The sequence below is a fragment of the Triticum urartu genome, chromosome 4A, assembly GCF_056163025.1.
Source record: "Triticum urartu cultivar PI428250 chromosome 4A, HENAU_Tu73, whole genome shotgun sequence".
NCBI lineage: Eukaryota > Viridiplantae > Streptophyta > Magnoliopsida > Poales > Poaceae > Triticum > Triticum urartu.
The window spans coordinates 591,544,408-591,612,882 of NC_141876.1; the positions used below are offsets into that span (position 1 = coordinate 591,544,408).

At 49.0% G+C, this 68,475-nt stretch overlaps 10 protein-coding genes across 11 annotated transcripts; 5 read left to right on the forward strand and 5 right to left on the reverse strand.

The window, feature by feature from the left end:
- Positions 1 to 8,118: 8,118 nt before the first annotated feature.
- On the forward strand, positions 8,119 to 15,549 carry LOC147976943 (uncharacterized). The gene is made up of 4 exons (XM_087521033.1): positions 8,119 to 8,211; positions 12,207 to 13,343; positions 13,913 to 13,981; positions 15,523 to 15,549. Exons 1-4 carry the CDS (start codon positions 8,119 to 8,121, stop codon positions 15,547 to 15,549), a joined length of 1,326 nt encoding a protein of 441 aa, XP_087377159.1.
- Positions 15,550 to 21,987: 6,438 nt separating this feature from the next.
- On the forward strand, positions 21,988 to 23,366 carry LOC125553053 (transcription factor PCF2). Its single transcript, XM_048716804.2, has one exon. The coding sequence runs from the start codon at positions 22,076 to 22,078 to the stop codon at positions 23,111 to 23,113; it is 1,038 nt and encodes a 345-aa protein (XP_048572761.1). The 5' UTR covers positions 21,988 to 22,075; the 3' UTR covers positions 23,114 to 23,366.
- Positions 23,367 to 30,114: 6,748 nt separating this feature from the next.
- LOC125553050 (abscisic acid 8'-hydroxylase 1) lies at positions 30,115 to 32,437 on the forward strand. Its single transcript, XM_048716801.2, has 3 exons — positions 30,115 to 31,728; positions 31,816 to 31,934; positions 32,018 to 32,437. The coding sequence occupies exons 1-3, from the start codon at positions 30,460 to 30,462 to the stop codon at positions 32,109 to 32,111; spliced, it is 1,482 nt and encodes a 493-aa protein (XP_048572758.2). The 5' UTR covers positions 30,115 to 30,459; the 3' UTR covers positions 32,112 to 32,437.
- An 806-nt stretch (positions 32,438 to 33,243) lies between these two features.
- Positions 33,244 to 35,699, reverse strand: LOC125553051 (glycine-rich RNA-binding protein RZ1A). Its single transcript, XM_048716802.2, has 3 exons — positions 35,541 to 35,699; positions 34,569 to 34,681; positions 33,244 to 34,046 (listed from the first exon to the last, which is right to left on the reverse strand). The coding sequence occupies exons 2-3, from the start codon at positions 34,677 to 34,679 to the stop codon at positions 33,486 to 33,488; spliced, it is 672 nt and encodes a 223-aa protein (XP_048572759.2). The 5' UTR covers positions 34,680 to 34,681; positions 35,541 to 35,699; the 3' UTR covers positions 33,244 to 33,485.
- A 1,733-nt stretch (positions 35,700 to 37,432) lies between these two features.
- On the forward strand, positions 37,433 to 40,121 carry LOC125553049 (uncharacterized). The gene is made up of 3 exons (XM_048716800.2): positions 37,433 to 37,701; positions 38,094 to 38,284; positions 39,676 to 40,121. The coding sequence occupies exons 2-3, from the start codon at positions 38,123 to 38,125 to the stop codon at positions 39,844 to 39,846; spliced, it is 333 nt and encodes a 110-aa protein (XP_048572757.1). The 5' UTR covers positions 37,433 to 37,701; positions 38,094 to 38,122; the 3' UTR covers positions 39,847 to 40,121.
- A 262-nt stretch (positions 40,122 to 40,383) lies between these two features.
- Positions 40,384 to 42,236, reverse strand: LOC125553048 (photosystem II reaction center PSB28 protein, chloroplastic). 2 transcript variants are annotated; one of them, XM_048716799.2, is made up of 2 exons: positions 42,017 to 42,236; positions 40,384 to 41,061 (listed from the first exon to the last, which is right to left on the reverse strand). In XM_048716799.2, exons 1-2 carry the CDS (start codon positions 42,219 to 42,221, stop codon positions 40,589 to 40,591), a joined length of 678 nt encoding a protein of 225 aa, XP_048572756.2. In that variant the 5' UTR covers positions 42,222 to 42,236; the 3' UTR covers positions 40,384 to 40,588. The 2 variants fall into 2 exon arrangements, with proteins under 2 accessions (XP_048572756.2, XP_048572755.2); XM_048716798.2 differs by having other exon boundaries at positions 42,011 to 42,236.
- A 4,840-nt stretch (positions 42,237 to 47,076) lies between these two features.
- On the reverse strand, positions 47,077 to 48,325 carry LOC125554352 (uncharacterized). The gene has a single exon (XM_048717926.2). The coding sequence runs from the start codon at positions 47,999 to 48,001 to the stop codon at positions 47,360 to 47,362; it is 642 nt and encodes a 213-aa protein (XP_048573883.1). The 5' UTR covers positions 48,002 to 48,325; the 3' UTR covers positions 47,077 to 47,359.
- A 2,972-nt stretch (positions 48,326 to 51,297) lies between these two features.
- LOC125554351 (NDR1/HIN1-like protein 3) lies at positions 51,298 to 52,561 on the reverse strand. Its single transcript, XM_048717925.2, has one exon. It carries the CDS (start codon positions 52,221 to 52,223, stop codon positions 51,531 to 51,533), a length of 693 nt encoding a protein of 230 aa, XP_048573882.1. The 5' UTR covers positions 52,224 to 52,561; the 3' UTR covers positions 51,298 to 51,530.
- Positions 52,562 to 54,343: 1,782 nt separating this feature from the next.
- Positions 54,344 to 55,294, reverse strand: LOC147976944 (uncharacterized). The gene has a single exon (XM_087521034.1). It carries the CDS (start codon positions 55,292 to 55,294, stop codon positions 54,344 to 54,346), a length of 951 nt encoding a protein of 316 aa, XP_087377160.1.
- A 3,419-nt stretch (positions 55,295 to 58,713) lies between these two features.
- LOC125553047 (IAA-amino acid hydrolase ILR1-like 4) lies at positions 58,714 to 61,581 on the forward strand. Its single transcript, XM_048716797.2, has 2 exons — positions 58,714 to 59,255; positions 60,340 to 61,581. Exons 1-2 carry the CDS (start codon positions 58,974 to 58,976, stop codon positions 61,312 to 61,314), a joined length of 1,257 nt encoding a protein of 418 aa, XP_048572754.1. The 5' UTR covers positions 58,714 to 58,973; the 3' UTR covers positions 61,315 to 61,581.
- The last annotated feature ends 6,894 nt before the right edge of the window (positions 61,582 to 68,475 follow it).

Genomic DNA, 68,475 nt, shown 5'->3' on the forward strand with positions numbered 1-68,475 from the left:
AGTTCATGATGCTATATGTCCAGCTTGTTTCCTAGTGATCCGTGCCTCTTTTGAGGATGATCAGTAAGGGAGTTTTGATATTTATGTTATGCTCTATCCATCCATGTCTTTGTTTGCATATGTGGAGTGCTCTAGGTTGACTCAATCGAGCTCAACTTTTGCTTCGTTGTTAATCTGGGCAGATCGTCAACTTGTTTGCGATTTTGCCGATGCTACCGTTAGTGTTCCATGCATGCTATGCCTTTGTTCTTGCCATGTGTAGCTAGCATATTGTGCCTTCTTGCTGGTTATATACTTTCCTTGCCATGACTTGCACCGTAGTGAGTGCATCGAGCTCGTTTACATGCCTTCGTGAGTTAAATTTCTGCATGTCTCAGTTTTCACTAAGTCTGAAAACTGATTGTGTTCGAGCTATGTTCGTGAGCTCGGTAGAGTATTTTTGTGAACCCTTTTGGCCCCAGGTCACTTTGGGTGTTTTGTTAAGCTTGTTGAGTAGCTCCATGCCATGTTCTTACTTGTCATGTTCAGGTTTTGTATCATGTTGTTTTGCTGCTCCGAAGAGGGCTTCGTGATCTGAAATTTCAGGCTAGTGTTAATTTCACTAAGTCTGGAATCTGTTTTGCATATTCATTTTTGCCATGCTTGTTTGAACCTCTTAATGGATGAATTTGCCTATGGCTCAGTGCTAGTGTTTTGTTAAAAATCTTGTGTACATCACTGCCATGTATTTTGTTTTCATGTTTGGTGGCTTTAGCATGTTCATTTCGTTGCATTTAGATGCCTACTTGCTGTAAATCGCAGACCGGTGTCATATCTTAAAACGCTTGCCATTTCCAAACCGTAACTCCGATTCCAATGATCTTTATATCGTTTTCAAGCGATTTCATCCCCTCTATCCAGTGGCACCCTTGGAATTCCAAGTTGAGGCCAGGTTCATACATTTCCTGTCATATCTTGCATTTCGCATCCTGCATCGCATCCCGCATAGCATATCATCATTTCATCATATTGCTTGGTCTTGCACGTGGTTGATTGTATCCTTGTTGCTTTTTTGTCTTGTTGGGTAGAGCCGGGAGATGAGTTCGCTACCGAGGAGCCCGTTGAGTTTGCTTGTGAGGATCCAGTCAACTCTGACAACTGTGCAGGCAAGATGATCATACCCTCGAAATCACTACTATCTTTGCTATGCTAGTTTGCTCGCTCTTGCTATGCCAATGCTACGATGCCTACCATTTGCTTGTCAGCCTCCCAATTGCCATGCTGAACCTCTAACCCACCTTGTCCTAGCAAACCGTTGATTGGCTATGTTACCGCTTGGCTCAGCCCCTCTTATAGCGTTGCTAGTTGCAGGTGAAGTTTGGAGGCCGTTCCTTGTTGGAACATTTATTTACTTGTTGGGATATCATTATATTGCCATGTTATCTTAATGCATCTATATACTTGGTAAAGGGTGGAAGGCTCGGCCTCTCGCCTAGTGTTTTGTTCCACTCTTGCCGCCCTAGTTTCCGTCATATCGGTGTTATGTTCCCGGATTTGCGTTCCTTACGCAGTTGGGTTATCATGGGAACCCCTTGATAGTTCGCCTTGATTAAAGCTTTTCCAGCAATGCCCAACATTGGTCTTACCGTTTGCCACCTAGCCTTTTCCTTTCCCTTGGGTTCTGCAGACTCAAGGGTCATCTTATTTTAACCCCCCCGGGCCAGTGCTCCTCTGAGTGTTGGTCCAAACTAGAGTCCTGTGCAGCGCCCCCTCGGGGAAACTCGAGGTTTGGTTTTAGTTGTATGGAGCGCTCATCTGAGTGTGCCCTGAGAAAGAGATATGTGCAGCTCCTATCGGGATTTGTCGGCACATTCGGGCGGTGTTGCTGGTCTTGTTTTAACCTGTCGAATTGTCTTGTTGTACCGGGTTACCGAGTCTGATCGGTGTGTCTCGGGTGGAGGTCTATTCCTTCGTTGACCGTGAGAGCTTGTCATGGGCTAAGTTGGGACTCCCCTGCAGGGATTGAACTTTCGAAAGCCGTGCCCGCGGTTATGGGCAGATGGGAATTTGTTAATGTCCGGTTGTAGATAACTTAAACCTTAATTAATTAAAACGAATCAACTGCGTGTGTTGCCGTGATGGCCTTTTCTCGGCGGAGTCCGGGAAGTGGACACGGTGTTAGAGTTATGCTTGCGCGGGATTTTCCTTTAGCTTCTCGCTCGTGCTTCGCCTTCTCTTCTCGCTCTCATTTGCGCATAAGTTAGCCACCACATATGCTAGTCGCTTGCTGCAGCTCCACATACACTTGCCTTATCCTTCCTATAAGCTTAAATAGTTTTGATCGCGTGGGTGCGAGATTGCTGAGTCCCTGTGGCTCACAGATACCATAATTCCAGATGCAGGTCCAGGTGATTTCGCTCCAGGTGACGAGTACGAGCTCAAGTGGGAGTTCGACGAGGACTCTCAGCGTTATTATGTTTCTTTTCCCGATGATCAGTAGTGGTGCCTAGTTGGGGTTTGATTCAGGGCCTTGTCGCATGTTGGGTTCTTTTCTATTTTGGCGCCGTAGACGGGCCATGAGTGTTTGTTTGATGGATGCTATTTATGTACTCTGATGTGACGTGGCGAGTGTAAGCCAACTATGTTATCTCTCCCTTTTATTATGTATTACATGGGATGTTGTAATGATTGCCTGACTTGCGACATTGCTTTCAATGCGGTTATGCCTCTAAGTCGTGCCTCGACACGTGGGAGCTATAGCCGCATCGAGGGCGTTACACACACATTATACACCTCTGTGTGGTTGCCACCCAGCAGGAAGAATTAGAGCAAACACCAGCGTGCATTCAAGAAATCTTGGAGCAATTTTCGGACGTGTTCGAAGAGCCAGTCAGGCTCCCACCTAGAAGGGCGTGCGATCACCGCATCCCTCTAATCCCTGGAGCACAGCCAGTCGATGTCAGACAATATCGTTACAAACCAGAACAGAAGACGGAGATAGAAGCCCAAGTCGAAGCACTTGTGAAATCCGGAGTCATTCAGCGAAGCAACGGTCCTTTCTCATCCCCGGTCATCCTGGTTAAGAAAAAAGACGGGACCTGGCGTCTCTGTATAGATTACAGACAGCTGAATGCCATTACAGTGGTCGGCAAGTTTCCAGTTCTAGTTATCGAAGAGCTTCTGGATGAGCTACATGGCGCGGCGTGGTTTTCAAAGCTTGACTTGCGCGCGGGCTATCATCAGATCAGGCTCGCACCAGGGGAGGAGTACAAGACGGCATTCTCCACGCATCAGGGGCACTTCGAGTTCAAGGTTTTGTCCTTTGGATTGGCTGGGGCACCCCCCACATTTATAGAAGGGCTGACTACAACTCTCAAACTTGTGATACGTGTTTGTGTGCTATGCTTCTTCGACGACATCTTAATTTTCAGTGCCACATTAGAGGAGCACAAGTGCCACGTGAGGCAGGTGTTGGAACTGCTACTTAAAGATCAGTGGATGGTAAAGCGCGGCAAGTGTGCATTTGGACAAAGCCAGGTATCCTACCTAGGCCATGTCATTAGTGCTCGCGGCGTAGCCACGGACCCGACCAAGATAGCAACAGTTGCCAACTGGGCCCCACCGCAAGATATCAACGGAGTCCGAAGCTTTCTGGGTCTCATAGGCTACTATCGCCGCTTTGTGCGCAATTTCGGAGTGATAGCACGGCCGCTGTTCAATTTGTTGAAGAAAGGCGTGCCATTTCAGTGGACATCGATCACAGAGACAACTTTTCAAGTCCTGAAGAAGCACCTAACCTTGGCACCGGTGCTAGCATTGCCGAACTTTGAGCAGCCTTTCACACTGGAGATGGACGCATGTGACACAGGCATCGGAGCAATCCTGCAGCAACAAGGACACCCTATAGCGTTCATGAGCAAAGCGTTGAGCCCAAGATATCAGGGTCTGTCCACATATGAAAAAGAATATCTGGCAATCATCGTGGCCGTAGATCAATGGCGCCCATATTTGCAACACGCAGAATTTGTCATATATACGGATCAAAAGAGCCTCACTCACCTAGAGGAACAACGTCTGAACACGCCATGGCAACAGAAAGCTTTTACCAAGCTGTTGGGACTCCAGTATCGCATCAAGTACAAGAAAGGTACTGAAAACAACAGCGCGGATGCGCGAGCAGGTCCGCATACGCTGGTCCAACTCCGAGGTGTTAGGAGACACTTGGGAGGACAAGTCTAGTCTCCAGGAGCGCTTCCTGCTCGAGAAGGCTTGGGGACAAGCCTCGTCTCAAGGAGAGGGGGATGTCAACGCCCCTGACAGGAGTGGCCCGCCAGTCAGCAACAACGACCGCGTCGCCTCTGCTCCGCGGACAACCCGGCCCAAGAAGCCCAACCCACGCGTCATCGGGCCGGCCTGGGTTAACTGAGGCCCAGCTGCTCTACTACTTGAGAGGGGAGGAGAAGCTGCACGGGGCATCCAGTGGATCAGGCAACGGCGGCTCAGCTCTTTCCCCTTTCTCCTTTCCGTCTCGCGACGAACCCTAGCTACCGCATTCTGTATCTCCCTGTAATCGCCACCTAAACTTGTATCCGCGAGAGATTGTTGCTACTATTCGAGAGATCCCTAGTGTGTCCCTAACATGAACTAATTATCCCACGAAGCACCATGCCTTGTCACTAAGAAGTAGAAAGTACGAGGGGCAAATAACCAACCGGTACCCCCTAGAAGGGCTCCCAGCGGGAAGGTAGGCATAGTGCACCTAGCCGTTGCCACGTGTCACATGTCGGGTGCACCCCGTAGGAGCATAGTGTTTTCTACATGTATTTTTGGTTTTTTCAGGATTGCTAGATGGGTCGCGAGCCCTTAGTGTCGATTGCTCTCCAGCCGCTACAGGTTCATCTGTTTTTCTGACTGGTTGACCATTGACTTTAAAAAATTCATTGAATAAAAAATTTCCATAAATTTGGGAAAGTTCATAAAAATCAAAATAAATGAATGAATTCGAAAAAGATCATAACTTGAAAAAATTCATGAAAAAAAATCCATGAACGCAAAAAATGTTTACTAACTCAAAAAATGTTCATGAGTTTTAAAAATTATATGAATTAAAATTAAGTTTGTGGAATTTTAAAAGTGCATGCGTTCAAAAATAGTTCATGGATTTGAATAAATTCATGTTTCTAAAAAAAAGTTCACACATTTGAAAAGAAGTTTTCGAAAACAAAAAATAAAAATGAAAAAAGAAACAAAGACGGTCAAAAGCTTCCGGAGGCTTCATAAATCCAGCTGAAAGCTTCTAAAAGCTTCACCAAACCGTGATGGAAAGCTTCTAAACCATACCATACATGGGCCGGCCCAATTCTACATGGTGCTCGGAGGGTGTGTGCCAAATAGGAACTGTCAGAAGCATGATCATTTTAAGCGGTTGTAGCCAACATGTGTACTCTCTGAAAACGTGCGTCGTTCCCTTAAATAAAGGTAAATGATTCTAATTGGCCGGCCAGTTGAACGCTCGGTTGGTCGCTAGCACGCAGATTAACCACGTTTATTTGTGGGCGCCGCAACCGCTCTCTTTCCCGACATCCTTTATTCCCTCAGAACGTTCTTGTCCACACGCTTTCTTCCACTGAACGCCGCATCGTCTTTCTCCTTCACAGGTCCAATGAGTTGGCTCTCCTTCTTGCAGCAATCTGCCATGGATCCCACAAAATTGAGCCCTCATTTTGCCTGGCTATCATGGGCCCATGTGCGTGCGTGGCTGCCGTGAGGCTACATCGTACAAGCTCGTGGCGGCGTTGTTGATTAGCACTCGGCGGCGTTGTTGCCATCTGTCGCACGACATCCTCCTGTGCTGCAACCAAAGAACGCAGGAGCTGCACCCCAAGGCACGAGAAGCTGCAACGGGTGTAGCTAGCTTGCATGGGGGTGGGAGGTGCATCACTGGAGCTGTGAGCAGCCACCTCCGATGCTACAATCGGCGACCACGGAAGTTATAACTGGCGACGCCAAGAGTTTCAATTGGATACGGCGGAAGCTAGAACCGACCATTGCGTAATAGCCAAAGCTGCAACCGACGACAGAGGAAGTTACAACCAACAACATTGAAAGCTTCAATCGGAGATGAAGAAAGCTAGGGCCGGCGACTAGGAAACTGCGATAGCTGCAACCGGTGATAGAAAAGGTTTCAACCAACAACAAAAAAGCTTCAATGGGATTCAGCGAAAAGCTATAGATGATGGCCAAAAAATGCGATCGGCGTTGGAAAATCCTTCAAGATGCTACAAAAAAAGCTTCAATGGGATTCAGCAAAAAGCTATAGATGATGGCGTAAAGCTGCGGTCGGCAATTGAAAACGCTTCAACCGGCGACAAAAATGCTCCAATTGGTGAAAGCTGCGAACAAGGATGGCCAATGTTGTAGCCGGTGATGAAAAAAGCATTAGCCGGCAAGCAAAGCTGGCGACGGTGTGAGCGGTGAGGCCGGGAGTCACGACCGATTAACGGTGATGATGTTACCCGTCGGCAGGAGAAGCTGCAACCGACCGATGACCAAGGGCGTGTTTGGTTGCCGTGCGCTACAGTACCCGCATTGCATACACTTCTTCACTCAACCTGGCTACGCAAATGCAGTCTCAAATGCACCATCTGCATGTTGTTTGGTTGCCTGCATGCCCTCTTGCCTGCATGAGCAGAACCACACTGCCTGGTGTTTGGTTGCCAACATATTAGTAGACAAAACCCAAGGCATGGTGTTTGGTTGTATGCAACGCCTGGTGTGTGGTAACCTCTTTGGCTAGTTGGTGAGGTTACCAGCACACTTCGGCACAACCATGTAGCACACATCATAAGCAGAGCAGAGTATAAACAGAGGGTCAACTACTTAAGAGCATATTTCAGATAAGCAGTACCACACTTCATAACAGTTCTATGCATAAACCATAAACATAAACAGTTCAAAGCAGACTCGATAGTACTTAGGGAGGCCCGGCCCCTACTCCTTGGCGGCGAAGGTTTCGTCGTGCTTCCCGCACTTGTTGACGACCTCAATGCCATCGTCGTCGAAGATGATGACCTTGAGGGTGTCGGGAGTGAGGAGCCTGAACGTCACCATGTAGGCGATCTTGATCTGATGAACGGCTGCGTAGGTGGCCCAACCCTGATCCAGGGTCACCCTGCCGTTCGTCAGCTTCACCGTCACCTTCTAGGAGCAGTCGGTGTTGTTCCTGAGCTTGAACTCCGTCGGCACTGCGACGAAGTGCTTGGTGAAGTCCAGGGCATGGGGATGCACTCAAGCTTCGGTGTAAGGATGACCTTGTAGAAGTGAGTTGGGTCATCCTCCTGATGGTAGTGGCCGTAGTTGCAACGCTTGTTGCTGGGGGGTCCTCCATGCCCTTGTCGTCGCCACCCTCAGGCGTCTTCGAGTCTTTCTCGGTGGTGGGCGGCAGCACAACCTCGTCAGGCATTGGGTGAAGGGGCTGCTTGCTCTTGTTGTCAACAGCCGGGAGCACCTCCGTGCCCATCTCATTGCTCTCCTCGATCTGCACACAATTCATGGAGTCAAGCATAACATAGAGTTCATAGCTTATTGAAGAGCATGTAGTTAAAACGGTATGACTGTCACTCTTCTCCTCCTCTCCACCCCCTATATTTACTCACCCTGCCCACCACTACTTACCCACCCCTCTCTTCTCTCACTTTCAACCTTCCTCCTCCCCATTGCCATGAGCTCTAGCTCCAGCTCCAATGCCACCCCCTTCCCTTGGGGTATTGGCTGGAAGGCCTTCTTCCTCAGGTGGTCAGCTGGTGACCGCACCAAGTTCGAGAACACCATGGAGGTGTGCTCGAACTTCGGCTCCATGCCTGACATGCAGAATGAATCTAATGCAGTGCTCATGAAGGCCACTAAAGAAGAGCTGAAGACGCTGATTCCTGACCCAGCGAAGGGCGCGATGGCAGTTGACATCATTCGCTGGGCCATGAATCAGGCCGTCTCCGACGACGCTAAACAGAGGAAGGAGTGGTGCAAGTACAAGACCTACTGGGCTCCTAATGACCGTCGTGCCGCAGTGTACTAGGAGACGACTATCACGCCGCCGGCGGTCATCGGTGGGAGCCTAAGAAGGAGGAAGAAGCGGTACAGATGCCAGCGAGGGAGCCAGAGGCAGGCCGTCGTACCTGGAAGATCGACCTCGACTCCGCCGAGGACGACGGCGACGACCCATCGGCCCGCAGGGTGATGAAGAAGAAGATGAAGGCCAGCGGCTCGACCAGCCGCTCCGCACACCGATGACGGCCGCTGCGGACAACCGGTGTCCGTTGTGTACTCCCTATCCCCCTTCTTCATTCCAATCTTGCATCTATGAACTGGTATGAACTAGTATGAACTACACCTATGTTTACCTACCTCTATTTCTCATTCCCCTCCGTCGTGGATCGAATCTATCGACGGATCGTACGGGATAAAGTTTTGCATGTCAAACAGAGAGAAGTGCTAACCACCATTGTCGCGGGCCAACTTCTGATCCGCTCGCCGGTGATGGAGTCTGGTGGTCTTCTTGCTCTGCTCCGATCCGCCGCCGCCGGTGAGAGTTGGGAGAGTGGGGAAGAGTGGGGAGAGGGAGCGGTGAGGGGCGGTGAGGCTAATAACTGTCGGCGCTTCGGGAAGCAACGCGGCTTCTCGAGCGTGGCCACGCGCGTGCAGCCGCCGCCGCCCACGTGCACCGCTCGGGCCTGGCCCTGGAGAAACTGTCGATTCGTGCATTCCCAGGGAGCCAGGCCCAGGAGTGCTTTGGGTGTGTTTGGTTCCCTGCATTGCAGCTGGCTCGCATCCACCGTGCAATATTTGTGTTGTTTGGTATCCTGCATGGGCTCTTTAGCCTGGCCCGGTGGATGCAAAAAGGGCCCTCCCAGCCAGGCTGAGGGGAACGCAGAAATCGAGCGTAGCACGCATGCAGGCTCGTCCGTTCGCTTTTTTCTTATCCCTTCAATCTCGTCAACGCATAGAGCAACACCACAGGCAGGGCATCTCGTCCCCTAGCCCACGCCACTGTCCTCGAGCAAGCACAGCCGTCGCCGCCGTCCTCGAGCAAGCATCACCGCCACCGTCCTTGAGCAAGCACCACCGTTGTCGTCGCCTTTGTCAAGCGCCGCCGCCGCCGCCTGGACCCCTCATCGAGTGCCGCCGCCGTCCCCGAATCCCTCGTCTAGCGCCGCATGTCGCCGCCTGGATCCGTCGTCAAGCGCAGCCGCCGTCCCCTGATCCCTCGTCTAGCGCTGCCGCCGTCCCCAGATCCCTCTTCAAGCGCCACATCGTCCTCATCCAAGCGTCGTCCCGTCCCCGGATCCCGTTGCCCCTTACTCTCTGCGTGATCCCTGTTCAGTGACATTCAGCTCCTCATACAGCCATATCATACAAGTTCACCAAACACTCATCTCAACTCACCCTTGCATCATCTCAACCAGGCCACACTCACCTAGGATCTCTCGTGCAATGCAGCTTGAAGCCATCCAAAGAATCAAACACGCCCTTTATGGTTCGTGCCATGCAGACCGCACAGTAAACGCAGGCAACCAAACGGGCCACTTCCTTCCCGCGCGGGCCAGGCTGGGCCTAATGCGGGCAACCAAACACGCCCCAAAGCTACAACCCGAATCGTCATCGTTGCGAACAACGAAGCAGCGACACGGCAAGCACGAGCGAACGAGGGAGAGCGTGCGGTGGCACAAGTGGCTGGCGAACGGGAGCAGCCAAATATGTGAGCACAGGTCGCTAGCAAGCGCTGGCAGCTGAGGGCGAACCCATGCGGCCGATGAGACGTGGAATCCTCGTGTGTGTTGAAATGGAGCGATGAGATGTAGAATCCTTCAGACATGTGCGTTGACGAAAAAGCGAACATTAAATGCATCAAATAGTTACATATAGCCCAACCGGATGGCTGTGGGCCGACTGGGCCAAATTTGGGTATGTGTATGCTCTACAAGAAATGTTTGTGTGGTGTTAAAAAAAATCAATCTTTGTATGCTCTACAAGAAAGCTAACGTGTTTGTATACATTTTCTCAGCGTTATTTTTATTTTTCTTTTCTCTTTTCTTGTAGGTACAATACAAAACTATATTTTTAAAGATACATGAACACATATGTCAACCAGAAATAAGTAATACCTTTCAACCATGTGAACAATTTTTAAAGATATTTTTTTGAGATACATGAACATTTTTTAGATACAAAATGAACATGATAGAAAATAATTTAAACATTTTTAATAGATGTTATGAACATGTTTGAAAAGTCTGATGTACGTTTTCAAAAAACATGATCATTTTTTAATACATGATGAACAATTTTAAAAATATATGATTGATGTTTTGAAATTACATGACCAATATTATTTAAAAAAATATAATGATATTTTAAAAAGACAGGATGATTTCTTAAATACCCAACATATATTTTTGGAAATACACAATGACCATTTTTTAAATATGCCATGATTAATTTTTTAATAGCATGATGAATATTATTTACATGCATGGTTAAGATTTTGAAGTATGTGGTAAACATAATTTAACACGTGATGAACATTATTTTAATACCAGACGAAGCTTTAGAAAGTGTGTATTCTTTCCAAAAAGAAACAGAAGGATGACCATGAAAAGGTGAAGAAAATCGAAAAGGGGAAAGGAAAAATAGTATCAACAACAATAAAACTAAAATAAAGTGCAAAAAGTGGAGCAACTTGTTAATACACGATAAAGCATTTTTATATTACATTGTATATAATTTTCAATATATGACAGACATTTATTACTCCCATAAAGTGTTCATGTATCATGCAAAAAATATACATGTATTACTCCCATTAAAATAAACTTAATAGAATGGAGAAAAACAATAAGAAAACTTTGAAAAAGTAACAAAAGAAAATAAGATAGAATAGAAGAAAATAAAATAAAATGCATAAATGAATGGGAAATTTAAAAACTAAAAATTGGAAAGGAAAGAAGAAAAGCACAGGGAAAATAAAGAAAAGGACATAGAACAAAGTAAAGCTATGTACATCTCAGATCTCACAATTTTAACAAACGAATGCATACCGAATACCAAATAAACCGGGATCAGCGCCGCAAAAGGCAGCTGGCGCCCCCGGCACCGCCTGGTGGCCGGCCCACGACCACGTGCGCAAAAATTGTATTATATCGCGAAAAACCACCAATAAAGTGGCCCATATGGGAATCAAACTCGCAACCTTACACTTGTCTTTGAGTTTGGCTAACCGCTACACCTACTAGATGCGATTGACTCACATCAGTGCGGATTATTTTGAGTATCAGAGTAGCTGCGCTATTTATTGTAAAGTAGCTCGTGTAGATTTTTGAATTATTTCAAAACACTATTAGAAAACGTGAATATTTGGGGGGAAATGTGAACAAAATTTGAAAGTTCACGAACATGCTTAGAAAAAATTGCCAATGCAAAAAAAGTTCATGTATTCAAATAAGTTCAAGAATTCACAACAATGAAAAATCATAAAATTGAAAAAAAAAGTTCACCAATTTAAGAGAAAAGTTCACAACAATGAAAAATGACCATGAGTTTGAAAAAGTTTCACTGATTTGGAAAAAAAAAGTTCATCAATTTGTAAACAAATAGAATTTGTTAAAAGTTTATTGATTTTCGAAAAATTATTGATTTTGAAAGAGTTAACAATTTTAAAAAACAAGTTCATCGATTTTTAGAAAAACCATGAATTCAAAAGGTTCATCAATTTTCAAAAAAAAGTTCAAAATTTTTAAAGAAGACCATCATTTAATAAAATGTCACGAATTTGGAAAAGTTTCTGGATATTGAAAAAAGTACGTCACTTTTGGAAAATAGTTCACAGATTTTCAAGAAAAAAGTGCACTAATAAAAACCGGGCAAAAAATCTGAATGTAAAAAAACGAATAAAAACCAGGGTTGCAAGTTGATGTACAAACAAAAGAGAAAAAATAGAGTAGGTGGCTGGATAGGAAATATCTTTGAGCTGACCGTGGTGGGTTTTTGTTTTTTTGACAGATGACCATGGTGGTTATGGCGACGAAGAAACGGGCGCTCTAGATCCCATGTTCATTGATGTAATAATCGAGGATAATAATAATAATCTGAGTTGGCGCTTGACTGGGATGTATGGTGAATTCAGGTGGGCGAATAAACATCTAACCTGGTCACGTATGCGGCAACTCCATCAGGGTCAGTCCTTACCGTGGCTCCTGATTGGCGACCGCAATGAAATTCAGTTTTTGCATGAGAAGGAAGGGGGCAACCCGCGGCCGGTTCAATATATGCAAGCTTTTCAAGAGGCAATTGACGACTGCGAGTTGCACGGCATGGGGTTCCTTGGAGACCCCTTTACTTGGCGCCGCGGAAGGATAAGAGAAAGGCTAGGCAGGGGATTAGTGAATGATGCATGGTCGAACCTCTTCCCCCACGCGGCACTACACAACCTGGAATTTAACCACTCTGATCACAGGCCGCTGTTGGTGGACACAGAGTATTACATACTACCGGCTACTAACTCGAATAATGTACGTGTGAAGAGATTTAAGGCGCGGTGGTTGAGAGAACAGAGCTTCAACGAGACACTTGAGGAGGCGTGGAATGAAGCTACAGCCGATCCAACTGCTACAACTATTTATGAGAAGTTGAATAAAATGCACAACCGGTTCCATGATTGGGACCAACGGGTCCTTAGAAAACCCAAAAAGCGGCTCCGTAAAGCTCAAAGAGAACTTGAAAAGGTCATGGTTGGGCCTATAAATGGTGATAGTGAAGAGAAGAGAAGAGAACTCTCAGAGCTAATAGAGTACCTGCTGGAATTAGAGGAGATCCAAGCCAGACAACACTCCAGAGCTACATGGTTAAAGGCGGGGGATCGCAACACGGCCTTCTTCCAGGCTTTTGCTTCAGCAAGGAGGAAACGGAATTTCATCAAGAGGTTGAAGGACGAAACAGGAAACTGGCTAGAAGGTAGTGCTGAACTAAATGCGCATATATTAAACTACTTTACTAACCTGTTCTCCTATGAAGTACAGCAAACAGATCCTGTTATTTTGGAACGAGTCCAACACAAGGTGTCAGACCAGATGAATAATTTTCTGATGGCCCCATATACAGCAGAAGATGTAAAGAAAGCGATCTCAAGTATTGGCGACATTAAGGCGCCCGGGCCAGATGGGCTGCATGCAATTTTCTTTAAGAAATATTGGCATATAATTGGAGATGAAATTACCCGGGAAGTTCTGTTGGCCATTAACTCAAGAAAGATTCCAGCTGAATGGAATGATACAACCATCATGATGATCCCTAAAACCGAGTCTCCAGAGTTGGTAACGCAATATAGACCTATCAGTCTGTGCAACATTCTTTACAAAATTATCTCCAAAATGCTGGCTCTACGGCTAAAGAACATTCTCCCGAAAATTATTTCTCCTACCCAAAGTGCTTTTGTTCCTGGGAGAATGATCACAGATAATATCTTGATCGCTTATGAATGTGTGCATAAGATAAAGAGTAAAAGGCTGGCCAATTTGGTTTATGCGCAGTAAAACTTGATATGCATAAGGCCTACGATAGAGTGGAGTGGTCTTTTCTACACGACATGATGATCAAGTTAGGATTTCATGAGCAATGGGTTGCAATGATTATGTAATGTGTGAAATCTGTAACATACAAGGTGAGATTCAATTCACAGGAAACAGAAGGTTTTAGCCCGACAAGGGGAATTAGGCAAGGGGACCCCCTCTCCCCCTATATGTTCCTTCTTTGTGCAGAGGGTCTATCCAGTCTTTTGCAGTATGAAGAAGAAGCTGGTGGCATAGAAGGGATTAGAGTGTGCAGAAATGCACTGTCAGTATCACACCTCTTATTCGCTGATGATTCTCTAATTCTTATGAAGGCAGACACGCTAAATGCAGATTCCTTACAGCATGTTCTGGATACTTATTGCCAAAGCTCGAGGCAAATGGTGAGTGTTGCTAAGTCGAGTATTTTCTTTAGTCCTAATACTCCAGTTGCTTCTAAGGCTGAAATATGTCAATTGTTGCACATTGATACTGAGGCCTTATCTGATAAATATCTTGGACTACCTGCAATGGTGGGAGCGGACAGAAGTGATTGCTTCAAGCATTTTGTTGAAAGGATTAAGGAAAGGCTTAAGGAATGGATGGAAAAGCAGCTATCCATGGGGGGACGGAGATCCTTCTCAAGTTTGTGGCAAAAGCTATTCCTGTTTTTGCTATGTTAGTCTTTGGTTTACCTAAAGGAATATGCAAAGAGATAACAGATTTAATTTCCCAGTTCTGGTGGGGGGATGATGAAGAACATAAGAGAATGCATTGGTACACTTGGTGAAAACTTTGCTATCCAAAGAGTGAAGGGGGGATGGGATTCCATGATCTATATTCCTTTAATCTGGCAATGCTCTCTAAGCAATGTTGGAGATTAATAAATAACCCGAAGTCGTTATGTGCAAGAGTACTAAAGGCAAAGTATTTCCCTAATGGGAGCTTATTACAGGCCACTCTTAAGAATGGGGCTTCTTTTACATGGCAAAGCATTATGAAGGGCTTAGAGACCTTCAAACTGGGATACATCTGGCGGATTGGGACTGGAGAGCAAGTGAACATCTGGAGGGATCCCTAGATTCCTAACAGTGCAGATAGGAGGGTGATTACCCCGCGTGGACAAACTGTCCTAACCACTGTTAATGACCTCATCGACCCCACAAGTGGCAATTGGGACGAAGATTTAATCACTTCTATTTTCAACCCTGTTGATGTCCGTAGAATTCTGGAAATTCCACTTAACTACAACGCCTTTGAGGATTTTATAGCGTGGCATCCAGATCGCAAAGGTATTTTTTCAGTCCGTTCAGCTTATCACACTCAATGGTTTCAAACTTTCTGGCACATGCAAATGGGCTAGCGCAGCCAGGAAGGTCTGGTACCCCAGCTGTTTGGAGTACATTGTGGAAGCTTCAAATCCCACGTAAAATTTAAATTTTTTGTTGGCGGGCACTCCATGGAATTTTACCTCTAAAGTCCATAATCACTAATAGGCATGTCGGTTCAGATGGAGCTTGCCCCATTTGTTACCGAGCGGCTGAAGATGTAAAGAATCTTCTTTTTGAATGTTCCTATGCTACAGAACTTTGGTCACGCCTAGGAATATTGGACTACATCAATGAAGTGAAATTGGTTGACCGTTTTGGGTCGATCGTCTTGGAGTATATCCTCTTAGCTCCAGCAAGACAAGTGCCGCTCAAGCCCAACCTGGATGTAAAGCAACTTATCGCGGTCGGAGGATGGTACCTCTGGTGGATTAGACGTGAGACCACTCACAATGGCTCTCCCCCACCGTCTTTTAAATGGCCAATGTCAATTCTGGCTATAGCTAATAACTTCCGGCAAGCGAATGCAAAGAAAATTGCACCAGTGCAAGATAGATGGAAGAAGCCAGAGTCCAGGTTTGTAAAACTTAATGTTGATGCAGCATTTTATGTGGCAGAAAGAGAAGGAGCTACTGCAGCAGTGATCAGGGATGCGAATGGATCTTTTCTAGCTGCTCGGTGTACTTACGCGCGGGTGTTTCGTAACAAGAGCGCGCCGCCGCCTATCCTGCTCCAAAATATCGTGCTTGAGGCAAAATTATGGGTTACGGCAGGTGCTAAGAAACTAGGGTGTTTTGTTGTACGAGAGTAATTGCCATGCCGTGTTGCAAGGGCGCTTGTAAAAACTCTAAACTCTATTCTCCTCTTATTTAATGGATGAGGCAAATCTTTTGCCTCCGTTTCGAAAAAAATATCCCTCACACATCCAGCGTGGTGATGACCGAGGCATTGGCAATGCGGGACGGTCTGAATTTTGCAAGCTCGCTAGGCTTCCCGCGAGTAGAAGCGGAGTCGGACTCGTTGATAGTAATTGAATCTTGTGCAGGCGATACAAGATGGTGGGATGACGCTGCGGCAATTTTTGCTGAATGTGTGGATATTTCGTCGTTGATCGGGAAGGTCAAATTCAAGCATTGCTATCGTAGTTCAAACCAAGCGGCGCATGTGCTAACAAATTACAGTTATTGTAATAAACTTTGTAGTCATTGGACGGATGAGCCACCAGGCTGTCTTGTCTCAAACCTTGTGGACAATGTAATTCGTATCTAAGTTAATAAAGTTAGCCATGATGGCCTTCCCTAAAAAAAAGAAACGGGCGCTTAAGGCACCCGATAGGAAATAGCAAAAAAAACTACGTAACACCCCTCTGGTCCACGTTTTTTTTGAGCATCAGTACAGACACAAGCGCTCATATACACGCGCATACACTCATCCCTATGAACGCACAAACGCACATCCTAAATCCTGAAATAAATCCAAAAATAATACGAGCACCAGGATTTGAACCCTGATGGGTTGGGAATACCACTGTCCACCTAACCATCTCAACCACAGGTTGGTTTGTCCCTCCAGTCCATGTTACAACGCAATACTATACGTCGCTCGAACCAATTCCAAATCGGAATCGCTAATGGGTGACAACCAGCGGGCCGGCCCATTAGCGTGCTAGCTAGCAGCAGTTAGTTTCACGTTGATTGTTCGCTTTCCTCCACTTTTTTCGGTTTCTTTGTTTCTTTTCTTTTATTTTTTCATCTGTTTTTCTCTTTTCGTCATTTTACTTTGGTTTTTCTTTGTTTCTTCACTGGTTTTTTCTTTGTTCATTATACTTTGGTTGCTTTTGTTTTCTTCGACTCCCTTTCATTTTCCTCTTGTTTCTTTGTCAGTTTTTATCAATTTATTATTTTAACCCATCCTCTATTTTTGTCAGTGCAAAATGTATATTTTTGGACTATACGTGAAACAGTTTTCTGATACATGTTCGACATTTTTAAAATGTCATGGACAGTTTATTGGAAAATGTGAATATTTACTTAAAAAAGTCATTTACATTTAATAATGGAAATAAACATCTTTTAACCAGCGCGGATCAATTTTATATTGTATATGACTTTTTTTAAATGTCATGATTTTTTTGGAATGCAAGAATATTTTAATAAAATTTCGCATATAGCATGAAACCTTTTAACATCACGCAAGCATGTTTTTTACACTGTATACACATTTAAAAATATCGCATACATTGTTTGAAACACGGGAATATTTCCAGAAGTTTCATGATTCTTTTTAACTTATAAACATTTTTTAAATCACGGTAAGAATGCTTTTATACCCCCAGTGGCCGATTGGTGAGGTAGTCATCTGCGTACAGCAAAGAGGCACATAGGGGTCGCACTATATATGCACAAAGCAACACACAATGAGAGCAACTGACTAAGGGGTGTCCCTTGCGAGAGCCCTTATGGGTTACTTTTGGTGGGTTAAGAGCGGGCTACCTGGCGCGTTCTCGAGCCGCCGCCACGTGTCATGTGCTAGACGCGCCCTTTGGAATTTATTTTCTTATTTTTCTGTACGCGTTTCAGGGTAGATGGGGTTTTCATGTTTTTGGGGGGTTTCGCTTTTTGCCCAGTTTTCCCAATATTTTGGAGAAAAAACACGTTGCTTTTTTCGCTTTCACGAGAGGCACATATTTCCTTCTCGTGCTGACGAAAAGAAAAAACATTTTTTTTGCTTCCGTGGAGGCATAAATTTGCTTCCGCGAGAGCCACAACTATGCCTCTCGGAAAAAAACATGTTTTTTTCTTTAACGAGAGGCACATATTTACTTTTGCGAGAGGCACATAAATGAAAAAAATTGTATTTTTTTCCTTCCATGAGAGGCACACATTTTTTTTATCCGAGACACAAATTTCCTTCTCGTGGAGGCACAAATTTGCTTCAATGAGAAGCATAGAAGCATAGTTGTGCCTCTCGGAGGAAAAACACACAAAAAAAAGTGTTTTTAGCTATGATTTTTTATCATATTTTCTGATTTTTTCATTAATATTTTTGACAAAACATATTAACATTGGATCTAGTTTTAAAGGTCTCGATGCGAGAAATCCAACAGTGAAAATGGTTCATAATTTGGACGCATGGTTTAAGAGATAAAATATTTTGAAAAATGAATCTACGAAAAAAGGGAAACTCCCAAGGCCACTTGGCGGCCTCTAAGAAGGTGAAGGTGGCCTTTGTAAGGGTTATTCATTAATTAGTGATTTCTAAAAATACCTATTTCCTTTGCTAGATTTCTTGGGTACAAGTAGTTTATGTGAAGCTAAACTCCCTGTTTTTTTTGGGCACAGTTTTTGTCTTTTATTATTATTAATTTTTCAATGCATATACTTTCTGCAAATTCATGAATTCGTGAACCTTTTTCATATTTGAGGGAAAACAGTGAAGTTTCATGAAATATTCTTAAATTAGCAGAACTCTTTCACATTCACATTTAAAAAAGCGTGAACATTTTTAGAAATCCTGAATTTTTTTGTATTCATGAATTTTTAAAATTCGTGATTTTTTTAAATTTTGAGATTTTTTGTGAACTTTTCTTGGATTTGTAGAATTTTTTTTCAAATTCACGTTTTTTAATTTTGTGAACATTTCTCAAATCCATGAACCTTTTCCATGTTCACATTTGTTTTTCAAATTTACGAATATTTAAATCCATGGTCATTTATTCATGGGTTTCATAAAAAAATTGAACTCTTTTTGAGTTTATTTTTTTTGCTCCAAAAACAACGACCAAGGTTCATGGTCAACGGGCAATGGTCAAAGGCTGATGTAACGGTCTAACAACCTATGGTGAAATGCTTTCGTGGGTCGCGACCCATATAGCCTCGCTTGAGCGCCAGCAGCCTAAGGTTGGTCATAGTGGGGAGTAACTTATACTAGTGTCATGCATATAACACTAGTCTAAGTTACTATCTCTATAGTGCAAAGTATCTTAGTAGTAGTGTCACAGATTGTTTTATTTATTGTCTTATAGACTCATTTTACCTCGGCAAGCGCTATGTTACAGTAACATATTATGTTACTCCAAACACCTCTCTCCTTATTAAATACTTGCCACATAAGCAAAATTGTGTTGGGGTGTATTAAGTTACTACCTAAGTTACCCCACTATGGCTAGCCTAACGGGCGCTATGAGCGCCAATTAGGAGCTCTCTAGTCTTTTGCGCCTGTGTCCAGTGCTGTGTTTTCTCCAAACCACAACGCAACCTTCTCCCCGTCCCCATGGGACGACAACACGAATTTTTTCCACAATAAGTGTTTCTTAGAAGAAGAAAGAGTATGGTGATCTATTTCTATAAAAACCGCTATACCTCATAGGGGCACTATTGGTATGGAAGAGGTTGTCACATATACCTCGTAGAGTTACAAGGTATACACCCCGGTTCGGCTAAGTTTTTCATCGAAAAAGTCATTTTTTCAATGACTCTTTAATTGCACTAAGAAATTTCATGTCGGTGTCAATTAACAATATGATTCTTCGCCATTCTTGATAAAGTCAAACCCTTTGACAACTTCATCATAGCGTATATTCCAACTCGTTGATGCTTACTTCAAACCATAAATAGCCCTTTAAACTTGCACACATTACCGACATCCTTAGAATCGACAGAACCTTCAGGTTATGTCATGTATATATCCTTAGGAAAGTTGTTTTGCTCATCTACCATATCTCGTAATGGAAATAATCAACAATTGTCATCATTATCCGTATAGACTTGCATTGATACGGGCGAGAAAGTCTCGTCGTAATCAACTGAATTAGTCGAAATCTGAGTATGAAGTCTATTTTAAACCTTGAGATTGTAGAGCATGACGCAAATGAACCCTCACATCAAAATCCCTAAAATTGATACCCTATACTACTCAATCCCGGTCAATTTAAACCTTGACTCCGTTTGGCGCACCAGGAAAATAACGATCCCGGCCGAGATCACTCTCCACAGTCAATGACCACCCGGGTCCATATGTCATATTCTTCTTCCATCTCCCAATCTGTATCTCTCTCAGCAGCCAATGCTCATCGTGTAGCCATCAACTACCCGTTTGTTCCAGGAGAACTGGAGAAGTGATTTGTATACGTGTGTGAGCAGAATCATTCAAGGCTTTGTACGGGTTGAGGGAAGACGAGGTCCTAAGATGTCATGTTGCCAGCGTCCGTGGCCTCGCCGGCGAGCTCCCATTCGCCACGGCTACGACAACGACTGGCTCTATGGTGGGCCCCTAGTCCTACTCGAGTTGTGGACCACGATCCCTGCAGCATCGAGGATGACGGCCGGAGGAATACGGAACGTGGAGCTCGTACACAATCTGGAGCTAGCTCGATCCTTGATTATGTCCAAGCAAGATGCGCACGTACACGACGTAAGCCACCCCTGCCTTGATCGATTCTTTGCTGAAAACAAACAAGCAACGCATGCACCCAAGACGTAGTGTGCGCCGACAGCATAGGAGTACTAGCAAGTCCAGCTCGTCCAAGTCGACGGCGAGGCCAACGCGCCCGGCATACTCAAGAACGGCCCTGATGCGCGCATCACGAACAAGATTCATGATTTGGGCCGACTGACTCGCATGCTGCTGCTGGAGCAGGACGACGCCATGTCCGTGTAGCTGCACCTTTGCTCGCTCTGGGCGCGCTAGCCGAGAGCCGCCCACCGCGGCGGGGGTGGGGCGAGGCGGACGGAGGTCGGAGGGGAGGCCGCGTGCAACCGACGCAGATAAAGGAGGAATGCATAAGCGACCACAAGCTGGAAGGTGACGGCATCTGTCGTGTTCGTCATGCTCGCGCTGAGGTGAAGGCGTGAAGCCGCAGGTTAGAGATCTCTTAAAAAAATCAACGGGTGCGCCACATGAAAGGTTTCTAGGGCACAGTCGAGCTCGGGTCCCAGCATTCTACATGCGCAGCTCCACGCGCTGGCCCGGCCGTGCTCGCCGTACATGCTATCCAGTATCCAGGAAGAATATGAACGCTAGGAGAGAGAAGAAGAGATTGAGGAAGAAGATAGATATATTATAACATGTAGGTCCGCGTGGTAAGTGAGAAAAACAACCGAACCCGGTCTGGATTGTCCTTCCAAACAAGTATAGGATTAGTGTAGGGTTTAGATTGACCGGGATCAAGAAGTATAGGGTACCAACTTCAAGAATTTAAACGTGAGAGTTCATTTGCGTCAGGCTCTATAATCTTAAGGTTCAAAACAGACTTCACTCGTCGAAACCCCTTTGCCACAAGTTTATTTATAGCCAAAAAAACTGACCGTATAATTTCCGAGAAAAAAAAAACTCCCATCGTCCAGTGCCGAGCGGAAGGAGAAGGCGCGTGGACGCACGCGCTCTCTGCTCCACGGTGGTATGGTATCTCTGGAGACGCGGGCCCAGATCTCCACCGTAACGGGCGGGTGGTCCCCGCCGTCGGCGTGCTACGGTCCAGCTGGGACCAACGCCAGGCCAGCTGCCAGTCCCGCCCCCACCCACCGCCAGCGGGGGCCGCGGTGCCCGAGCCCCACCCCACCCCCACCCCGCCCGAAAGGTGCCTTTTTATTCCAGCGGGTGCTACATTTTGGGTTTCGAAAGGCGCGGGAGCGGTCAGTCACGTGCACGGACGCGGATCGTAAGGCCATCAGCCCCCATTAAACCCTAATCCGACGGGCCCACCTCGTAATCACGCGTTAATTACCCCCTTTTATTCGCCCGGATTTGACCCGTACGCACGCACGCACACGCATCCGGGGGCGGTGGGGCCGGAGGTTTCTTAATGGGCGCGGTGGGCCCGGGGCTGATCCGACTGGCTGGCCCAGCGGGCAGCAGGAGGCAGGGGGAAACGACAGCGGCTCCCGGGCCCCCGGATCCGGCAGGATCAGGATCAAATGCGCGCCTGCCCGCGGGGCCCGGGCCCACTACAGCGCGGCGGGGGGAAGGTGGACCCGGTCCCCACCACCAGCGCCGGGACCCGGGATGGGCGGTGGCCCCACGCCGAGTGACACCACACGGGCAGCGGTAGGACCACCACCAAGTAACAACACCCCACCCACCCCCTACCCCCACCCCACCCCACCCCACCATCTCCCGCGACACGCGAAAACACCACCAGCCGCGCCGCGGCGGGGAATTTGCCCGGCCGTGATGGAGTCGGAGGGGCAGGACAGGCCGCCGGGCGAGCGGGACGCGCACGCGCACGCCGGCGGGGTGGCTGAGCCGGGGGCGATGGTGCCGGTGCCGGTGCGCGGGGGGTACATGGTGGTGCCCAAGCCGGAGCCGGTGGAGCTCTTCGGGGCCGGCGGGGGCGGGATGGTGGTGCGCAAGCCGCCGCCCAGGAACCGGGACCGGCACACCAAGGTCGAGGGCCGCGGCCGCCGGATCCGCATGCCGGCCGCCTGCGCCGCCAGGATCTTCCAGCTCACCCGCGAGCTAGGGCACAAGTCGGACGGCGAGACCGTGCGCTGGCTGCTGCAGCAGTCCGAGCCGGCCATAGTCGCCGCCACGGGGACCGGCACCGTGCCCGCCATCGCCACCACCGTCGACGGCGTGCTCCGGATCCCCACCCAGTCCTCCTCCTCCGCCTCCTCCGCCGTCGTCGACGACGAGGCCTCCGCCAAGCGCCGCCGCAAGCTGCAGCCCACGCGCGCCGCCGGCCCGCTCGCCACCGTGCCGCCCACCGCCGCCTACTACTCCGTCCTCGCCGACCCCCTCCTGCAGGGCGGCGCCGGGGGCGCGGCCATTTCCGTCGCCAGCGGCCTCGCTCCCATCGGCGGCCAGCAGGGCCTCGTCCCCGTCTTCGCCGTGCCGTCCGCCGCTGCGGCCGCCGGAGGCAACCACATGATCCCGCAGGCCACCGCCGTGTGGATGGTCCCGCAGCCGGCCGGCGCCCCCAACCAGCCCACCCAGTACTGGGCTTTCCAGTCCGCGCCACAGCTCATCAACCTCGCCGGCGCGCAGACCATGCCGGCTGGAGCTGTCTTCCCCAACGTTGCCGCCGACTACCATCAACAGCGGCAGTCTGCCTCTACCGTGGTCCAGAACACCAACTCGGACCACCAGCAGTTCAGCCACCATCTCACCGGCGCCGAGTCGCACGAGCAGCAGCGCCGTGACCACCACCCGGAGGAGGACGACGCCGATGACGACGACGAGCCAGTCTCCGACTCCAGCCCAGAAGACTAACGAAGCAGAGCAAAGCCACGAAAGCACTCCACTGCACGCACTGCAGCCAAAAGTCAATCCAAAGAAGAAACCTTAGGTTCTATTCTAGTGAAATATTTATTCTCCGATTATGTATTAGTCAGTAATGATACCACTGTTGCCCCTACGGAGTGTTTTTTTGGTACCATGACTACTGTTGGTTGTCCCTAATTATTCTTGACCTTCAATCAATAAGAACACGAAACATGGAGAAAAATTTGAGCTTTGTTGATGATTTCCATCAGGGTTGTAAAACCCTGTTCAAAGTTCAAACTTTGGTTGGTTCCCTAACTGGAATGAAGCACTATACTGAACTACAGGGGAGGCGAACACCAGCTTGAAAATTCTGTTAACTCTTCTTTTTCAGGATAATGTATCTGAAGGAAATTGATCTTCCTAGTAGAATAATGTACTGCATTACATTATTCTTTACAGAGAAGAAAAGGCATGCTCACATGCAGTGTACTATATTCTTATGTACTCATTTGACTAATTCTTTTGATTTTCACATCGCTTGTTGCTGCTTGGATTGCTGGAATTTCATGAACAAGTTCTGCCCTTTGACCGAATTAATTTCCTATCATTTCTGCTTCTGTAAATAGTGGCTTTTCCACTATTTTCACAGCCACACCAGAACTCTTTAATTCTTCATGCTTTCATGTTAGAACAAAGTCAGTTTTCTGCTACTAGTTTTTTTTTTGTACACTTGCAGTTGCAGATCAAATAACCAGGAATTTACTGCACAATCAGGAATTTACAGTGCCATGACAAAATCTTTCCAGCTTTTTTCTGTCTCATCTTGTTGCTACAGTCCTGTCTTTATTATTATATTCTATAACTTTGCTTATAGTTCAAGGTTTCTCTAGACTCTGTAACCCAAGACAGTGGGGATGAGTTTTCTTCTAGAGTCCTGTTGCTGGACCTGCACATAAAAGAGCTGACTTGCTTGTCTTTGAATTCATTTTCTCATTTGCAGATGATTAGTTTGCACTTTTTTATTTGTTAATGGTCTCATCATATTAATCTCTTTTGTTCTGAGCTGACCGAGTACATCCTGATCCCTGTACTGCAAATAAACGGTGAAACTAAACACCATTATCTACTGCTTGTTGGAACTTGTAATTGCAAAGCGAAATATGCAAGAAAATTCATCGCATTTTAGAAGACACATGATAAAAAAAATGCAGAGTTTAATTTTAGGATATGTTAAAAAGACGGCGCAGGATTTGCTAAAGCACTGGCTATCCATTTTGATGATTGTCACATCTTCAAAATCCACTATAAATATAAGACACCTGAAGAAGGCTTACTGTGTCTACTGGGAAGGAGGACCTGGTCTCAGGGCAATGCTGCATACAGTTGGTCTAGGTGAGTGAAAGTTACCGTTTTGAATAAGGCAGTCGAATATCCTGGTACAGATGCAGCAATTGTTTCTTAGCTTGTAACTTTGGGATTAGCAACAATACTTGAGTGAATCACAATGCTATAAATTTTCCTGAATTTTCTGAATCTCCTGCAGTGTTACATATAATTTTATAATCAGGGCAAGCTAATGCTAATCCACATAATATGATAATGGCTATTTTTTTTTCTAACATGCATCTGCCTTCGGGTTTGCTTTCGTACTGGTCTTTTGGGAGTAAATTTGGTACCTGCAGATCTTGAGATCTAATTTCTTCTAGAACTCGTTTTACAGATGTGTGTAAGTACTCAAGAGCAATCTTTTCAAAAAATTAAAATGTACTTTTATCAGCAGCATCTTACAACTTTGAGTGTATATTTTGTTTATATCTGCTATCCTGTTATTTTTACTTGGATTTTTATTTCCTTTCATGTAACTAGAATTTTTTGGTGTTAACATGTTGAACTTTGCTGGAATCTTGCAGGTCTTCAGTAAACACAATGTTTGGTCCAAAGGCCGTCTACAAAATCATTGTGCATGACTGACATCAGGTTGCAGTTTTCTAGAATATGTTTCTGCAATTATTCCTGAAGAGGTCACTATTCCGCCTCACTATGTCGCTCTGTGCGCTATTATGATGCTTACCTCACCGTGATGATGCACGTTTGCAAAATGGTCAGCTATGACAGAATTGTTCAAGGATAAGGCCATCACGGTTGACGTTTGCTTAAAAAAATGGGCTTTTAATAGGAGCTTTAGCTGTCGATGCAAAACAAAAGCAAGCAACTAACCGGTTCTCAACATCAAGACTTCAGACTCAGATTGTCATCGACGTCAATAATTCTGTACAATCTAATTGAGCTCTCTTTTTTAAAAGAAAAAATGAACTCCTTTTATAAACACTGTTCTCCTATGCTGTTAATATATGCGAAGAGTCCTCCACTATACGTACCGTGCCTCTCTTCCTTGTTTGAAATATTGGCTACTGAATAATAACACAGGTTAGCAAGATTGACAGAGGCCCTATCTCATACGTTGAGTCTCTTGTTGAGTCTATCATGGTGCATTGCAGGGTTTGATAAACATTCTTGATTAAGGTGGATTTGGCTCATTGGAGATGCAGATAGAGAATTTCTGAGCCTGTATAGATGCTCGGTTCCAAAGTCTTCAGCTTTCGCCGGAGCAAGCAGCTCTACGGCTGAACAACGCAACAAGAGTCGAAGAAGCTGTTCCAGGCTTCTGAGCACCTGGGATGGGAATGAGAGCTATCCTGATAACAGCTCTTCAGTTAAGGTGTCCGTCAATTTGCCACTTCCCATCATCACAATTCAAATACCATTGAATTTGTTCTGGAAGTTGTGTTCCCTTTGGTCTTAATGTCTGCCTTCGTTTCCAGAATAAAATTATCACTTTTGTTATTTATATAAATGTGATGGCAGGTACGAATGTGTCCTTGTTTGACTTGCTTTTTTATACATTCAACAAATTATAATCGTGTACTTATTATCAATTCTCAACAAATAAACCATTCAAAAGTTTTGAAAAGAAAATCTTGGGATACATACAAGTCAAAATATGATTTCAATATTTATGTGCCACTTCAAAATACTACTCCCTCCGTATCTAAACACTCTTATATTTCTTTACAGAGGGAGTACTCCATATATGTTCTTTCTTCAAAGAAAAAAAAAGCTGCTTGTTCAGCTGTCATCCTCATGCGTTTTGTTCAGTGCGGTGCGGGAAAGTGCATGTCATTGAATTGACAACCAAATTAACCAAGCCAACGAGGGTGCTGTTGCAGGCGGCTGAGTTCAGACAATTCAGACAAGCAAGACTTAGTCACAAGGCATCTTTGTTAAGACTGAATCAATCCGGTAATGATGAATCTTGTAATGTTTTTTTTAGCATGAATCTTGTAATGTTGTTTGAAAGAATCCGAGAATAAGTGGAAGCTAGTCGTTTGGATGCGATGGCATGGGCCAAGAAGACAGGTGGCTTGATATATGGAGTTCCAGTATGAGGCTTATGAACAGTAAGTATGTTACTGATCCCGAGGAATATTTTGGGATTTTCGGGAAGCTACATACCATCTTGCTGATATGCTAGGTCGTATATTGGTGGTTTCGCTACCGTAGGATCATAGGTAGGATGTATAGTTTTCTTCTTCAGTCCCAAGTCAACATTTGTATGGAAGAGATTGATCTTCATATGATCAATTGAATGTTGATCCGAACGATAAAATACTCCCTATAAATGAAATGCGTGACTGATGCCTACGAAAAACAGTCCAATCACCATATAAATGAAATGGACAGCCCTAGATTATAGAACAAGTCGTGTTGCATTGCACCTGCTCGACACAAGTGGCTAAAATATAACAGTTCGGCTGATCAAGCATGTTGACCAGAATAGATAGTTCATCGCGTGCTTGTTGTCTATTGAAAAAAAAAATGGTAGCAAGAGAGATCGAGGTGCTGGCAAAAGTTAGCCGGCGAGCTAGGTCAGTGTTCAGGATGCTGCATCAGCGGCCGCAGTGATGCTTTTGGACGAAGCCGATGATACTCGTTCATGTGCATGTGCTTCGAATGTCCCTGTGGCGGTTGACGGTGGTTGTTGCAGCCTGCAAGGTCTCGATGCTGTGAACCCTGCGCTGCTGTTATCATGATGCTTCTTTATTTTTATTTTTATTTTGTTAGTAGTAAACTTCTTCATGCTAGCAATATAATGCAACCAGCCCAATGACCACTCATCTAACATTTGTTGTAAACTTCTGTTTTTTCTTTCTTTCTTTAGAAATGTGTTTTAGAATCTGCTACTACTTATAAAAGCACGAGTTTGGTGAATCCAAACGATCTGAGCCATCCAATCACCTATATCCAACATCTCACGCTGCTCCAACGACGTGGCCATCACATCATCAATACATTACAAACATGTTAATTGCATTAATCATAATTTAAAAACAACATTAGTTGCATTAAACATAATTAATCTTAGAATCAACATTAATTGCAGTTTAGCACTGAAAATATAATAAAATTACTGTCAAACTAGACGTGTGTGCACGTACATGATTAGTAGTGTCTGAAAAGTGAGAGTTGTTCTTTAGCCCCTCATTTTAGTGTTTCCACTGTACACCACAATACTCCTTTCATTCAGAGATATTCAATCAGATCTTTTTTGGAGGATTCAAATTCTTGTGAAATTTTCTAGTATTGGTCATTTGATTCACGTGATTAGGACAAATAGGGATTTTCATTTAGCATTCATCTGTGCTCTATTTCGGAGAGAGAGAAATCACTAACGCAAAGCTCTTGGTAGAATTCCTTCATTTTTCCTGTGTTGTCAGACACTACTCTTTGATGATCCCCACATAAACACATCCTTTGATGCAAATTCACTCTGTTTTCTGATACTACAGGATTAGAGGAGATGACACTCATCCGTTTTCTCTATTCCTGTGTTTGGAGAATCCTGCAAATCAAATAGGCCCAAATTTCCACATATATTTTTTTGCGAATATAATGTACTATAAATTTTGTATGTGTGAGGTTTTATTGGATATTTCAAAACTTTAAACATAGTTTGTAAAAAGAAGATATAAACACAGGTTACAATTTAGATGAATACACGAACACACACACACACCACACACATTCTCAAAAGCCCAAACAGTCAAACCGATACAAAATGGTGAGGAAATCCTCATACAAGTAGGACAAAAGAAAAATAAACAACATCCGAGTGAGAGCCACAAGTGCTAAAAACGCTACACCGAGCGCGAAAATAGGAGACACCTCACCTAACAAGAGACAACCTAGACTACTGGATATGACCAAAACTACACCACCTACCACTGAACACCGTAGTACCGAACACACCGAGCCATCTCTGGAGCGCGTTGACTCCCCATTGTGACTGCCCTCTCACTCTGGGCTGTGAAGCTCCACTCATGCCAGGAGATGGCAAGGGCTGAGAACGAAGACCATGGGCACACGTGTATAATATATATAAGAGATCGCCGGGACCACCTCACTCCAGAGTCAGGACACTACATGCGAGGGACAAGGCAAAATCAGAAGCTGCTGGCCAGCGGCAACAAAAGGGACCGAGGATCCACAAACAACGCCCTCGAGAGGGTGATGACACCAGGCTCCATCGTCATCAAGCCCGAGCAAATGGACTAGGGTTTTCACCTAGGTGCCCAGTCGCCGTGAGGGGATCACAACAATACCCTCAAGAGGGGAGCGACACGCGTGTGCGTCGTTGTCCATGGCGCTGGAGCGCGAAGCTTTCGCTCGGACCCTCACAAGTGCCACTCGACAGAGCAAAGGTTGCTCACCCAACCCATGAGGGAGGGCCCGCTCTCACCAGTGGAAGGCCTCCATATCCAAAACAAGGATTGTCACCACACCAAGATCACCCGCCACCCCTCCCTTGTTATCCACACGGTCAAGAGCAGACACCACCACTACTGCAATGCTGCTCGCCAGAGAGCCAAGCATGCAGCCTCACCATCCAGGGTCACCACCCTAGCTTTCAAGAGAGACACCGCCACCAGGAAACCAGGTCGTAGGAAAGCGGGCGCCTTGAGAAAGAAAACACAAGGGCAAAACCGTTGTGTCATAGCACCACCATGGAGAGGGCCGGCAACAATGATGTCAACCACGCACAGAGGACAATCATAGGCCACAGGTGCCAGTCCTAGCTGGTTCCGTCCCCCACCACGGCTGTGAACGGGGATCACCGGCTCTAGCCAACAACACGTCATAGGAAGACTACTCACCATGCATCGCGGGGGCAGCACCCGCTCAAGGCATGCCGCTGAGGCAGCAAACCTACATGGGCCAGATCCGGCCATGGAGAAATCTCCAAGAACCGCTGCCGCCCAAACCCTCGATCCTGCCCATCATCACCGCCAGAGCCTCACACACTACCACCCCATGTCTCATCCTACCCAGGCAAGCCCCACCATATGGAACGGGGAGTCTGCCCGTATCGCCTGAGAGAGTCACCGACGCGTCACAGCCGTCTCGTACGCACCCTCCACCACACAGCCGTCGCGTCCCGCACCTAGCATCGCAACCCTAACAGTCGACTGCATCCTACGCCACCGTCGCCGTTGACATAGGCCGAGCTTCGCCCGACAACACCTTCTGGCGACAGTGAGGTGGAGAGGGGGAGGGGTGAAGGAGGTGGAGGATTGTCCAGCTGTCGTGGGGGCAACACGAACAAGATGAAGGTGTCAACTCGCCAGCCATACACACACATTCATGCAACGGCTAAGATACAACCATTCAGTTAACCATTCAACCATAGGCTAGTTCTCACGTTTCATCAACTTTTGTAAATGAACATAGACCTATACCACAGGTAGGTACCTGTGAGTAGAAAACGAATCCTGCCTACGTGGCTACGTTAACCTCAAGAATAATACGTTTGTGGGCATGTCATAGTTGATAGTCCTTATCAAAGCCTGTCCACGAGCTTCGTGGCACAAGTTAAAACAAAGCTTATCTCCATGCACATGGCCGGCACACTCTTCTACAAGTCACACAAATACTTCTTTGGTTTTGGGAGCCGTTATAACAACTTCTATATAATCTAAGAAAAATGATATGTTCAGTTTACAAGGAAACTGTGTGAACAAGACAAGGGCTAAAGCAGAGCACGTAATCATGGATGTATGCATGGTGTATATAATCTAAAGGAAAAAGGACAACCAAATCGGCACCAAAGACAAAGGCTAAAGCTAGCTGAGCCGATCACAATGGAACTCGAGTGAACCCCTGGCATGGCACCAAATGGCTCCCTCTCGGGCGTAACGACGACGAGGCATCAGAGGACAAGAGACAAGGATATATAAGGCCAAGAATGGCGATGGTGATACGTACGGCTCTGTCAAGCTTTCTCTCGGACACCATCAATGGCGGCCATCTTGGGAATGGGAGCTCCCGTGCTGCTGGCCGCTGCCTTGGGGGCGGCCTGCGGGCTCCTGTTCTGGCTCCGGGTGGCCCGGAGGAGGCCGGCCGACGATCCGATGAGTGGCATCCCGGGGAACATGGGGTGGCCGGTGGTGGGCGAGACCTTCGCCTTCATCGCCGCCTTCTCCAACCCGGCCGGCATCCTGAGCTTCATGCGGGAGCGGCAGGCGAGGTACGGCAAGGTGTTCAAGACGTACGTGCTGGGGCGGACGACGGTGTTCATGACGGGGCGGGAGGCGGCCAAGATCCTGCTCTCCGGCAAGGACGGCGTGGTGAGCCTCAACCTCTTCTACACCGGCAAGCAGGTGCTGGGCCCCACCAGCCTGCTCACCACCAACGGCGACGAGCACCGGCGGCTGCGCCGGCTCATCGCGCAGCCCCTCTCCGTGGACGCTTTACGGAAGCACTTCGCCTTCATCGACGGCCTCGCCGTGCAGATCCTCGGCTCCTGGGCCGGCCGCGGCCGCGTGCTCGTCCTCGACGAGGCCTCGCAGTTCACGCTCAAGGTCATCGCCAACATGCTCGTCAGCCTGGAGCCGGAGGGCCCCGAGCAGGAGGAGTTCCGGGCCAACTTCAAGGCCATCTCCTCCTCCTTCGCGTCGCTGCCGCTCAAGCTCCCCGGCACGGCCTTCCACCGCGGCCTCGGCGGCCGGAACCGGATGTACGCCATGCTGGACGAGGTGATCGCGCGCCGCAGGGCCGGCGAGGTCCGCGAGGACTTCCTCCAGACGCTGCTCATGAAGCACGCCCGCGGCCAGCAAGCCGGCGCCGCCGCGGCGTCGGACCCGGCGGAGGAAGAGAAGCTGACGGACGCGCAGCTCAAGGACAACATCCTGACCCTGCTGGTGGCCGGCCACGACACCACCACGGCGGGCCTGACCTGGCTCGTCAAGTTCCTCGGCGAGAACCCCGACGTGCTGGCCAAGCTGAGGGAGGAGCACATGGCGATCCGGGCGGCGCACGACGGCGACGACACACAGCACCTGTGGTGGTCGGACCTGAGCAGCATGCCGTACACGACCAAGGTGATGAACGAGACGCTGCGGCGGGCCACCATCCTGCCGTGGTACTCGCGCAAGGCCGCGCAGGACTTCAGCATCGACGGCTTCGAGGTGGCCAAGGGCGCGTCGGTGAACCTGGACGTCGTGTCCATCCACCACGACGCCGCCGTCTTCGCCGACCCCGAGCGCTTCGACCCAGACAGATTCGATGTGCGTCTCCTTTCTTTCTTCCTTGTCTCCGGCGAGCGGCCCGGCTAGCTGACGACTCGATTGACTTTGTGCAATGCACGTATGCAGGGGTCGCTGAAGCCGTACAGCTTCCTGGGGTTCGGCAGCGGGCCACGGATGTGCCCCGGGATGAGCCTCGCCAAGCTCGAGATCTTCGTCTTCGCCCACCACCTAGTCTGCACATACGAGTGAGTCGCTGTGCCCCCGCCGGCAAACTCTGCCGCCGGCCACCGTGTCCAATGTCTAGCTCTAACGTTTGTTTTCTGTGCAGCTGGAAGGCGCTGGAGGATGACGCCTCGGTGCAGCCGACGCTGGTGCGCATGCCCAAGAACAAGTACCCCATCCTCGCCACCGCGCTCCCCTGAACCCCAGCTGTTCGCTCTGACCCCAGCTCCGGCGATGGCGAGGTGGCGACATTTGTTTTCAGCATGTGACAGACCGACACGCACTCTACTGATGCTGTCATCGGCATGGTCAGATTATATGGTATCCTGAGGCTACTTGTATTGTATGGACCAACTATATGCAAACTTTACTTGTATTAGCAAGTGAAACCAGCAATCATTTTTCTTAGTACAACAATTCCATACACATGACATGAACAGCTCATGAATTTAAACAAGGAAAAACAAGTAAAGTGAACAAAACATTCTTTAGACACCACCAAACATGTAAAACTTGCAATGCCATGTAAACTTAATTTAAACAAGGAAAAACTCTTTAGATGACCTATCTGATGGCCATGTAAACTTGCAATGCCACACTATAATACACTACATACTAACGGAACCTGCTACTCCGGTGGTGCATTGCCAAAGAAGAATAGCCAGGCAGAGCTCAGCATTACTCTGATGCGCATCTCTCGCGACGAACACAGCCCAATGATGCATCTCTAGCGACCAACGGCACAGCTCAACGAAACAAGGAAGCAACAGCTAGCAAACTCCAGCGACCAGGTAGCAAGGCCGACCAACAGGGACAAACTCCAGTGACCAGGTAGCAAAGCCGAGCAACAGCGGCAAAGGCACAGACCAACATTTTTAGGCAGGCTGCAGAGAAGCAGGGGACCTCCAATGGCTATGGTATACTGGCACAGATTGGAATCAACCAACATGACCTCAGTCATTATTAGACAACAACGGAAGGAAGAACCCAACGAAACCGATCCAGAACAAAATAAGCAACCCAAAAGGGGGCCTGCCAAAACAGAAGATCATTAAGATTGATAGCTAAACTCAATCTCGAAAACAGAGCATTGAAAGAGATTACCGGTTTGCTTTTCCTTTTACGGACCGATGATTGTCACCTCCCCCTTTTTCTTGCGATGAAATTTTCAAGCAAAGTTTAGCTGACCGTTTCCTTCCCGGTACCACAGGAACAACAACATGGTATGCCTCCCACGTAACCCACGTATCCCGTATGAGCACAACCAACATGATGGAGCATCAACACACAGCAAGCCACCTCTCAACCAAGCAAGAACCACCGAGCAGCGTATCAAGCAAACATGCAGGGCCCAGAGCCAAGCATTATGGCTAAGTCCATGCGACTCACATTAAGCAGGAAGAAATGGTAAGCAGGTCAGTAATATGGTCTGTAATAAAGGATCTGCTTACTCACGGTACAACATCATAGTTCAAATACATGATCACAGAGTTTCAAATACAAGGAAACACACCTCATGATAGTAGATAGGGTTTTCATACCTGGATGAAACACACTTCTCAAGATCTTGGCTATCAGTACGGACCTGATCGGTCACGACTGTAGCGGTCACCCCCGCTCCCACCATCTCGGCTACGGCTAGAATATCGGTCACTGCCACGCTCAGATCGATCACCGTCACGGTCAGAACGGTCGCCGCCACGGTCAGAACGGTCACGGTCAGAACGATCGCCGCCACGGTCAGAACGGTCGCCACCACGGTCAGATCTACCACCACCATACCTATCATCTCTGCCACCATATCGGTCACCTCTCCCGCCGTCACCATCCGGGCACTCTCTAGCAAAGTGTCCAGGTTTGCCGCACTTGAAGCAGTCCCCACCACCACCACCACCACGCGGCGCACGACCACCGCCATAGTCACGGCCACCACGAGACCCACGGTCACGATCAAAATCACGGTCACCGTTACGATCTCTACCAACCCCTTGAGGCTGAGCTTTATCAACAGTGATGGCCCTCCCTTCCAAGTCCAATCCATTCATGTCCTCGATAGCTTCTTCCATGGCTTTCTTCTCATCAAAGGTCACAAAGGCAAATCCACGTGAACGTCCAGAAAACTTGTCCATAACCACCTGCACATTACCAGAAAACAAACATAAATAAAAGCTCATGATGAATAAACGGCAAAGTGTATATGTGGAACAGTTGTGAAGGTGAAAAGGCATCACTCAATCAACCAATATAAAGCCAATATTTGTAAAACAATTCAGGAACTAATAACAAGTAAACAAAAAACATTCCACATATAATCAATACTTGGGATTGTATAGATATGCAACCGTATGTCCTAAAGCTCTATTGTATCAAGGCTGGACACAGAACTGAGGTAAAGATTGATCTATGAGACAAAATAAGTAAATAACTAGTGACGAAAAGAGTCCAGTAGCAGGTTGGACACAGAACTGAGGTAAAGATTGATCTCTGAGACAAAATAAGTAAATAACTAGTGACAAAAATAGTCCAGTAGCAGGCATAAAAATTGCTTCATCAATGCTCTATCAGACGCTGAGCGTAGGATCAGGAAAATAATGCAAACATATGCAGTTGTTGAATTGTAAACAGAGAATCAATGACCAAGAGATTGTGGAAGTCACCTTTGCCTCGGTAACTTTGCCGTATTTTGAGAATGCATCTTTGAGGCTTTCATCAGTTGTGGACCAGGACAGGTTCCCAACGAAGCATCGGTACTCATCCTCATCAGCCATCACTGGGAGGATAAACAAACGCATCCAACACATGGGCAGGTAAGAAATTGTTAGAGCTTGCGAAAAGAACAAGAGCAATACAGAGATTATATGGCGATCAACAAATATTCTGTTCATTCAACCTCCTAAGCGGTAAGTGCTTCATAGGTACCGCAAAGAGTTGGTACATCTTAGCCAGCTAAAAAAAAGGCTGACCATGGCAATTTGTCAATAGGCAGTATCATTAGCTCTTCTAAGCTAAACTGGATATCTTTTTGTGGAGAAGAGGATAGTTTACAGGAAGCAGAAGCAGCGCAGCACAGCAGAAGAGAAGCTGGAACGCCTATGAACATTGGACAGAATAGAAGCTGGACATCAAACATAATGGCATGGCAGATTCGCTGTACTGAGATGCCCCTGGGCCCAGGCTAAATTGCAAAATAAAGGAAAAGCGATTCTGCTGGATCTTCCTTTCTGTGCCCTGTGTTTGGAAATGAATTTTGCAGAAGGCTATAGCTTAATAATTTCTTAACATACACTGTATGCCCTAGAAGCATGCTCAGTTATTCCATCTAGGCGGGGCATGAACTGCCTAACAGCGCTACAGTAAGCTTAAATCTTAGATGTGCCCTGCCGTTGGGGGATTCATAATCCCGGAGGCAGAAGGAGCAGCAACGACGCGGGCATCGGAGTAGCAGGCTATCAAGTATCAACCACCCGACCTGATTCTGCAACGCTCTCTAACCAAAACCAGACGCCTGAGCAAACGCGCGGGCCGCTCGAGTCGGAAACAGGGCCGAAACTCGACCGGAGAGCCACCGCGGGACAGTCTCCCGTTGCAATCGAAACTTGGTCGCCGGAGGAGGTGGCGCGGGACCTCACCTGCGAGGGGGAGGGGGGCGGAGACGAGGGCGGCTTGGGAAGCGGAGGAGGAACTTGGTTGACCGGAGCAGAGATGGGCGGAGGAGAGACCGCGTCGTACAGTACTGGCGCGGGGATTTTATATACCTCCCGTAGTAGAGTAGTAGGAATCCCAGAGTGGAAACGTTGGAACCCTAAATCCCGGCGGCGCGAGATATTTTCCCCGGTGGTGGGCTGACAGGCGGGGCCGGACGTAACCGTAGGAATCTTCGTCGTTGGGCGTGGGATCGGACAGGCCGCCGCGTGCTTCGGGGAGCTATTCTTCCCTTTCTTTCTCTCGGTTCGGTGGGCTCACAACCTGGTGGATGGGTGGGTGGGTGGGCCGCCTGTAAAATGCTCCACGGCAGGCCGCACCCTTTTTGGTATGCAAAGTTTTTATTTTGGGTGTGGAGAGGGTTTTTTTCTCTCTCTTGGTATGTAGAGTTTTTCTTTTTGAGATGTCTTGGTATGTAGAGTTTGTTGAGAGTGAAAGCCAGCAGGTTCTTACTGGAAAGAAAGAGAGACAAACAGGCCAACAGGTTCCTATAGAGGGAAAAAGGAGAGTGGAGCCAACCCTGCCCTCGGTACAGCCAAAAAACTATTACGTTCTTCCCTAAAAGGCAATTATGTTTTCGGTAGGAAAAGTAAAACATTACTCCGATCTCTTCCCCTTTTGAGAGAAGGCGGAGGAGGATCGTGTTGACTGACAGTATGGCAACGATTTTCAACCCCCCCCCCCTCCCCAGGAAGGCTCAGTTTTTCGTTTGGTGGCACTTGAGCGGCAAGCGTAGCATCACATGAAGGAAGGCTCGGTTTCCCGTTTGGTGGAACCAGAGTGGCAAGGGTGGCGTCACATGGAATAAGCTGGCCATAGTCTCCTGCTCACCACGGCAACATCAAAGAGTGGGTGGTCTCGCGTGCTTGTTTGTCCACTCGGTGGTGACGTGCTTTTATTCCCCCCTGGTGTGCATGGTGTTATTGTTTGTCGATCCAACATGACGTCAAAGTGCATGGCTGAAAGTTTGCTTGTGGAGGATTTGATATTCTTTGTCGGTATCGTCGGGGGATCTGGGTATAGGTCAACACGGGAACATTCCCCCAACCGACATGCCGCACCGACAATTGACTCGTTGCTCGCATCGGTTCTGTATGTAGCCTTTCAAAGCCTCACATCCGACGGCAATAGCCTCTGGCAAGCGTCACGGTGGTCCTGAAGGTTGGTGGCGGTTGCAGGATGGGTGTGTGCAGGGAGCTTAAAGGACTTATCTCCAATGATGCTTTCCCTGTGGCGCTTTCGACAAATGACACTCGTCATCTCTCGATTTCTTTACCATGTCTCTTGTGCGTTTTGTATACGCACTATGTTTTTTGTTTAGCACTCATACAAGCATAGTTTTTCATGGGGTAAAACTCTCATGCTTTTAATATTAGTGGAGCTAGATTTGTCCCTCATACTTAGTATGGATACTTTTATTTATTGCCTTAAGTTATGGTGCTACTCCAAAGTCTATTATACACTATCACAAATACTTAAAATGAATAGACAAAAAAAATTAGCATGGCCGACATCAACATGTCGTCCTTCTCGAACTCAACGCAGTAATATGCAACCGGTCCTCAAACACGACGAGCTATACAATGGGTCATCGTGGGAGCTAATATTTAGGTGAAGAATTATATTAAATATGAATATATAATCACGAACGATAGTTCGCTTCATTTTTGGAATGTCATAATTGACCCCCAAAATTTGTACGTACAATGTTACAGTTTTTTTGACAATCTAGAAACACACACGTGCCTTGCAAACGGTTCCGCCCTTTGCTTCACGTCAGCAATGATGCCTCCAAGGTATCGCACACGCATCGCGTCATCGGTTTTTCCAGCCAGCGTTTGGCCGACTGCGCCGCACGAAGGGAGAAGGAAGGGGGCAGGAAAACAGGGGGCGGCGGCGGAACGGAAAGCAGAGGTACGAGAGAGGAAGCAGTCTCAGTTATCGATCTCCGAGGTTGGTGGCGGCGGCTAGGGCTGGCAGCCGGCGGCAGAGGCAGATCAGATCCGCGGCTGTTCGGCGCAGAGAGGAGACTCCCCGGAGCTTTTCGGCCGGACCGGCCACCCGATTGCGCGGCCCGCCTCTGCGATGGTTCGATCTCCCCCCACCCAGCAGTAATTTTATTATCATCCTTCTAGGGTTCAAATTCGGGCGAGATCGTCGCCGGATCCCCCGGGCAGTTCTCGTGCTGGGACGGCCAGGCCGGTCCTGATCCGTGGGCGCTGCCCGTTCGAGTCAAATTCCCCGTTTCCTCTGTGCTTGAGTTCGTCGCGCCACCACGATCCCTCTAGCCCACAGACTGGACTTTGATAAATACTACTCCTACTTGATCTAGCCTCTTTGTGTTATTCACTTGTTCCCTGACTTCGGCCCTTTTGGGGGAATTTTTGCAGTACACATGAATAGGCATTAGGCTCGTCTGTGCTGCAGAGATTGTTTCGCGGGAGATTGTGACGAGCTGACGGTGGCATGTGTTTCTGTAGGTCTCTGGCTGCTGCTGCTGACTGCGGTGATGAATTCGAGGCCGATCGTGCTCGTCTTCCTCCTGCTCGTGCTCATCATATCATCGCAGTTCGAGTGGAAGCAGCAGATCGGCGAGGCCGAGGCGAGCCCGGAAGCTACGCGGCGGAGGCAGCAACCGCAGGTCGTAAGGGAAGATGCCGTTAAAGAGAAAGTGAGTGAGCCGCTCTCCTGCCGTTCTTGTCGTTTCTCAAATTGCATTTGCTCTAGGTCGATTTTAGCGCACGCCATTGGCATTCTATTTGGCGGGAAATTATCTAGTACTATCTTTTTGGAGGCACCCCTATTTATTGCCATTGTTTGTTGTGCTACCGTGTTTTGTACATGTTGCGAAAGAATTGGTGCTGGCATATGGTAGCGTTTATAGAACTTTGAACACACATAGATTGGAAATTTGGAACCACCACCACAAGTGTTCTCTATGAAAACAGATTGAAACCTGTGACCAACCTAGTTCTTTTGGTTGCATTTCATCCTCTCTAGCAGCCAGCTTTTCTTTTCTGATCCTACATAATGTTGATCGAAATAATTAAATTGTATGGCATGATACTAGTAGCTGTCTTCAGAATAATCTGTGTGCATTTATGTCGGAATGTTCTATATTTCCTCTTTTTTCTATCCATTTAATTATATATTTGTCGTTTGTCAAATTGCGCTTGCTCTAATTTGATTTTAGCGCATACCCCTGCCATTATATTTTGCGGGAAAATATTTACGGTGCCATTGCACATAACTTTGAGCATGTAGATTGAAAGTTTGGAACCACCACCAGAAGTATCCTCTGCGAAAACAGATTGAAACCTGTGATGTGTGACAAACTTAGTTCTTTTGCTTTCATTTCGTCCTCTCTAGCAGCCAACTTTTCTTTTCTGATGCTAATATAATGTCGATTGAGATAATTAAATTGTATGGCATGATACTAGTAGCTGTCTTCAGAATAATCTGTGTGCATTTATGTCGGAATGTTCTATATTTTCTCTCCTTTCTTTCCATTTAATTATGATATACTGTAGTTCAGTTCCAAGAAAGTCAGTTTTGAGTTTAGCGCATCCCCTCTCTAAACTTTGACAATATATGTAAGTATTGCTTAGCGAAGAAGTTGAGTGACCTGTGGAAGTTTCATGATCATTTATTATTCACTTTCTGCTATATTTGGAGCATACAGATTTAGCCCTGTTTCTTTGTCATGATCATGGTGCTAATTATTACTCTTTCTCAACGCCTATGCTTTGTGATGGATCTGACGGTAGAACGGGAATAGCATAAGTTTGTTATCTGAAGAAAGAGGCAATGGCTTTATTTTTAGAAGGTGTATGCAATCTTCCTCAATTAATTGATACATTATGCAGCTAGGCTTACTGGTATGGTGATTGCTTTACTACATAAGAACTTTTAGGGAAGTATTGCGCTTCATGCGACAGTTTTTGATAAGCAGGTGTTCAGTACCAGTACCTATGACACACACGGCGGTTTTCTTGTTTCCATCCCTTTTGTGCGGGTTCAAATTAACATTCCACACTCACAAGTTTATGTATCAATCTACAGATAATACTGGCGCAGGAAAAGAACATCCAACAACTCACCGAGCTCATCCAGAGCCTCCAGGTGCAGCTACTGCATTGCCGTGGCAGCAACAGCACTGCTCATGGCGCCTCCTCGAATCAATCTTCAGCCAGTTACGCCGAAGCGGACAGACATCAGATAATCGATGACTGATCGCCCGTCGACATACCCAGGTACTTTGCATCACAGTACAAGCGGCTCAAGGACACACACCTGAATGATATATGAAAGGCACCATCGTCGCGCACCACCATGTAGTGCTCTGGAGTCCAAGGAGCTGTCTTAGTGTACTGATGTGTTGTACTATTGACAGCACTATGACCACCCCCCTTCTAATACCTCTTCACCCTTGGCTTGTACAGTGTTATATTGTAACTGTATCATGTAAATTTAGCCCACCTTCCTCATTGAGATTGAAAATTTACTCATATGGATCCCTTCCGTGATCATCGTCGATACTTTCCATCCGCCGCAACATGCGTGCAGCAGTCTGTATTCGGTGGAGCAATTTCTCTGTGATGTTGCGGTCTGCAAGAAAGAGGTAAAGCGGGCACTCTACAACCTACATGAGCTTTTGCAAAGCATGTGTTATTAGTGTTTTAAAAGGTGGCATGGCATCATCCTCAGAATATAAACACGAGGATTGTTCAGAAAAGCATATTATCAAAGAATCAAGGAGAGAAAGCAGCATGAAGAATCAAGCATCTCATGCTTAATGAACAAGGTACGCAGTCACAGAGCACACAAATCAACAGTCACAGTGATGACTGAACTCAATGCAGCTATATATAGCAGCTAGTTTCTGTCAGGAATCCATGAAACAAAAATGAGTAGAAGAAGAAGAATCAAAGATGCATTCATGGATGATGATGATGGACTGGATGGATGAAGATGGCTACTTCTTGAGGAACTGGAGGCCGTTGGCCTGGGAGTAGCGCTCCATGAAGCGCATGAAGCGGTCCCAGTCCCTGGGGGTGCGCATCACGTACTTGGCCTCCACGGCCGCCGGCTTGCCGTTGACGAACTTGGCGCTGACGTCCACGGAGCTCAGCGTGCCCTCCTCGTCGATCATGTAGAACCCCGTGATGTCGCCCAGCTCCGCCGACGAGTCGAACACCGACGGCTGGTCGAAGGTGAAGATGGCCACGCCGTTGCTGCCGTCTCGGGACTTGGTCAGCCGCACGTCCGGGATCGTCTGCTCGTCCGTGCCCTGGATGAACTGGATCGACGGCCGCGACGTCATCGCCATCGCCACCACCGACGACGATCGCCGGGAACTGGTCGTTGGGTGCAATGGCTTCTGCAGCTGCACCGTGACGCCGCTGAAGGAGGTGTGCAGCTGGCTCGTCCTCCTCTGGCACGATGAAACTGGAAATCAGGAATGGTGTCAGACAGATACTGAAATTCATTTCAGATTCATAGTGCACGCTGCAATGTTGTCCGTTCTACGACTTTACAATCTAAATCGATCAGTTTGATTCTACGATTCTAACCAATATAATCAACACGATTTGGAGTTCTGATCGCGATTCATAATCCACTATTCTGAAACCCTTGGCGTGTTGTCGACTGGCACAACTTGGCCTCCAGTGCACTGTCATGCATAACAGAAGCTGAGTGTCCGCGGAGATAGACCTGCTGTTCGTTTGATCCTGATTTGGTTTGGAACTCCACGATTTGGCGATCCTACCATGGGGTTTTGAACCGATTACGATTCTGACAGCGTTGGCTTGATGTAATGTGGACTATCACAGCCTTGCCTCGCAATGCAGTATCATGCATAACTGGAACTAAGCATCCATAAGCAAAACCTTGGTTTTCTCAGATCTACAAACATTAAAGGTTCTGCTTGTTTTGAAAAACAAAAATCATAGAGAAAGCATACGAAGATTTCATCACCGGAGGCGAGGATATGCGAAGGGCGGGCCTAAACTAGAGACGGCGACTTTGGAGAACCGCAATGTGACTTTGGGTTTGCTTCAATTTCTTTGGTATGCCATCATAAATGAAAGCAGATTGCTGAAAGAAATATCGTTTCCAAGTACATCCTGCCCTTCCCAGAGGAGAAGAAGGTGGGCAGATCCAGGGACTGGGCAGATCATGTGCCCACGCACCTAGCAGCCACCGATGCACGTAGCACATCACCCACTCTATGGTGCTATAACTGATGTGATGCACCGTGTATCTGTTCTCTGAAGTCTGAATGAACGAATTAGCAGACAGCACTTGATCACACCTGACCACTACATGCACAACAGGGAACTAGAAGAACAAGTTACGGAAATGCAGCTCGATTAGCTGGGCGACTGAGAATTACAAGAACCTGCGGCGAGGCATCGTCGGCGGGGCTGCGGCCGCGCCGCGACCGGCGACGCGACGGCCAGAGCTTCCATGGCCGGCTGGGCGAGGAAGAGAGGGAGGCTGGCGCAGAGGGAGGATGGGAGGGGGTGTGGTTTTGAGTGGTGCAGAGGAGGGAGATGATGGCAGGAGCGATTGGGTGGCCCCGTGTTCCAACCACAGCCATCCATCACTACCTCTGGCGATCCGTGTGATTGTTTTTCCTTGCCACTCCGGCATCTTTTGGTATTTGCGTGCATGCCCAAGTAGAAAAAATAAAAGTTTGACCAGTGCAAAATAGGCGAAAACTAGTAGGGCAAGCACGATGATCATATAATAATCTCCGTAATGCCATTACCGTTTTCTTCGTGCGCTGTACGGGTTCACATTTCGGCCTACTCCCTCCTTCCATCTACGTAGGACATAATGCATTTTTTAAAACCGTCTTTGACTATTGACAAGATTAATAGTACATGACATGCACAATGTGAAAATTATATCATTAAAAGCTCCTTTCACACACGAATTTAACAGCGTGCTTTGTGTAAGTTGCATGTCATATATTATTGCCCTAGTATTTGATCAAAGTTAGGCTCGAAAAACGTATTAGACCCTATATAGATGGAAGGAGGGAGTAGTTGCTTTGCACCTATTTTAATATGTGACATTATATTTGAAAAAATGTAGGCAAAAAAAAGAGAGATCGTCTGCAATAAAATAACCCCTCTTATCTGGTTTGTAAGGCACCATAAAATAGCCCCCCGAACACGAGAAAAACGTGGAGGGTTTTGCTGGAACCCGGACACGCGAAACGTTGCTCTCTGCCCTCCCGGCCCACCCAAAAGGAAGGCGGAGCCCGTGCTTTTGTACCATCCCGCACTATTTTTATGCCAAAATTCCCCACTCTCGTCTTCCATCCCCCACCGCTCTCCGTCCAATTCCCGCTCTTTTCTCACCCTCGCCTTCCTTCCGCCGCCGGCGCATGGAACCATCGAAGAACCTGTCGGGGATGGAACCGACGAAGGTGCCAGAGGATCCGAACATCACGCTCGCCCGGAAGACCAGCTTTGCGACGCGGCAAACTCGCCGCGTCAAATTGAAGGCCGCAAAGGAGGAGAAGCTCAAGAAGTGGTTGGTTGTTGGTGGGCCTGGTGGTGTCGATGGAGGTGGAGGTCGTGGCGGACGAGGCGGTCGGCACGACCGTGGCGAACACCACCAGACGGGCGCACACACAGTACAGACGGCGTCGTGGCCGGAGCCTTACAAGCCTCCGTACTACTATGTCGCCAAGCAGCTCAGAACCCCCGCCTGTACGGTGCCTTATATCGTCGTCGTTAACTCAACGTCGCTCTTCTCCGAGTATTCTTCGCCGTAGCTCGTTCGGGCACGGACGGCGTCTGGGAAGCAGATGGGTGCCCTCACGTTGTTCGCTGCAATGCCTAGAGCGGAGGAGCCATCGTACGACGCGGACAGGGAGATGCTCGACATCATCCACGACAGAGGCGAGGGAGGAGGAGTGGGCTATGAGGACGGGCAGGTGGAAGACTTGGATCTCACCCAGTCTGGCAACTACTAGTAGCATCAGTCCTACACCCAAACGACCACGCAACAGTCCTACACCCAGACCAGCGATGGCACACAACGAAAATAGCAGAATTTGGTCGCCCAAGAGCAGCAGCTGGAGGGGAAGGAGGTGGAGGAGGACGACAACGACGATGATCCGGATGATACAGTCGACAATCCGAAGAAGAGGAGAAAGCTTCAACATGCGAAAGGACAAGCTATTGTGCGATAGCTTGGCCATTAGCACTGATCTAATCCATGTCACGGAGCAAAATGGCACAACCTTTTTGAGGAACATTCACATGTAGTTTCATGAACACAAGCATTTCGCGCCCTACTTCGACGCGTTCATCGGCAACCGTGAATGAAAGTCCCTTAACCATCGATGATACACCATCTAAGAGATCGTGTCCAAATATTGTGGGCACTTGAAGCATCTCATCTCACGGTGGCCTAGCAGTGCACAAATCATCGAGGAAGTAAGTTTATCACTAGCCTGATATGCTTTAGTTTTGTTGATCACTAGCCGGACATGTATTGTTTTGTTGCTCACTAGACGAATATGAATTGTCGACAATGTTTCTCTTTGTAGCCTCCTCACCATCATGCATTGTTGGTTGAAATTGAATGGGCAACCGGAGTAGAACCTTTTCATTGCCAAGACCGCCGCCCAAGCCAACGAGGAAGAAACCGGTGACCTTACCGACCCAACCCAAGAACGCCAAAGAAGATTAGAAGAAATTTATGGGGGAAGAAGTGGGAGGAGGAGAGGCGAAGCGAGAAGGTGCGGCGGCCAAGCTGATGGAGAGATTCGAGGACATCTTGGCGAAGAAGGACGAGGTATGCGTGAGGCGCTCAGACATCAAGGAGGAGAAGAAGGTGGGGAGGTTCAAACTATGAAGGCGACGGACAAGAAGTTCAAACTCGAAGAGAGGACCATGATCGAAAAGAGGAAGGCCGCGCTCGAGGAAGAGAAGTTGAAGATCACCGCTAATGCGGAGGACGCCAAAATGTTGACCTTGAATATGGACTCTCTAAATGCGGGCGCATGAATCATCGTGCAATCCGTCTGCTACCAGATGTTGCAGTGGCAGAAAGATCAGTTGGCGGCCGCGGAGAATGAGGACGTGGCAAAGGCGTACGCGGACACGAGCGCAGAGGCAGAGGCTACCTACGCAGCGGCGATGGCACCTCCTTGATCGGTGAGCAGACGGCTGGGATTGCCGGTCCGGCAGGACAGAAATGCACGGACTGCTGGACTGATGTTCTTTCAAATTCGGCATGTAAAAGCTAAGCATATTTGTCTATTTTTGGTTGTGATTCGACATGCGATCCAGCGCTGGTGTGGTCTGACGGACTAGGTGGATCGCAGTACATTTAATTTTAAATTTACTAACGGACATATACATGATTACATTGGATGGAGGCCTCCCGCATTCATGTCCATAGACTGGTCCCCTGTCGCAAACGGATGCAGGAGAAAATTGCGGGTTGCCTTGGAGATGAACAGGGAAGGGTGTGACCGTCTTTTCTCTCTCTCTACTGTACTGGATGTGTTCTTTAATTTTGGCACGCGTTTTCTGAAGTACGGTATCATCCGAGTGTTTTCCTAGATAACGCGTTTTTTTGTCGTGGTCCCTGTCCGTCTCCGGATGCAGGGGATCAGAATGTTGTCTCTCTGTCAGTTGCCAATCAGGGTCTCAAGACTCTCAACAAGCATGCGTTCAGTTTAGCTGCCTCAACCTTGTGCCTTAAGCGCCTACTTTTGTGTCTATGACATGTGAGCCAAACAGGTGGTTGGCCCACATGTCAGTGACCCAAAGGCAGGTGTCTTTAAGGCACCGAAGCTGCGTTCCAGTCACTTAGGCTGCGTTCGGCAACCATTCAGTCCTCGATCATGGAGCGGAGCGGACGGAGTATCGTTTCAGCCGCTTTATAAATTACAACTGGCTGACGCTCCGCTCCGGAACGGAGTTACAGAGCCGGAGGAAATCCGAACAGGCCTTTAGTCAACCTTCAAAGTCATGCCAACTCCTCCCAGCAACATCAACGAAATTGCACTGCAATGCACATTCTATCCATCATCCTACAGTCGTTGCAACCCTCAAAGTCGCCGGTACCGCAGCCGGTCGCGGAGGTGCTCGCGGTCTGACTTCCCGCAGTCAGCCCCCTTCATCACCGGCGGCCCTTCCTCTCCCCTGAGCCACGGTGAGGGCTCTCGTGGTTGACGACAAGACTACACTGATAGTGACAGTCACGAAGCCCCTCAAGGCGGGTACTTGTTGGCGCTGCTCCGCCCCCTGCGACCTTGGACCCTCGTCCCTCCGGTGTTCATGGTTGTCGGCGTCCTCTGTCGGGTGGCTCCGGCCTTGGCGACCCAACAACTGTGTTCCTTCCAGCTCGCGTGGCTCCTCTACGCCCCGACGGTTATGGCCACGACAGCTAGGATCTACGTCCCTCTAGTCCTACCTGCTGGCGTTGCTATTCGCCGTCGCCCAACCCCCTCGTGGTTTGCTTCGCTGCTTGCCCTACCTTGTATGCCTCAAAACCTCACATTTTACCAGATCCAATGCTCGTGGGTTCGGAGGAGGTGCCACTCTTCGACGGCAGATGCAACCCCGCCAACCCCCTTCCGACATGGTGGCTCCGACCGACGTTGGCTTTCTCATCTTCGTTTCCGGAGATGGTGGCTATGGAATTGCTCAGCCTCAGGCTAGAGAGAAATCCCTGCTTGGCTTGCCGATTCTGGCAACGACAACGTCTGTGGATGTCGTTTTCTTCTTGGACGCGATGTCAAGGCCCGCGTTCGTGTCATGTGTTGCACCCTTATTTGTAGTTATAATATTTCTTTTGTCAATGCAATGGTACGCAAGCTTTGTGTGTTGGTGAAATGCTTCAGCGAGCGATTCAAATATTCCGATGCCGGCCGTTCTGTCAGTAACCAGATATCATGTCATTGCAAGAGTAGTGCGATTGTTTTGAATGTTGGCATGAGAGCTACTACCAAATCCTTTGATTACAAAAGGGGTAATGGTGAAGACAGAGAAGGGTGTGACTGTCTGTCTGTCTGTTTCTCTCTCGGTTGTTGTACTCAACGTGTTGTTTAACTTTGCCACGGACGCGCTTTCTGAACGTGTTCTTTGCCGTTACAGCGACGCAAGCATTACATAACTGTTAGAGGTGAAGATGGAGGAACTTTAGACTCCTGGACAACGCGTTTTTTGTCCTTGTCTCTGTAGTAAGTACTCTAGAATGCTGGCCTCTCCTCTCTGTCATTCCCAATCATGGCCTCAACAACCCCCCCGCGTTCAGTTTAGGTTTAGCTGCCTCCACCTTGTGCGTCCGAGGTCCGACAGAGCCAACATGCCCCCAACAAACCAGTCGCTGGTCAACTCTCAAAGTCATGGCAACTCCTCCTCCTAGCAACATCAACCAAATTAATTACAGTGCACATTCCATCAAGCATCCACATGAATCAGCACAGAGCAAGCAACAAGTTTGATTAATGATCATGACATTGGCATCGAATCTACTCCGTACCAAGCACGTACAGCAACAGCAACCTCTAAATCTAATCGACCACCAACAAATGAAAAATCCCACGTTTCCCATGTGAAAGAGGAGCAGAATTGATGCTTGTTCTGCACCAGCACTAGCGACGAACCCAGCACCCGTCGACAACACACTACATTTTTACAGCACGAAACGAAATCCAAGGAAATTAGCTGGTGGCAAGCAAAGCAATGGCGGGCGCCGGGGCTGCCGGCTAGCAGCCGGAGATCTTGGCCCGGAGGATGGTGCACTTGGACTTCTGGAAGGAGGTGGCGGCCACGTCCGGGTCCACCAGCTGCAGGCTCACCGGGCAGATGACGGCCAGCGGGCACTTGGTCTTGCGCCCCTTGTACTGCATCACCGTGTCCAGCCGCACCTCCACCTCGAACCTGCCGGCCTCCTTCTGCCTGGCGAACTCCGCCGCGCCGGCGGGCGGCAGCTTCGGCAGCGCCCGGTCGACGCCGCCCACCTTGAGGCGCAGCGTGGTCTCCTTCCGGGCGCCGAGGTCGAAGGCCGCCACGGTGCCGGACTCGTCGAAGCGGGTGCCGTTGAAGGAGAAGGCCACGGCCACTAGCCCGTAGCTGATGGCGTAGTGCAGGTTGGGGTTGCGCATCGACACAAACGCCGTCGCGTTGTAGGACAGCAGCTGGAGCGGCGACTTGGCGGTGGTGGAGTTGGGCGACGGGGCGAGGTCGAAGCGCGTGAGCAGGGCGTCCTCGGACATGGCCGTCGGCGGCTTGATGACGGCGAAGGCGAGGATGAGGACGACGAGGACGCCCCCGAGCACGAGCAGGATCGCCGCCCAGATGGCGATCTTGGTCCAGTTCCACTCTTCGTACTCCCAGAAGGTGCCCATGGCTTGCCTCGCCTGGCTGGTGGTCGGATGGGGACGGGGAGAGAAGCGTGGAGCTGGAGCGCGAAGTCCGGCGAGGAGGGGGAGGGGCCGGTGACCAGAAGAGAGGCTGGAGCCGGAGACTTATGGCGAGCGGGTCTTGTGGCTGTGGCCAATGGGCATCCAGATTCCAGACGAGAGCAGAGAAAGACCAAGACCAAGGTCAGTGGGGTCGTATAAACAAAGGGTGAAAATAGAAAGTTACCGTTGGTCACCATCTCAGATGGTAGCTGCTTCGGCCAGTTGGTAGTGCTGGAGCATTCGTGTTTTATGCTCACTTTTTTTTTTCCGTGATTGTTATTTGAAATTGACCGAAAATGGTTCGTGCGTCAGTCAATTCTGCGAATGACACGGTTGGCCGCGGCATCACCGGAGAGGAAATTTTCTTTTTCCCGAAAAAACTTTCAATCTATTCATCAACTTTTATGATAATACAAAGAACATCGGCGAGAATAATCCTACAAAAGACCGAGCCTGGAATGAGCCAGAGATAGGACGACATTGTTAGCGCTAGACAAGAGAGGGTTTAGAGGGATGGCTGGTGCGGTCATGAAATGGACGAAAACGCGCTCGGGCATGGTGGGGCGCCATCAATGTCGGCCACGGTTGCCGATGACTCTAAAATGCATCTTGTTTTACCGAAGTTTTCTCCTTGCTTTGCATTTGATTTCTTTTGTTGGTTTTCGTTCTTAACTGCTCATTATATTATGAAATTGGAGAATCTTGATCATTCACAAATTGACTGCATGGAAAACCAATACCGGAATCGTGAAGAAGAAGAGGAGACCAACAACTTTACGGTTTATTTCATCGAAACCAAGATTTCAATGGAAACCAACACCGAGATTGCACATTTGAGGAGTTGCGCCAGTGCGTCTTCGAGGGAAAGCCGTGCGTCTTTGCCATTCATTCTTGCTTCAGGGTCATCCCACTGGGCTGAACAAGCGCTACACTAAGAGTATCTCCAACAGACGGCTCAAATGACGCGCTCGCGCGGTAAACCCAGCTTTTAGCGCCCGCGGGGCGGTTTGCCGCGCTTCAGCGGCCGCGGAAAACAAGCGCGCGCCGGAACCGTTTGCGCGCGCGCGAAAAGGCACCAGCTCGCGCGCAAGATTTGGCGCGCCGCTTCGCCACGCGCTTCTCCACACTTCCTCTTCTCCTTTTTCTCTCCCTCTCTGCCATGCGCCGCCATGCCGCCGCGCCGCCGAGGAGCGTCCGGCTACCGCGGCGTCCGCCTGCGCCCCAACGGCTGCTACACCGCGGAGATACGCTCCGGCGAACTCCGGCTCGGCCTCGGCACGTACAGGACGGCGCGCGAGGCCGCCTGCGCGTACGACGCGGCCGCGCGGCCAGATGAACTTTCAAGATGTGTACACGCTCCAGCAAGCGCTCAACCTCGCCCCTCTGCCTCGTCTGAACACGGCGGAAGACCGTGCGGAGCACGCCGAGCGGCAACGCCGCCTCCTCGTCGCCTAGAAGGACGAGCGGGTCATGGCGGAGTGGCGCCAGCGCCACCCGGAGGACGTCGCCTACGAGTAGGCCTACTGGGCAAGGCGCCGCGAGGAGGACACGCGAATGCGCCGCAAGACGCGGTTGGAAAGGCGTCAGCGAAAGGCGTTGGCGAATGCGCAGTCCGACATCGTTGCAGCAGGTGGGCAGTCGTTCTTCGCGCCGAACGATGATCGGTGGCTGGACATCTGGCTAGACACCTCAGACGACACCGTCGAGGATGATAATGGTGATGATGATAGCGACTTAGAGTAGTTTCTATCTAGTTGCGCCGTAGTTTATCTATGCTTTCGAACTATCTATCTAGTTGCACCGATATAAAATACCTTTGTATCGTTTTTTATTTATGCAATCTATCTAGTTTTTATTTTATCTATGTGTTCGAAAATTAAAAAAAATGTTGTGTGCGCGCTGCATTTTTTGCGTGCTGCATTTTAGCGCGGCTGCTGGAGCGGACGCAGCGCACCGCGCCAAACCAGCCGATGGGCGCGCGCTAAAGCTGTTTTTCGCGTGCGCCGCGTTGGGCGCCTGTTGAAGATGCTCTAAGTGAAAGCCTCTTGTTTCTGATGACCTCAAAGGTAAGAAGGCCGAGCAACCTGCTGCTAGGGCTGCTCCTACAGAGGACGGTCCCTCCACCCATGCACCTTCCATAATGATTTCCCCTATGGACAATAAGGAGAAGAGTAGAATATGTTTATCCGCGGTTTCAATTATCTTTTCAAGATGTGCAAGTCTTCTCATGAGCACCATGTCAGAGATGTTCATAGGGAAAGACGTGTGGATGAAGTTGAAGCCTCAGAAGACTGAGGAGATAGGTGTGCCAGCTCCACCAGGTCCTGAGGATATGAACAACATTGCCACTGACTTAAAAACCCTAAACCCCACACCCGACTTAATGGTCAAAACAAACGTTGTTGATTCTTAGTGCCACGTGGTACTGATGCCAGAAATCGGATTAAAATGGTCCAAATCTGTTATTGGTGTTTCTTGATTCTTTTTACCACTAGAGTTGTACTCCCAACGTTCTGAATTACTTGTCGCAGATATAGGTGTATCTAGATGTATTTTAGTACTAGATACATCCATTTCTGCGATGAGTAATTTGGAATGGAGGGAGTAGATTTTTTGGGCGGCCGGGGAATGTGGTGGCTAATCCAAATATCTGAAGGGAATGTGGTGTTTTTTTTGTAATTCACTTACCTTAAGCAAAGAATAAGACCAATTTTGCCTGCCCATGTGCCGAGTTTTCAATTTTCCCATATTTCCCGTATTTATTTATTTCTAACTTTCGCTTCTTAACCTTTCTTTTGTCTTTCATTTTTTTAAAACAGATATCATTCTATTATTAAATGTAATACTTCCTCCGTTTCTAAATATAAGTCTTTTCAGAGATTCAATGCGGACTACATACGGATGTATATAGACGTACTTTAGATTGTAGATTCACTCATTTTGCTTCGTATGTAGTTCATAGTGGAATCTCTAGAAAAACATATATTTAGAAACGGATGGAGTAGATTGGTAGAAAGTAAATACAATGTTCGTAATGTATAAAAAATAACTCATAGAAATATATTCCGCTTTTAGCAAAGAATAAGAGCCACTTTGCCGGCCCATGACCCGAATTTATAAAATTGATCACATTTTCCGTATTTATTTATTTCTAACATTTGTGTTCTTTTTTTGACTTTTATTTTGTTTTGTAGTTATTTTTATTTCTATTTATAATCTGGTATTTTCTTTGTGAAAGATAATAGAAATGCTGCTTGTTCTGCAGTAATAGTTCTGCAACCTCTAATCTACCAACAGTTACACCAACTAGGGGACGGAAATTCGTTCTTTGGGTGACACTAGAAGAGCAATTGATGATTGTTCTCCACTAGTACTACTGATGAAGAACAAACACAGAGCAAGAACCGTTTTTTACAGACGGAAATGAAACCAAACCAAATCAAGTGGTGGCAACGGCTGGCGGGCGGGCGGGCTAGCAGCCGGAGATCTTGGCCCTGAGGACGGTGCACTTGGTCTTCTGGAAGGCGGTGGCGGCGACGTCCGGGTCGACGAGCTGCAGCCGGAGCGGGCAGACGATCCCCAGGGGGCACTTGGTCTTGCGGCCCTTGTACTGCATCACCGTGTCCAGCCGCACCTCCACCTCGAACACGCCGGCGTCCTTCTGCCTGGCGAACTCCGCCGCGCCGGCCGCCGTCAGCTTCGGCAGGGCGCGGCCGACGGCGCCGACCCTGAGGCGCACCGCGGCCTCCTTCCGGGCGCCGAGGTCGAGGGTCGGCACGGTGCCGGACTCGTCGAAGCGGGTGCCGTTGAAGGAGAAGGCCGCGGCGACGGCCCCGAAGGTGACGCCGTAGTGCAGGTTGGGATTGCGCAGGGAGACGGTGACCGTGGCGTTGTAGGACAGGAGCTGCAGCGGCGGCCTCGCCGTGGACGTGGAGTTGGGGGCCGGGGCGAGGTCAAAACGCGTGAGGAGGGCGTCGTCGGCGCTGGCCGTGGGCGGGTTGAGGACGGCGAAGGCGAGGACGAGGAGGGCGAGGGCGCCCCCGAGCACGGCCAGGACGACCAGGCAGACGATGGCCGTGGTCCAGCTGCACTCGCAGTCGCAGCAGTCCCGCTGGCGCTGCTTCTCCCACCACTTGCTCCACCAGTCGCGCTCCCAGAAGACCATGGCTGGCTCTGGCGCTGGCTTAGCTCAGCTGGTCGTGGATCTCTCCGGGCGGAGGCTGGGAGGGAGAGGAGCGTGGAGCGGGAGCGCGCACGGCAAGGGTAGAAGAAGAGGGCTGGAACTGGAAGCGGCCGGAGACTTGTGGCGAGGGGGTGGGTCTTCGGACGCGGCCAGATGTGTCCAGAGGAGACCAGGAAGAAGACCTGCCGCTGGCCGGGCCAGTGGGTCGTAGACAAAGGACAAGGTGACCGTTGGCTGTTATCCGTCTACTCTCCCTCTCAGCCGTGGCAGCGGCATCCATGGCGATGGTGGTTGCCTCACCCAACCCAACCAGAGAGCACACTCTGTACTCTCTACGCGTTTTGTGTTTTTTTTTCCTTTCCTTTCTTTCAAAAGAAGAGAGCGCGTTGGGAGAGCGTGGTCGAGCTGGGGCATCAACTGGTGCTGATAATGGCTCCATACTTGGGTTCCTTGATTCCAACTTTTTCTAGTATTATTTTATCTTTTGATTGAACCAAGATCAATGTTAAGCACGGTTTGAACAAATATGGAATTCGAAATTTGAAACTACAATGAAGCTGTTTTACCATGTTTGACTTGTATGATGTCAATTAGGCACATGTTGAGGCCAACTCCACCGCGCGACCCCAAACGGGCGTCCGTTTTGTCCGAATTCTGTCCGTTTGGACAGGGCGATGAGGTCGTGTCCGGGCCTGTCCTGGGATGCGGTGGCCATACGTCCAGCGCGCGGACGCACTGGCGGAGCTACGTGTTGATAAAATCGGCCGTGGCCCGCCCAGCTCATAGCAATTACAGTGGAGATTTGAGAGTAAACTCAGCCATGAGCTTGAAAATTATGGGTCTTCCTTTGTACCGGCCCGCCCTTGTTTTCTGCCGTAGCTCCGCCACTGCGCGGGCGCATCCCCACCGCATCCTGTCCGCGTACATTTTTTTTAAGTCTTTAATCATTCATTTTCGATACATTAAGAATACATCATTATATTTTGACTAGTAAAGTAAAACCAAAGAAAATAAAAACAACAAGAATACATTTTAGAAGGTACCCAACTTCCATAACTGATCCCTTGAGTTGGGTTAGGGCCTTCTCGATGCACTCATTGTTGATCTGTGGAGGAGGCTCGATCTGGCATCCTCCTTTCTTCTTCAAGCCAGAAGTCCATGTTGCTTCCTCACACCTAGTCTCGTGTCTAGCCTCTAATCTAGCAACAAGTGCACTTGTCTCATCTACAGCCTCTATGCTAACTAAAAGTGCACGAATATGTACTAAATTCCGCTCTATCAATATATCGATGTACTCTTCTTTCCAATACCAAAACTTGCATCCATGCTACACAACAAAATTTGTAGTTAGCACAACTAGTCAAAACAAGAGCACAAACCGAAGCTAAAAAGAGCACATACCCCATCGTTTAAGCACTTGATGAACACACATCCGGGATGTTCCGGCGTTGTAGACACGTGGCGCACGACCATCCTTGGGCAGTGGTCGCACTTAATGAGTGGCAACGGTGCGCCGGCGAGGTTTCGGGCAAGCACCGAGCCCGACCGGCCGCCATTCGTGTATCTGCCGGCGGACCACCGACGGTGCAGATCCGAGCGGCTAGAGGAGGAGCCACTGCCTGCATGTGGCCTTGCGGCCCTGCCAGGGCCTTCCGGCGAGGTGCCCGGCCAGTCCATGGCGCGGCCCGGCCTCCCACAGCCCTTGACGATGCTCGTTTCACCGCGTCCCATACCTCCTCCGGGCAGAAGGGCATGTCGAGGTCGGAGAGGTCGCTCCCTGCGATGAGCTGCGACAGGTCCATCGTGTGGTCACGCTCGGTCGCCGTGCCAAGCAGCGCGTCGTAATGCTTGAAGGCAGCCTCGGCCATCTCGCCGTGATCGGTGAGGAGAATGCCGTTTGCGGAGAGGCGGAAGATGCGATTCTTCTGTCTTCGGAACGAGCATTGCCTGTGGAAGAAGGCAGTGTTGGCGTCGCCGTCTTTGAGGGTGGCAATGCGGGCGCGCTGTCTAGCGATCGTCCGTTCCAGGGAGGCGAGCCCGAGGTATGAGACTTTCAGCTGTTTGCGCAGCCAGTCCTCCGGTGGGGTGAGGATGCGGTCGTCCTAGGCTTTGTCAAAGCGCGCGATGAGCTCTCGAGCGATGGCCAGCTTGGTCTTCACATTGCCCACAACCTTGGCGCTCCAACTCGTCAAGGAGCGCGCCGTGGCCTGGAACCGCAGCATTAGACGTCGTAATGGGTCGGGGTCATGGACGGAGCCCCAAGCCGCAGCCACCGTGTCGTGGAATCTGTCGAGGCGCAGCCAGTGTTCCTCGAAGTGGAACCTGCGATGTAGCGTATGTGCGGGGGCGCAGTCCAGCAGCAAGGGCGTGTGGTCTGACACGACGGATGCCAAGCAAGTCAAGTGGCATTCGCCATGTCCGTCTTCCCAGTCCGACGTGCACAACACACGATCGAGGTGCACTAGGGTCGGTGGTGACTGCTCGTTCGACCACGTGTACCGACGCCCATTGAGGTATACCTTATTAAGCGCGAGATCGTTGACCAAGCGACGGAATTTTCTCATCATGCGCCGGTTGAGGTTGCCCGTGTTCTTGTCCTCAGAGCGTAGGATGAGGTTGAAGTCGCCGCATAGCATCCATGGCCCGTGACAGTCCGCCTTGATCTTGCGTAGCTCTTCCAAGAATGCGATCTTGGCCGCGTCGTCTTGTGGCCCGTAAACGACCGTGATCCACCAAGGCGTTCCTCCGGTGGTAGCGACGCGGGCCGAGATGGCGTTGCTGGTAAACAGGGGGTCCGAGATGGACACGACCTTGGTATTCCACGCAAGCAGGATGCCGCCGCGCGTGCCTTGTGCCGGGAGGTACGTGTAATCATCAAACTCCGAGCCAAGCGTGTCGAGAACGACGGACGAGCAGAGCAACTCAATCTTCGTTTCTTGCAAGCATACAATGGAGGCGCCGGTCGTGTCGAGCAGCGTGCGGACGGCGTGGCGCCACGCACGGGCGTTGAGACCGTGGACGTTCCATACAGCTATCTTGAGGCCGTGATCCATAGAGGGTGGATCGACGGTGGGTATCCTCCAGGGAGGCCTAACTCACGCACACCGGGTCGACGCGCGCCGCCGCTGGCAGCCGCTCCGCCAAGCTAGCTGGGATCTCGCGATCGACCAGCGCGGCGATGGCCGACAACACGGACATCGGAATGGGTGCCACGAATAGGTTGTCGTATGCCTTCATCTCAGCGGCCGAGATCATCTGGTTGGTCCCCATGATTCCCAGCATGCGGAGGACCTGCACTTGTGCGCGCCTGGCAGCTGTGGGAGGAGCAGCGGTTGTGGTCGTGGCAGAGGCAGAACGGCCACGGCGTGGAGCGAAGTCGAGTGGGCGATGGGGCTTCTTCCCAGGCGCCGGCAAGGCCGTGTTGAGCTCTTTGGTGGCAGCGGCGAGAAAATCTCCCAGCGTCCAGGAGCGAGCAGCGGGCGGCCCACGTGAACGTCGCATGATAATGGGCGGGGAGGCGAAACGGCCGCGCCCAGACCCATGCACGCACGGACGTGCCGGCTCGGGGTTGGCCGGGGCAGTCATGGCGGGCCCGGGGGTTACTGGGGCCGCTGGGGTCTGCATGGGTGTCTGTGGGTCTTGCCGCACAGGAGTGTGCGGTTCAGCATGGGCGGGAGATGTGGCGTGAAGCTCAAGTCCCGCGCTATCCAATCCCTCGCGCTCGAGCGTAGTTGGTGGAGATGCGACCTGGTCAGCGCGTGGGATTGGCGCCCCCACAGGCTCAGACGTGGGGGATACGCTGCTTTGGCCCGACAAGGTGGGTGTCAGCGCTGGCGGAGCCAGCTGCGAGTCAGGCACTGCGCACAGCACGGCCAGATCCCGACAAGATGAGAGGGCATGAGTGGCCGTAGGTGGCCCCGCGGGATTGTCCTCGGGTTGGGAGGCCACCGGATCTGAGGGGGCAGGAGCGACGGATGGTGGCCCAACAGGATCATCCTCGGGCAGGGAGACCACAGGATTCGAAATGCCGTGTGGGACCGAAGCGGCTGCATCCAGTGGCAGGTCGCCAGCTGTCCCTGGTGAGTCTGGCCGCGCAGCGACAGTGGCACCGTCAGCACTGCGGCCCTGGCCCACGGGCAAAGTGCACCCCGCTTTCCTTTTACCCTTTCCTTTTCTGGCGTGATGACGACGACGTGGGGCTCCTTGTTGGCCAGGCCACGGCAACATGTCCCTCCGAGCCTGGCTGGCCGTATGCGCTGCCGCGCCGGACGGGGCCGGCCAGCTCGCCGCCATGGCCACGCCGTCCGCGCGGGAGGTGAGGTCTCCGATGCGCCATCCAAGGCAATCCATAGCCATACCGTCAGCACGGCCGGCGGGCCTTGTCTCCGAGCGCCGGCGCTTGCGGCCGCGTCGGCGGGCGCGGCCTTGGCCGTGGCCTGGCCCATCATCGTTGCCGTTGCCGGCGCCCTGATCCGGGTCGGGGTCTGGTCCTTCCAGTGCGCGATGAGGCGTGGCTCTGATCATCTCGGCGCGGACGATGTCGATGGAGATCGGGTATGTGAGAATTCTGACGGACGGAGCTTCGGAACTAGAGCACGCTGGAATTTGCTCGACGACCTCCAGGACGGCTGCGCGCCGGATGCGTGCCGGGTCGTGCGTGCGACCGGACATGCGGAATGTGGCGAGGTCGTCGCGGGAGCGGGTGTGGGGGTGAAGACGCTCGATCCAGCAGCTCCTCCGAAGAATGTGCTCAGCGGTAGAGAGGTGCCAGGCTTGGGCGGGGATGCCGCGGAGTTCGAGCTCGACGCGGTACTCAAACCCGCCGAAGCCTACGTGGGCAAGCTTGCTCCATGGACGCATCGAGAGGGAGAAACGGGGCGAGCGAATGAAGTGCTCGCCGGCGAGTCGATCCATGGCGGCCTGAGAGCCGAAGAGGATCAGGAAATCTTCCGGGTGGTGCGCATGCACGGCGAAGTCCCCCTCGACCAGACCAAAGGCGTCGTAGAGCGCCGCAGCGACCTCGTCGCTGGCGACCTGCGGTCGGTTGCCGGTGACAGAAGCCACCAGCGCGCGGGCCAAGACCCGCTCCGCCTCCTCCATCTCCACGGTGTGCGACACAATGACGCGCTCCGGCACGAGCGGGCGGGCGTCAGGCGTCGGCACGACCGGAGCGACTCGGGGAGGTGGCGGCAGGATGGTGGCCTGGGGGCGAGGAGGTGCCGCGACGGTCTGCTGGGAGCTGCCGGGTGGGCGGGGACGACGTTCCGCCTCTTGGCTGCTGGCGTCGCAGGAGCGGGAGTCGTGGCCGGAAGTGAGGCAGCGACGGCATCTGATCTCGTTGGTGCAGTCCCGCACGCTGTGGCCGGGGTCCAGGCAGAGGAAGCAGACTCCGGCCACCTCTTCAGGAGAAGGGCTGCGCGGGCGGCGCGGCGGGGAGCGGGGCGCGGCGACCTGCCGCGGGCGTCGGCGGCGGTTCCTGCGCCTGGGCTGCTGGACCCCGTCCGCATCGACCGTGGTGGCGCCGGAGACGCGGTGCACTTCAGAGCGAGGGCCGAGCCGAGTCCTGGCAGGCTGCCTGGGTGGCGCCAGCGACGCAGGTGGAGCCGCAGGGCGTCGCGCGACCTTGCAGTAGGAGCGCGCGGAGGACTCGCTCCCCGAGTCGAGCCAGCGGTCGCCGGAGGACACGCGCTCGTCGGAGAGGGTCACACCGCGTTCGGCGAGGTCAGCGCTAGAGGACGCCATGAGGCTGGGGGACGGGGAGGAAGGTCGGGTCCCGCCACTCAAACCAAGGACATTGTAAACGAAGAGCTCTAGCGAATTTTCCAAGGTGCAACACACTACGCACTTAGATTTCTTCTCTTGTGTAGGTCTTTTAGTGCTCGGTCATCTAGTCTTCTCCGTATGGATATCTCCACTCGATACATCGGTGTTCATTAGTCTCTGCTACATGTGCTCATTCTTCATCTTGGGTATCGGCTGACTTGCAATCCTTTACGCCATTCGCTGGTTTCCTCGGAGGATCTCAAACGGCTTTCGGTCGAGGGCGGAGGACTTGGGACACGTTGCGATGCTAGCAACTGTTTTTTGAGAATCTCCAGCCAGCAATTGTAGAGCCGTGAAAGGGAAACTCTGGTATCGATCTTTATCTGATTAAGGAAGGTCCAGGTGGTGACTGGTCGACTTGGCTAATGCCAAACATCTTTAAAGTGACTTTCATCACGCTAGCGGCACGATTTTTTTACTTCTTTTTGTGCGGGTGCACTAGCCGCATGGCCGTCATGGAAATTAAAGTGAAAATTGCAAACTTCGAGGAAGTGCGTGTGATGTGAAGCATGAGGCGAGGGAATCAAATTGCGAAGCACACGGTGTATCAAAAGCTGATGCTTCTCTAGACGAGGGGCTCCACGAACCGTGGTTTTTTCATGGAATAAAACTACTGTAGTTTATTACACCCCTCACAAAAAAAGAAGAAGAGAAACATGAGGCGTGTACTGTATGTACGACGAGAGGAGCCCTCGTGGTTGTCGCCGGCGAGAGCGTTGAGCAATACGACCACGCCCGCCCACGTCGCGACGCTGGATGCATGCCACACCTCATTAACTCCACTTGAAAGACCTCACATAGCTCTACCTCAGTCTGCTACGTACGCACGCACGCGCCCTTCTGACCATCTCCTCTCCTCTCCTCCTCCACCCTCGTGGAAGCTGCTCTTGTTCGGCCGGCGACCGATCGATGGCGGCCGCGGCGGCGCTGGGACCGGAGCTGCTGGAGGAGGCGCGGGCGCCGGGGTTCGCGGCGTGGATGCTGGGGCTGCGGCGGCAGATCCACCAGCACCCGGAGCTGGCCTTCCAGGAGCACCGCACCTCGGCGCTCGTGCGCGCCGAGCTGGACGCCCTCGCCATCCCCTACGTCTGGCCCGTCGCGCGCACCGGCGTCGTCGCCACCATCTCCGGCGGCGCCGGCCCGGGCCCCGTGTTCGCGCTCCGGGCCGACATGGACGCGCTCCCCATCCAGGTCCGTACACCGACCACGTCCACTAATGATGGAAACAGTAGTACTAGTAGTATTACCGCGAACACGAACGCGATGTGGTCGATTGATTCTTTCCGACATGGCCCGTACAGATTTTGTCAGCAGACATTTCAATCTCTGCCCCCAACACAAGCTCATCAATTTCTTTCCAACATGAACATGCTTGGATTTACTGTATAATCTTGTACTGTAGTATTGTACGGTTAAAAAGGACAGAAATTCAGGAGGGCAGTAATCATGCGAGGATGGATATTTTTCGCACCAAATTGTACTCCGTACTATCTACCTATGATACGTTCCTTCTCTGAAAACCAATTTTTTAGTGAGGATCACGAGATTTCTGTGAACCAACCGAGTGATCACTGTATATAGGAACATTGTGGTTGCGTGTATGGTTTTGTGTGCCGTGCTGATGCAGAAACTACTACCAACGACACAACACACAGGACTATTTTGATAGCGACCACCAACAAAATTAAGCTGCAGCTTTATCGCTTGTTTGCAAAGTCATCTTAGGATTTTTTTTATCAGTAATGTTAAAAATCTGATGTCAGATTTTTAATCATGGCAAATCAAAGGTCTTTCATGAAAAATCTAGATGTCGCGAGGATGGCAGTTTTCTTTAGCAAGCATAACAAATCCGTGCCGGAATTTGTCATCCCCGTGACAACTAAATTTGCCATAAAAGATGTTTCGTTGCCATGCCCAACAATCTGAGATTGATTTGTAGCATCCTTTTTTCTTTACATGATTCCGAAAACATGGGAATACCAAAAAAAAACACAGAATTTAGACATGATATTATGTCTAAAATAGAGTATCGTGAAAAATATAAGGTTTTCAGTCTTTTCACGAAATAAGAATAGGAAAAACTCAGGATTAAGAATAGTCAACCCAATGTTTTTTGAAATTCAAAACGAGGCAAAGAAAATTTTCCCTTTCGTTTTTTCTCTCTCCATTTCTCCTATGAATCATAGATGTCCACCAAACAACTTTGTCTAGCTAATTCTTGTAGATACGTGTGCATGCCATTGCAATTGATTGATTTCTATTGGCGTGCGTGTAGGAGATGGTGGAGTGGGAGTTCAAGAGCAAGGAGGACGGCAAGATGCACGCCTGTGGCCACGACGCCCACGTCGCCATGCTCCTCGGCGCCGCCAAGTTGCTCCAGTCCCGCAAGGACGGCCTCGCGGGCACGGTGAAGCTCGTCTTCCAGCCGGCGGAGGAGAGCCACGGCGGCGGGTACCACGTGCTTCAATCCGGCGTCCTGGACGACGTGGCCGCCATCTTCGCCGTGCACATCGACACGCACCTCCGCGCCGGCGCCGTCGGGTCCAGGCCGGGGCCGTTCCTCGCCGGGTCGGCCCGCTTCAAGGCCACCATAACCGGGAAGGGCGGCCACGGCGCCATGCCGCACGCCGCCGTCGACCCGGTCGTGGCCGCCTGCTCCGCCGTGCTCAGCCTGCAGCAGCTCGTCGCCCGCGAGACCGACCCGCTGCAGGGCGCGGTGGTCTCGGTGACCACCATCAGGGGCGGCGAGACGTTCAACGTCATCCCGGAGTCCGTGACGCTGGGCGGCACCTTCAGGAGCATGACGACGCCGGGGATGCGCTACCTGATGAGGAGGATCAGGGAGGTGGTCGAGGGGCAGGCGGTGGTGGGGCGGTGCGCGGCGACGGTGGACTTCATGGAGGAGGAGCTCCGGCCGTACCCGGCCACGGTGAACGACGAGGGCGTGTACGCGCACGCCAGGGCGGTGGCGGAGAGCATGCTGGGGCCAGCGAACGTCAGGTTGTCCCTGCAGATCATGGCCGCCGAGGACTTCGGGTTCTACGCCGAGAAGATCCCGGCCGCCTTCTTCGGCCTCGGCGTCCGCGCCGGCGGCGAGGAGGACGAGGTGCACCACGTGCACACGCCGCGCATGGTCATCGACGAGGAGGCCCTCCCCGTCGGAGCCGCACTGCACGCCGCCGTGGCCATCGAGTTCTTGAACAAGCACGCGCGTGCTTGTGCTACGGCGTCGCGTCCCGCGGCCGCGTAGGTGCTCTGCTTTCGCCTCTGTTTCTGAAGGGTAAAAGATGTGTTTGGACTGCGGATTGGAAGGTTTGCCCCTGCAACAAATCTGGATGAACATTTCTTTCGCGAGGGATCTAGATGAACATTTTACCTAAAAAAAAGTCTACCTGAACATTGAAGAAGGCCAGTCCAATGAGAGGGAATTTTTCTACCATTTTCTGTTCAAACAGGAGTCTGGATCCATTATAAAAGTTCATTAGAAATATAAAGACCATCATCATAAAAAAAGAAATACCAGGAGTCATAGAACTTGCGTCACATGTTCAATTTGATGCTAGAACTTTAAAAATACGGTTTTGTAGTCACTTAACTTAAGAAAGTATCCTGTGCAACGACAGAATCTGTGCACCTGATGCACCAAGGACTCATGAGCCGTCGGATGAAGAACAAAGGGACAAGATTCACTGCTGTGGTGGGCTGCTTGCACATTTGCAAAATACATCTTGTACTTTTGTAGCCCGCTCCTTGTTTTTGCATAATGGAGCAGAGCAGGACAAAATCTGTTCTTTTGCAAACTAATTTCGCTACATCTCTCATTCTTTTTTTTTGCGGGACGCTACATCTCTCATTAATTTAATTGTTCGCGAGAGCTGCTACCGAGAGACGAGGAGTTCATCTCACATAGCTATATGCAGTCACGCCATGTCCTCTGTTAATTGCATCCGTGCTATGTATGTGCAAAGAAATGTTCCAACACCATTCCGGATGCCTCATAGCTGATGCTTTGTACATTACTTACAAAAAATAAAATAAAATAGAAACAGTAGCAACGGACTGGGCAGAAACAAACCATGAATAATCCAGTTCATGACTTGAAAATCGCATCACCGATTGATTGGACATATGTATAACTTGACGTACATATTTGGCATCACAAATTCAGTTCTTACACACACACACACACACACACACACACACACACACCCACACACACATATATATGTATATATATAATGGAATACTTTACAGGAAGCGTCAAGTGCCGCTATTTTTTTAGAAAAGGTCTTCATATCATTACCTCTCAGCTCCCACATGGGAATACTTGTAGTAAGTTGTATTTCCTCCGTTCCACAATATATACCTTTCATTTGTCAAAATATAGATGTATCTAGACATGTTTTAGTATATAGGTACATCTATTTTTGGACAAATGGAAGTCAAGTATTTTGGAACGGAGAGAGTACTTCATAAACAGAGCCTTTGAGCCTTTGAGACTATGCATCCATATCATAGAGAGTTACTTCACTATTTTGTTACACAATTTTTTTGAAATCATGAATATGAAAAGAAATTGGAATCATGACATACAAAACGACAAACGAATTAGAATGCTGTAATAGAATCAGGAATAGGGACAAGAACAAGTTCCCCGAAGAACAAGGACAAGAGCAAGGAGTGATGCTTTCAGCTAGTTCCGTCAAACATTGAAGCACACTTTCCATTTAGGCTGGCTTACCTGTTGCATAAAACAGTTTCATAAATGGACGCCATCATTTTATTCAATTCAGAGAAGCCATAAGGTTCATTTTGCAAGTGTGCCAGCAGCCCAGCTTGTACCTAGATCTTGTCCGTTTCTTCTCAATCAAATGGCCCATAACTCACTGGTGCACTTGGTGCATCAATTCCATCGTTGCATGAGATACATTCTCCACTTAACTTGACTCAAGCGTGCAGATACGGTCACACTACACGGATGCGGGCATATCCATGTGTATGGCCCCATTTGCCAGCGAGTGAGAGCATTGTGTATGATGTATTTTTGCACAAAAGACCATTTTTTTATTTGCGGAAAAAGTCAACCATAGTGATGAATTTACACAATGCCCGCTCACAGTTTTTTATTTACAGAAAAACCCAACCACAATAGTGCACGTATATGCGAAAATTAGCACCAAAAAGATACGGCAGATGGAATTGATCCCACAACAACCAGTTCAAGCACCCAACTAGGGCTGAAATTCGAGCTGAGTCGAGCCAGCTCGACTTGACTCGCTGGAGTTCGTTTCGTTAACGAGCTAGCTCGATTCGACCTGTTATTATAACGAGGTCAAATCCAAGATTGGCTTGACTCGTATAACTCGCGAGCCGGCTCGTTTAGCTTGGTAAACTCGTTAAAGATATGAACATAAAACCCTCGAATATTAAAAAAAATGGGTATGTATATATTAAACATATATATCACTAAACAATAGTAATTTCCTTGTAACACATGAGTCTCCAGATGGCTCGACCGTCAACGGCTAGGTCTTGTGTTGTGCGCCTGGGACATAGGATGCTGAGTGGCTGATCTTTTTTTGTATTGGGAATGGCTGATCTTTTGTATTGAGCCTAACGAGTTACACAAGTACTCGTGAGATTGACTCGTTTAATTTGGTCTATAAACGATCTTAAACTAAAGCTCGGCTCGACTCTTTATTGTTCGAGTTCGAGTCGATTCGAGCCGAGTCACGAGCTACTCGTTTAGCGAGCTTCGAGCTTTTTTTCCAGCCCTACACCCAACCCACAGTAGTGCACTGTAATGGCAGTTGATCGTGCCATTAGACTCCGCTTCTTACTTCTCCAACTGACGAGATTACCACCCAGAAAAGCACAATATCTTGATATAGATTTTCTATCGTCCAAGCACCCAACCTAGTCAGCATCTGTATATCGTTCCACTTTAAGATGCTCATGATTAGGGAAGAAGATGCACTTCCCCGGGAGACTCTTGAGATACCGAAGAATTCTAAGTACTAAATCCCAACGACCGGAACGACGACCATGCATATTCCTTCTTACAATGCTGACAACATAGGCAATATCTGGCTCAGTATGAGATAATTAGATTAAACATCCAACTAATCTTCGATATTGATGTTTATCTATAGGATCATCTGAATCTTCTACTATATGGTGGTTTTTCTCAATGGGTGTGGACGGCGGCTTACAATCTATCATGCCAGTTTCAGTAAGTAAATCGATTACATATTTTCTCTGTGATTGATAAATACCTTGTGATCCTTATGCAACCTTATTTCCTAGGAAATAAATGAAGAAGTTCAAGGTCCTTGAGTTCTAATGACTTTGCCAATATCTTTTTCAGGCATGCTATAACATCATCATCATTACTTGTGATCACAATATCATCAACATACACTATAGGAACAACAATATTTCCACCTTTGTGCTTAAAGAAGAGGGTGTAATCTGCATTGCTTTGCTAATAACCCATAGAGCACACTTCCTTTCGAAACCTCCCAAACCAAGCTCTACGTGATTATTTAAGTCAATACAAGGATTTTGTTTCCTTACATACTTTGCCCTTGGCTTCTCTATTATTAAACCCTAATGGAATATCCATATAGACCTCCTCCTGCAAGTCTCCATGAAGAAAAGCATTCTTAACATCCATTTGAAATAATTTCCACTCATTATTTGCTGCTATAGATATAAAGGGACCTAATGTTTTTCATTTCGCCACTAATTCGAAGGTCTCAACATAATCCACTCCATAAGTTTGATTGCAGCCCTTAGCCACCAATCTGGCTTTATATCTTTCTACCTTTCCCTTAAATTTTGTTTCACGGTAAATACCCACTTAAAGGTAGCATCCCTTTCTCTAGTGAGGAAGATTAGTAAGTACGCAAGTGTTGTCATCTCCTCTATCATAGATGCTCTCCACTCTGGATATTGTTTTGCCTCCGGCTAATCATGTGGTATAGGTAAAGCAAAATCTAGTGCAGCTATAAATGCCTTATATTGTTTGTCTTCTCCAATCAACATGCCCGCGGTAGCGAGCGCCTATTATTCTAGGTGCACACAATTGCGGCTCCAACAAAGCACACACACATAGTAGCAGCTCCAGCAAGCAGACCCTTATGAAGGAAATATGCCTTAGAGTTAATAATAAAGTTGTTATTTATATTTCCTTATATCATGATAAATGTTTATTATTCATGCTAGAATTATATTAACCGGAAACTTAGTACATGTGTAAATACATAGACAAACAGAGTATCACTAGTATGCCTCTACTTGACTAGCTCGTTGAATCAATGATGGTTATGTTTTCTGACCATAGACATGAGTTGTCATTTGATTAACGGGATCACACCATTATAGAATGATGTGATTGACTTGACCCATCCGTTAGCTTAGCACGATGATCGTTTAGTTTGTTGCTATTGCTTTCTCCATAACTTATACATGTTCCTATGACTATGAGATCATGCAACTCCCAAATACCGGAGGAACACTTTGTGTGCTACCAAACGTCACAACGTAACTGAGTGACTATAAAGATGCTCTATAGGTGTCTCCGATGGTGTTTGTTGAGTTGGCATAGATCGAGATTAGGATTTATCACTCCGAGTATCGGAGAGGTATCTCTGGGCCCTCTCGGTAATGCACATCACTATAAGCCTTGCAAGCAATGTGACTAATGAGTTAGTTGCGGGATGATGCATTACGGAACGAGTAAAGAGACTTGCCGATAACGAGATTGAACTAGGTATTGAGATACCGAAGATCGAATCTCAGGCAAGTAACATACCGATGACAAAAGGAACAACGTATGTTGTTGTGTGGTTTGACCGATAAAGATCTTCGTAGAATATGTAGGAACCAATATGAGCATCCAGGTTCCGCTATTGGTTATTGACCGGAGATGAGTCTCGGTCATGTCTACATAGTTCTCGAACCCGTAGGGTCCGCACGCTTAACGTTCGGTGACGATCGATATTATGAGTTTATGTGTTTTGATGTACCGAAGGTAGTTCGGAGTCCCGGATATGATCACGGATACGACGAGGAGTCTCGAAATGGTCGAGGCATAAAGATCGATATATTGGAAGCCTATGTTTGGACATCAAAATGGTTCCGGATGAGTTCGGGCATTTTTCGGAGTACCGGGAGGTTACCGGACCCCCCGGAGAGAATATGGACCTTATTGGAATAAAGGAGAGGAAGGGAAAAAGGTGGGAGGCGCACCCCCCTAGCCCAATCCGAATTGGGTGCCCCCCCTTTCCTTCCCTCTCTCCTCCCCTTCCTTCTCTCCTACTCCTACTCCTTGGAAGGGGGGAATCCTGCTCCCGGTGGGAGTAGGACTCCCCTAGGGCGCGCCTTAGAGGGACGGCCCTCCCCCTCCTCCACTCCTTTATATACGAGGGAGGGGGCACCCCATAGACACACAAGTTGACATTGTTTAGCCGTGAGCGGTGCCCCCTCCACCATAATCCACCTCAGTCATATTGTTGCAGTGCTTAGGCGAAGCCCTGTTCTGGTAGCTTCATCATCACCGTCATCACGCCGTCGTGCTGACGAAACTCTTCCTCGACACTCAGTTGGATCTAGAGTTCGTGGGACGTCATCGAGCTGAACGTGTGCATATCACGGAGGTGCCGTACCTTCGGTGCTAGGACCGGTCGGATCGTGAAGACGTTCGACTACATCAACCGCGTTGTCATAACGCTTCCGCTTATGGTCTACGAGGGTACGTGGACAACACTCTTCCCCTCTCGTTGTTATGCATCACCATGATAGATCTTGCGTGTGCGTAGGAATTTTTTTGAAATTACTGCGTTCCCCAACACCTTGTTGCAAGTTCCCGTAGCTTCTCCTCCTCCTCTTGCGCTGCAACAGCCTTGGGGTCAAAGCCCAGTTCCCCACACTCGCCTCCACCAAGCACCATCACCACCTCCTGCACTAGCATCTCCTCCTTGCCCTTCGCCAGCCATGCGATGAACTCTGAGGCTCAAGAACACAAACCGAACTCTCTCGGTTTCTCTTCTTCTCTGTACAAATACCTGATGTCCCTTATGATATTTTTACAGCACAATGCTTCTACTCTATTCTATAATCCTCCAAGGCCAGCCACACCTCAACATCACACAACCTTGAACATTCTTATTTGCCTATGACACAATCATTTATCATTTCATGTGTCATGAAAGTCAAGCATGGTTGATGATTGCGAGTAAACTAAAAGTGGACAAGACGAGTGCTATCTCAAAAACCAAGTATGGAACAATCCATTTTTCATGGTTTGAGAGTTTCACCTTCCACGCTACTTCTTCTTGATAACATATTTCTGACTAATCCTGAGCAAGTGATTCCCCTATATAAATACATGATAATCATACCAAATCAAGGATGTCAAACAGGGGGGCACATGATTGCATAATAGCTATAAGATGAAGATTATTGCACATGACTATACAAATGCAAGAATAACTTCCCCAAGCTTAGAACTTTGTAAAATCTGAACTCGAGAAAATTACGAAACAAAAGTTAATGCAGTTTATTAAAGGAGTGTATGAAAAGTGGTTACCTCGCCAAGCTTAGATTAAGTAAGGGTAATACACTTTTACCATTGAGGTACAAATGGCTTCTCCTTTAATCTACATAGGCCATTTCTTCGATGTATTTTCCTCGATGTGGTCCGGTGGTTGCCTTCCGGTAGAACCTAATGGAAACGAATTTAAAAGAAAGCAAAAAAATGAATTTTTGATTATTATTATTTTCATTTTTTTAACACAAAGGGTTAGCTCAAGAATGATGGAAACTCCTCGTCAATGTTGGTGGTCCCACATCAGAGGAGCCGCAAAATAAAACCATGGTTGTATGTTCCTGTCAAAGGTGGGCCCTCACATCAACATAAATGATTAACCGAGTCTCCACATTCTATTGTTGATGTGGTGAAGTGGTGGGTCCCATAGAGGATGAAATGCCGAAAGAAGATGGCCAACCGATGAAAATTCGCTTAGATGGCACATAGGGGCATGTAGCTATTTTTTGCACAAGTGTTAGTGCCACGGACTGAATTCGTGAAGCCTCATTGGATCTCATCAGATGTCCGAGTTCGCTAGTGGCACATAACAAAATTTCAATGTTCTTGGGTTTTTAAAACTATTTAGAAAATTCAAAAAAAACAAAAATTATGAAATGGATAAAAAAATAGCAGACCAGCAAAAAACAATTTTCAAATTCATGGGTTTCATTTGCTTAAGTGATACTTTTTAAAATATATGCACTTAAAATATAAAAACAAGTATAAATAGGGGAAAAGGAAAATCAATTGACATTAGTGTGGCGACCCACGTCCTACTGGGACGGCCACCACCGGTCCTGTAGACGAGGCAGTCGTCAG

Bases quoted from the DNA above. Each gene is read 5' to 3' on its own strand.
- LOC147976943 (XM_087521033.1), top strand. From the start codon at position 8,119: ATGCCAGCGAGGGAGCCAGAGGCAGGCCGTCGTACCTGGAAGATCGAC. The intron at 13,344-13,912 runs GTAACGCAATAT...ATTCTTATGAAG, and splicing joins AAACCGAGTCTCCAGAGTTG to GCAGACACGCTAAATGCAGA. The intron at 13,982-15,522 runs GTGAGTGTTGCT...TTTATGTGGCAG, and splicing joins GCCAAAGCTCGAGGCAAATG to AAAGAGAAGGAGCTACTGCA.
- LOC125553053 (XM_048716804.2), top strand. From the start codon at position 22,076: ATGGAGTCGGAGGGGCAGGACAGGCCGCCGGGCGAGCGGGACGCGCAC.
- LOC125553050 (XM_048716801.2), top strand. From the start codon at position 30,460: ATGGCGGCCATCTTGGGAATGGGAGCTCCCGTGCTGCTGGCCGCTGCC. The intron at 31,729-31,815 runs GTGCGTCTCCTT...GCACGTATGCAG, and splicing joins TCGACCCAGACAGATTCGAT to GGGTCGCTGAAGCCGTACAG. The intron at 31,935-32,017 runs GTGAGTCGCTGT...TTTTCTGTGCAG, and splicing joins CACCTAGTCTGCACATACGA to CTGGAAGGCGCTGGAGGATG.
- LOC125553051 (XM_048716802.2), bottom strand. From the start codon at position 34,679: ATGGCTGATGAGGATGAGTACCGATGCTTCGTTGGGAACCTGTCCTGG. The intron at 34,047-34,568 runs GTGACTTCCACA...GGTAATGTGCAG, and splicing joins GCAAAGTTACCGAGGCAAAG to GTGGTTATGGACAAGTTTTC.
- LOC125553049 (XM_048716800.2), top strand. From the start codon at position 38,123: ATGAATTCGAGGCCGATCGTGCTCGTCTTCCTCCTGCTCGTGCTCATC. The intron at 38,285-39,675 runs GTGAGTGAGCCG...ATCAATCTACAG, and splicing joins AAGATGCCGTTAAAGAGAAA to ATAATACTGGCGCAGGAAAA.
- LOC125553048 (XM_048716798.2), bottom strand. From the start codon at position 42,221: ATGGATGGCTGTGGTTGGAACACGGGGCCACCCAATCGCTCCTGCCAT. The intron at 41,062-42,010 runs GTAATTCTCAGT...CCTGATTTCCAG, and splicing joins ATGCCTCGCCGCAGGTTCTT to TTTCATCGTGCCAGAGGAGG.
- LOC125554352 (XM_048717926.2), bottom strand. From the start codon at position 48,001: ATGGGCACCTTCTGGGAGTACGAAGAGTGGAACTGGACCAAGATCGCC.
- LOC125554351 (XM_048717925.2), bottom strand. From the start codon at position 52,223: ATGGTCTTCTGGGAGCGCGACTGGTGGAGCAAGTGGTGGGAGAAGCAG.
- LOC147976944 (XM_087521034.1), bottom strand. From the start codon at position 55,294: ATGGATCACGGCCTCAAGATAGCTGTATGGAACGTCCACGGTCTCAAC.
- LOC125553047 (XM_048716797.2), top strand. From the start codon at position 58,974: ATGGCGGCCGCGGCGGCGCTGGGACCGGAGCTGCTGGAGGAGGCGCGG. The intron at 59,256-60,339 runs GTCCGTACACCG...GCGTGCGTGTAG, and splicing joins TGGACGCGCTCCCCATCCAG to GAGATGGTGGAGTGGGAGTT.